At 40.3% G+C, this 71,175-nt stretch overlaps 5 protein-coding genes across 14 annotated transcripts; 3 read left to right on the top strand and 2 right to left on the bottom strand.

Moving 5' to 3' along the window:
• The first annotated feature begins 1,901 nt into the window (after positions 1-1,901).
• On the top strand, positions 1,902-4,038 carry LOC105038919 (zinc finger A20 and AN1 domain-containing stress-associated protein 8). The gene is made up of 2 exons (XM_010914839.4): positions 1,902-2,145; positions 3,252-4,038. Exon 2 carries the CDS (start codon positions 3,265-3,267, stop codon positions 3,778-3,780), a length of 516 nt encoding a protein of 171 aa, XP_010913141.1. The 5' UTR covers positions 1,902-2,145; positions 3,252-3,264; the 3' UTR covers positions 3,781-4,038.
• An 8,543-nt stretch (positions 4,039-12,581) lies between these two features.
• LOC105038920 (uncharacterized) lies at positions 12,582-23,831 on the bottom strand. 6 transcript variants are annotated; one of them, XR_012134222.1, is made up of 3 exons: positions 23,143-23,831; positions 16,958-17,047; positions 12,582-12,803 (listed from the first exon to the last, which is right to left on the bottom strand). XR_012134222.1 is itself a non-coding variant. In XM_010914842.4 (2 exons), exon 1 carries the CDS (start codon positions 23,744-23,746, stop codon positions 23,174-23,176), a length of 573 nt encoding a protein of 190 aa, XP_010913144.1. In that variant the 5' UTR covers positions 23,747-23,831; the 3' UTR covers positions 12,587-12,803; positions 23,143-23,173. The 6 variants fall into 6 exon arrangements, 4 of the variants coding, with proteins under 4 accessions (XP_010913144.1, XP_010913145.1, XP_010913143.1 ...); XR_012134223.1 differs by lacking the exon at positions 12,582-12,803 and adding an exon at positions 15,833-16,060; XM_010914842.4 differs by lacking the exon at positions 16,958-17,047 and having other exon boundaries at positions 12,587-12,803.
• A 12,435-nt stretch (positions 23,832-36,266) lies between these two features.
• On the top strand, positions 36,267-47,976 carry LOC105038921 (chaperone protein dnaJ 6). 2 transcript variants are annotated; one of them, XM_073243076.1, is made up of 9 exons: positions 36,267-36,664; positions 44,935-45,033; positions 45,129-45,230; positions 45,332-45,391; positions 45,470-45,576; positions 46,596-46,678; positions 47,071-47,161; positions 47,246-47,471; positions 47,554-47,976. In XM_073243076.1, exons 1-8 carry the CDS (start codon positions 36,563-36,565, stop codon positions 47,442-47,444), a joined length of 843 nt encoding a protein of 280 aa, XP_073099177.1. In that variant the 5' UTR covers positions 36,267-36,562; the 3' UTR covers positions 47,445-47,471; positions 47,554-47,976. The 2 variants fall into 2 exon arrangements, with proteins under 2 accessions (XP_073099177.1, XP_010913147.1); XM_010914845.4 differs by having other exon boundaries at positions 36,271-36,664; positions 47,604-47,976.
• Positions 47,977-54,407: 6,431 nt separating this feature from the next.
• Positions 54,408-60,536, top strand: LOC105038922 (serine/threonine-protein kinase Nek6). Of its 2 annotated transcripts, none has more exons than XM_019848619.3 (13): positions 54,408-54,950; positions 55,067-55,133; positions 55,252-55,317; positions 56,573-56,619; positions 56,696-56,741; positions 56,852-56,932; positions 57,069-57,111; positions 57,493-57,575; positions 58,625-58,706; positions 58,815-58,864; positions 58,994-59,067; positions 59,272-59,323; positions 59,405-60,536. In XM_019848619.3, the coding sequence occupies exons 1-13, from the start codon at positions 54,802-54,804 to the stop codon at positions 60,350-60,352; spliced, it is 1,788 nt and encodes a 595-aa protein (XP_019704178.1). In that variant the 5' UTR covers positions 54,408-54,801; the 3' UTR covers positions 60,353-60,536. The 2 variants fall into 2 exon arrangements, with proteins under 2 accessions (XP_019704178.1, XP_010913149.1); XM_010914847.4 differs by having other exon boundaries at positions 54,411-54,950; positions 57,493-57,542.
• Positions 56,094-64,190, bottom strand: LOC105038923 (uncharacterized). 3 transcript variants are annotated; one of them, XM_010914849.4, is made up of 2 exons: positions 63,105-64,190; positions 56,094-56,329 (listed from the first exon to the last, which is right to left on the bottom strand). In XM_010914849.4, exon 1 carries the CDS (start codon positions 63,997-63,999, stop codon positions 63,133-63,135), a length of 867 nt encoding a protein of 288 aa, XP_010913151.1. In that variant the 5' UTR covers positions 64,000-64,190; the 3' UTR covers positions 56,094-56,329; positions 63,105-63,132. The 3 variants fall into 3 exon arrangements, with proteins under 3 accessions (XP_010913151.1, XP_073099170.1, XP_073099169.1); XM_073243069.1 differs by having other exon boundaries at positions 56,095-56,288; XM_073243068.1 differs by lacking the exon at positions 56,094-56,329 and adding an exon at positions 57,609-57,627.
• Positions 64,191-71,175: the final 6,985 nt, after the last annotated feature.

Here is a 71,175-nt window from a genome sequence, read left to right as displayed (position 1 = left end):
TGCTGGAGGCTTTGAACCGTCTCCGTCAAAATTTTTATTTACTGCATGAGTACAGCAATCTGTGCGTTTGTGGTGACCACAGGATGTGAAGAACTGGGCTCTGTCACTGAAGGTAGGGGAGGAACATCATCTCGGTGGGAAGACTACCTCGCTGATCCAGTCGAGTGTTGAGCTCTGATTTTTGGCATAGTTGATTATCATTTTTTCTCTACCTGATGCATCAATTTGTTACGGTCAATCTCCTGTCACCTGTCGTCGGTGAAGAGCATCTGCAAAACGAAGTCCTCTCAGATTGAAATCGTGTCCAATGGAGATCCTCTGATGCTTAAGTCAGCAAAAAATTGATGAACAGTAGATAATGAGTAATCAAAATGGTAGGGTATTAGCCCAAAGTTGTCTCCTCCGTGTTTTTCATTTATCTCTCTTTTATAAATGATTCTGATATAACTGTGGAGCATGTGGTCTCATTTTTTATGACGCTAAATTATCGGACCATAATCATGGAGTTAGTGGATTGTTTATTCCCACTAATGATCGTGACACGTAGTCGATAACCGTTTATAATAGTTAGGATGTGTTGAGAAGATAGATCGACTATATGTCGGTAATAGTGATAAGTCGATAGTCTTGGAGATCCGAATGAGCACCGGTCGGTAACTCTAATATACCGATGGTCTTCGATCGGAGATTAACCAAATTGTCCGTTGTTGGTTGATAGTAGCCAACTGTCGATCGGTCAATTGATTGTTAGTCGGAGTAATGCATTCATAAAGCCGATGTATAGTCATAGAGTCAGAGGTCGGTTGAAATGTCTCAACAAGTCTCGTGACTTATAAGTTGCTAGATAATTATTTTGTTAGATATGTATCGTATAATTATGTAATATGTATTGGTAAACATCATATTTGAAAAACTATCTTAATTTATTTGAAGGTATATATTAAAATGTTAGATAATTATTTTACTAGATATGTTTTACTTATTTATGTATTGTGTATTAGTAAATATCATATGTTGAAAAATATATATTGATTAATCTGAAGGTGTGTATCCGGTTGCAGGTAGGTATATATCAAATAAGTTTATAGTATGTGTTAGAAAGTCAATAAATATATATATTATATGATTATATATTAAATAATAAATATAATATGTATTAATTTGTTTAGAGTTGTATATTTGATTATCATATAATTATTTTGTTAGATTTATATCATCTGATTATGTAGTTTATATGATTGAATATGAGGTTTTAAAAATTATATAGTAATTTATTTGAAGATGCGCACTGAAATGGATAATTCTGCGAAGAAGAAATCCGTGAGAAAAGAGAGACTATAGAAAAACAAGAAAGACAAGAGTGTGCGGATGGATGGCCTCTTTTATGTACATGATTTTTTTTTTTTAAGATCATGAGGCCGATGGATTTTATTGGTAGGAAGACTTCTATTTCTACTTAGCTTTTGTGTTTCCTTTTTAACGTAGGCGCTAGAGAAAATATGGGAAAATAGGAATCCATGGAACCCAGGCGATTTTTGTGTACATCGGGGCGGCCAAAGTCCAAAGCATTCCCTCTAAATAGAAAATTCCAAAAGGGGCCGGGAGAGCGAGAACAGGTCCCGGGCAGCCCGTTGCTGCCCATACCGGAAAAGAAAAGGTTACACGTCTCCAAACGCACAGCGGCCTCGGGGGCGGGACCACTCGCTAACGGCGACGTGGATGAATCAAAGCCGTCCGCCTTCCTCACCTGCCGACTCGGCATTAGACGCCTCGCTGGCAGCCCGGGCAGCCTCTGGTGATTGGTGAAAGCGTTCGTTGTCAGCACAAGAAACCTCTTATAAATTGCCCCTCGCGTCTCCAATATCGGCCCAATTTTCCTCCCTCTCTCCCCCTCCCCTGGACGTCCCCTTTTCTTGCCGTCAGTTCTACGATATCGAGGCGACTCCGTTCTGTAAGGTTGGGGATCGAGACCTTTCCTAATCTGCTAGCCCTCTGTCTCTCTCTCTTTCCCCTCTAGTCTGGCTCTGGGTTTGGTGAATTGGGCGTTTTCTTAAGTCCTCTGTTTCTATAATTGGAGGAGTAATCCTTGAAGGCCGTAATTCGGAGGTGATCAGCGTAGAAGGACCTTCCTACCGGGAGAAACAGGTGCGTTGTTTGATGGGTGGTTCTTGATGGGCTTGGGTTAGGGTTTATGTTACATGGTCGTTATCCTGTTTTATTTTTGTACATTTGTTTTTGGTTTAGGTTGTGTCTGTTGCCGGGAGAGTGTTGATTAGATTTCATGATGGTAATTATGCTTTTCTGTTGTTGTTTGAAAGAAATTGCGTATTTGTTACAAGTTTTGTCCTTTGTTTTTCTCTCTTTAGGGTGTTCTCTTTTGAAAATTTTAGATTTGTTTTGTGAGACCAAAATTTTGGAAATTTTCACCTTCAGGTATTCTAGCATATAAAAGTCAGGACTGTGGCACAAAAATCTTGTTTTTTTTTTTTCCCCTCTATTTAGATTATGCCTTTCTGACGTATTTGTGTTTTTGGTGAAGTATACTGATCTGGGTTCAACTCTGATTGTACTATGACTAAAATTAGAATTTCTAATGTCTAATATGCTTTGTTAGTAGAAATCCAGATTCTTTTGCATCGAGTGTTGTCTTCTTGCCACACCCCCTCTGCCCCTGCTCTCCCGCCCTTCTCTATCCCCTGAAATGTTAACTATGAACATCTGGCTTTATTTTAAATGGAAATCCTTGGTTGTGGTGAACACATTTTGTGTAGAATAATCTAGATAATGTTGTGTAAGTGATGATTGGTCTACAACGCTTTGGATATATCGTTCTGTCTCATTCGTTGAATTCATAGTCTCACTTTCTGGCTATGCATGTGCTCATTGTTGTCTTGAAATAAAACAGCTTTACCTTTAGGTTATCTTCTTTTTCTTTGTTAAGGACTAGCAACCTAAGAAATATTAGGTTTAGGTTATTTATGACGAGCACGGATCCTCTGTGGTGCATGGATTGCACTGCAGAGTGCTGTGTGCTCGATGGCTGCATGGCACGCTGCTGTTGATGGCCGTCCGTCTCCTGATGGCGGCCATCAGGTGCCGCACGGCACCATGGGGTGCAAACCCGCACTGACAAGGATCCTAGGTCATTTATGATTAAAAGTCTTTCATGTTGCTGTGGTGACGTGTCTATCTATTCTGATGATGCTTTGCTCTTATTATGTTTTGGAATTTTGAGCCAACCACTGATGCAGGAGGGTTGAAATTATGGAGCACGACAAGACAGAGTGCCAAGCTCCCGAAGCTCCAATTCTCTGTGTCAACAACTGTGGATTCTTTGGGAGTGCTGCGACCATGAACATGTGCTCCAAGTGCCACAAGGATCTGTTATTGAAGCAGCAGCAGGCCAAGCTGGCAGCATCATCTGTTGATAGCACTGCAAGTGGCAGTGGTAGCAGCAGTGGAAAAGAGCCAGTAGTTTCTTGGAGCGTAGATTTTTCTGTTGGTCCAACGGAGCCAAAGACCACACTGGCATATCCATCTGATGCTTTGGCCATAAGCGAGGGTGGTGAGACAAAGGTGAAGGATGGTCCAAAGAGGTGCAACACTTGTAGGAAGCGAGTCGGGCTGACTGGATTCACTTGTCGCTGTGGAAATATTTTCTGTGCAACGCATCGCTATTCTGACAAGCATAACTGCCCATTTGATTATCGAACAGCAGGCAGGGATGCTATAGCCAAAGCCAACCCTGTTGTCAAAGCTGAAAAGCTTGACAAGATCTAGAGAGATGGACAAGAAGGTTGATGCAATTTGGTCAAAGCTTCTTTTATTGTCTATGGCTTCCCAAGTCATGCTGGCTGCTTGTCTTCATATGTGTTCTTTGCTATAAATGGATGGAAGTATGATGCTGAGCCATCTTTGCAGCCGCTAAAACTCCTGTATTGTTGATTGCTGAAGGTTCCCTTGTTGGCTCTGGTGTGTAAGCTTGTGTTTGCACTGTGGATGATTTAAAGTTATCATGATGTGGCTACCTTTATGTTCTATTGTGTCCTTTGAATTGCATTTCATTGGTAACAGTGCCCTAGTGATGTGAATGGTTTACCTCTTCTTTGCACTTCATTGCCACTTCTGCTGGAAATGGAGTTACAACGTAAGGCTGATTTCTGGTGATGCCTAGTCTAGAAATTATGATTATTTCCTGATTTATTATAATCTCTTCCCAATCTTTATATCTAATTCTGGAATTATTGTTAACTGTTTATTGGTTCTGTTATCTGGTAAAAATACCTTCAAGTATCTGACATTTGTTGCTTCATCTGGTTTATACATGCTGTAGGTGTTTTCTCCCTTTTACTGGTCTATATTTAGAACTATCATGAACCAACTATGGAAATTGTTAATCAGTATATGGTCTGTATGAAGTATGAAGCCACGTCTAGGTATAAAAAATATCAGATGAATTATTTATAAATATTCATTTCTTGTTATATCTCATGGCTTGTTAACATAAGATTTTAAAAATTTGTATCTTATAGCCATAGCTCAATAGTTTATTTTTTCTGGCTATTACATTTCATGAGATAGCTGATACGAAGAAGAAGTATTCAACAGTGATGACCTTGAGCACACCATGTGTTTTTTTGTTTATTCACATTCTGTTTTGCAGTTTATACTATTTCTATATGTTGTAGGGAGTTTATGGCATGCTATTTCTGTGTGTTTTAGGGAGTTTATGGCATTGACTTATTTTGTTTTCTGAAAAATGGCTGCCTGGGTGCCCGTTGGTTGTCCAGGGCAGTCTGGCACTGCATAGGCTCTTGCTTAATGTTTTGTGTCATGTTTGGGCAGAGAGGATGAGATGATTTATGAATTAGTAGCACTAGATATTGCCTAGATGCTCATTTCCAGCACTAATTACATCTTGGTTGAATGTTATGTTATGAAATTTGGCCTTTAACTAATGTTCTAAATTCTTATATGTTATGCTTAAAATTTTGAATCATACTTGTCATCAACATCATCATTGTGGATTCTGCCTTGACCTCTAGGCATTTGCCTAGTACCTAGGTTGTAATGCGAACATTGTTTTCTATATCAGTTCTGCTTTTGCAGATATAATTGTTCTGTACTTATATGCTAGGATTTAGTAGTCACATATGCTAGGCACCTTGAACCATGCAACTGATGTAGCTGACACGTTACCTGGCTAGTTTGATGAGTTGCATGGGATGCTTTTTGTTGGTTCTCACTAAATGGGTTTCTGAGATTACTCTTTTCTGAAGAGGTTTTAAGGGAAGTAATTACTGAATCACTTTTATTGGTGATAGCTGGTTAGTTTTTGTGAGTGTATGAGGTGATGGCAGTAATGAACTTTTGGGTTTGTCCAACGATGATTGGGTGAAAAGATTACTGAATGTGAACTGTGTGACTTAATGATAGTCTAGAATTCTAAGGCCATTCTGGCAAGTAGTGATGTGTATTTCAACATTGTCCAATCATCCTCACCTTAGACACTGAGATCTCATTATTCTTACAAGCTTACTGAAGAGGCTAGTGTATATTGTTATGGTTGCATGCAGCCTAAACCTTAATGCTGGATGATCACTCTAATGTGACTTAAGATGTCTCAGCTCTGGTGGTACATAAAATCCTGTGTGATTGGACAGAAATGATTTTTTTTTGGGGTCAACCTGGTATTTCTGGTTAATGTGTCCCTCTGCATGATTCCCTCTGCAGAGCCTTTCTTATTTATCCAATCATGCAGAGGGAATCAATGAGTGGCTTCGACATTTAAAGACTTGAATGTTTAAAAAGGTGATGGTGTTAGACAAAGTGTTTAAACTGTTAATAAGGTGAAATGTAAGGCAGAAACCTCAAGTTTATCTATAAAATTTAAAGATCTGAGAAAAATAATTTGAAATAAGTTACACAAGGAATGTGGGTGGACTGAATGACGAGATTTGGTACAGGTCAACTGTCCATGGTTAATATACATATCTAACCATACAATTGTTTGGTATTTAGATTGTACAAAGTGTCATGCAAAGTCATTGTTTGCCATACTGGTGCATACCAGTGTGTACGGACTGTATTGTATGGACTTGGTATGCAGTATAAGGGGCATATTGTGTGTCGGTACGCCAAACCGACCTCTATACTACGCGTTCATTTATCATGAACTGCCAAAAAAAAAAAAACAATAAATGTATGTTTGTCATCTTTCCCATTCTTCAAGTTGGAAGCTTGGAGTAAAGTGTAGGATCTTTTGTACAACATAGATCGTATTTTAAGTAAGATCATGTGGTCAATGATTTGAATAATGAAGAAGATTTTGATTCAGGGATCCTCAGATTATTATATGTTGGCAATTTTTTCTTGTCGGTTATTTTTAAATCTTGCTTGCCTTTTTTGTTGGGGCCCTAGTGATGTCTGTGCTAACCTTGTAGGTTTGTTCTCTGAGGGCATGATCTTGAACTGTATAACCAATAAGGCAGGTTTTCACACACTGCCAACTTTCATTTTAGGCTTCATAGAAGGTTCCCTGATTGTTCATAATTCTGCAAGTCGACTATTTAACTTTATAGAGGGTTGATGTGAAATAGAGAGGTAGTTATAGGCATTTTCAGTCATCATTAGATCATACCATGCTAGATAAAGCTGATCACTTATAGGTGAGGGAGACATTGCCACTGTACTATATGTGACAATTACCCAGGTAAATTTTGACTTATTATTTTTTTTATTTCATTTTATGTTATTGTAGTTTTTGTTCATTGTTTTTTTTTTCCAGTGACTAATATATTTATGATCTCCAAATGATGTTAAATATGGAACTTTGGTAGTCATGTTGAGGTTGTGAAATGTCAGACATTAGTTGGATGGTGGTGATTGTTAAGCAAACTTATTTTGGGAATACATGTAGTAGTTGATTTGAGTATCCTGTACTTTATAGTTTATATGCATTGTCCACACTTTTGCTATGTATGCTGCAATTTGACATGCAATTCAATGTGGTTTCAAGTATTGGGAAACAGCAAGGATGTATACACATGGTTTAATGGAGCTGAAGTGAGCTTATTAAGACTAATTGAGCAGTATGATTTATAATTTTGCAAACAAATGCCTGAGAGGAAGCTTGAAAGTTCGATTCCTAAGCATTAGATTATCGGATGTCTAATTGAGGTGGTTGCATTGACATCAAGGGCTATGATCATGTAAGTTTATGGTTTGACTTGATGGAAAAGGTAAGACCTGATGGAGGTTGTGGAGAGTATCTTAACAGATTTGCACCGTGGAAGATTAATATGCCTCTTCAGATGAAGAAATGGTGGAAGGAGGACCATATAGAGCTCACTTTGCACAGATGGATGGGTCATGTTGGATGTGATTGATCTCGTGCTCGTATCAAATGTCCCAACAAAATTTGGTGGCATTTGCTACATGATATTGAGCTATATGTTCCAAATTTTCATTGAACTGCATCCAAAATTTGCATAATTTTGAATTGGATTTTAACTGTGTCTTGGCTATTGATTTTTTATAGGGAAGAAATGAGATGAAGCTCTACTTGAGCTTTGTGGGGATTAATGTGGGGATTAATGGAGTAGATTAAACACAATTGGATCCATGTTTTTGTTATCAGGAGGAAGACATTTCTTCTTTGAAAAATGTTGGTGAAAAAATTAAACATTTGAAAGGAGAGGATGGTAAGTTGAGGGGGCTTGTTGATTTAATCTTTCAGTGTTCTGGTCTTTTGGACTCAACTCTTATTTTGATTGATGAAGTTATTTACCTAATTTAACCTTTCTTTTTCCCTTAGTTTTGAGGTAAATGAGAGGCAAGCAGAAATATGGAACTTATTAGGTAAAAATCTGTATCAGATGGCAGGAGTTGTTATAACATCCCTTGACAATATAATGCTAGGCAAGGATTGCTTCAACGGCATGAGAAGTGGGTATATAATTGTTGAAACAAGAGGAAATGTTGTTGACATCCTGAGACAGGAATGCTGGGCAAGATGCCTATGGTTGCCAACCTTTATATCTCACACTAAAGAACTACTTGAAGATGGTAAATTTAATGATTTGAACGTTCATGACTTTGTGGACAGAAGATGCATACTTTGAAAGGCCTATTGACGAAGATTTTTTTTTTTTTTTTTCGCTTTTCCTTTGTTTTTCGTGGCAGAGTCATTGTAGAAGATTTGGCAGCTAAATGTTTTGCTTGCTACCAGTTGGTGCCTGATAATCTGATACTGTAACTTAATTCTAAAAGAATTGACAATTGAATATTTGGCCTTTGATGACCACTAGAGGAGTAGCTACTTTTAGACTCATTGTTGCTGTCACGATCATTTTTGATGAACATTGTTTTGTTTGAACATGGTGCACTAGTGGATGGATGTGGCTGGACTAGTGGATGACACTATGTCATGCAGTGATTGCTTATGAACATATTGCTTGGTCTGCATCAGATATTTTGGATATTATGCTCGTTCTGATGGAGCATTAACCGCCCACTCCCTCCCTTCTTCTCCCACCGTTTCTTCTTGTGGTCTGCCGTCCTGTTGGAGTAATAGATAACTTTTTGGAGGTCATCTTGTATTTATGATATAGCTAACCTCCCCATCTGATGTATGTGCCTTTGCTGGATTTGCCATAATGATCCTCAAATAGTTGCGTGAAAGTGTGGCCTGGATTAAAGTGTTCCCTTGTTAGAATCATTAAAAAGTACATTATCCAGTTGGTCCCTGTTTCCTGTTAGAATCATTGCTTTTGTTAATGTTGTTAGTCATGCTGCTGCCAAGTATTGTAGTATAAATGGGAATGCTCTCTAAAGCATATGTATCATTTTTGTGCAAGGTGAATAATTATGTCCACATTTTTTAATCATCTTGTTCTTCTGGCCTTTGACTGTGAGCTGCATCCTCTGAGGATTGTGGATCTGTTCTATATCTTTCATGTAAGCATGGAGTTGTATGATTCAAGGTTTTCATCTTCTTTTGGTAAAATCTATGAGGGTTTGCCAGATTGATACCAAGAAAACGTGTTTGAGTCCTGCTCTTAACCATATTTTTGCTGGGATCCTCCCATCCTAGTTCTCACCCAAAAAAAAAAAAAAAAAGGATATGGAAAATCTTGCATGGATGTTTCCTTGGACAAGTAATTTAGAAAAGGATATATGGAGCAAATTTGAAATTGATTATGTATTGTAATTTAATTGGTTGAAAATTTAGCATGAGGATATTGAGAGTCACATCACAAACAGAGGTATGCACAGGTATGTGATTTTTGAGTATTTTATTGGAGGGCTTGATGTTTGTCGCCGTTGAAAGTACTGGATACTGTTAAATGGAAACTTAATTTGCATACTTTCTGCAGTTGATTTATCCAAATCACAGAGTCTTTAGATGATGAAGCTTCCTGGTACAAAATTAAAAAGTATGAAATTTAAACAAGTGCTTGTGCTTCGAAGAATAATCTAGTTTTGACCTATGAAAAAAGATCTTTGTGCACAACCTTTGAAAGTATGAATTTTAAACAAGTGCTTGCACTTCGAAATCTACATTTGATGTCGTTAAAATATAGTAGTTGACTTTGAAATTATGAATTTAATATGAAAGTATGTCTTTACAAGCATTGCTTCATTGACTTTGAAAATGCACGATCTTCCAATTATATCTAATTATAGTTGGGCATGCAACTTAAGTGCCTAATTCTAGTCGCAAGTTACGGACATGCATTGACATTTGCGTGTTGTTAGATCATCTGTCTGTCAAGACTATCTATGTCAGGATTTAGAGCAGGTCTAATGGTTGTATGGAGATTGCTAGATTCTATTTTGCATAGATAACATTAGAACTTTATGTTTTGTGGCTTGAGATTTTCAGGTTATGGCCAGACATCTCCATCTTGGTTCCTTAAGCCCAATGATCTATCATGCCATCCAAGTTTTTTTAGCTCCGATGATCTGTTATGCCATTCAAGATGTTCTAAACGATTCGAACATCTTGTATCTTCCCTTTTCATATATCTATCTAATTTCATGTGGTGCTGAAACACTGGATACGTCATGCATCTGTACTCTTATGGCTCCCACAATAAATTAATTTGATTAGGAGGCGCTTCAGCATGGATGTTTTGTTCCACCAAGCCTGTTCTGAGCCCATCTTCCACTCTTTTGAGCAAAGACCAATCAGATTGAAGCATAGCTATGTGTTAAAATACATCAATTTTGTTTGCAGACTTTGCTGGGGAAGGTCTGGTATAAATCTTGGTTACAGTCTTGCCAAATTCGTCTGGTTGTGTAGGGCGTGGGTAATATTAATAGGTAGGAGCAGAATACTTATACTCTAAAAGGGACGATGGATGGTTTCTATCCATCATTTGATTTAAAAGATTTTAGAGAGGATGGATAAAAAAAATCTCCCCCTTTCAATGCATATTAAATGCATAGGAGGTGGGGGGTTTGCACGGGCAATCATCGCGCGGGGTGTAAAAATTTTACGCATAAAGAATTTTTCTTGTTCATCCATCCAGGCTCATAAATCTGCATCCTTCCAATTTAGAAGGATGCAGAGGATGGATGAGTTTGTGAGGAATGAATTATCATAATGACAAAATTATTCTCATAATTAGAAGGATGCACAGAAGATGGATGGGTTTGTGAAGAATGAATTATCATAATGACAAAATTATTTTTCATAAATATTTTAACTAAATCTTAATAATAGTTCATGCCTCAGGTATTCTCTTTCATCCCGCGGTTCCTCTTCTCCTTAGCATTCTGTTATGGTTTACAGGTAAGATTTTTTTTCTATGAAGCCTGAATAGATTTTGTTGATGGAAAATGATTTTTTTTTTTCAGTTGTTCTGGATTTTTACGAATTATAACAGAAAAACGTAGTTCAATCGGAGGAAATGCGTTGGATGGTGAGGGGCACGTGGGTGACGCGAAACAGAAAAAAATGAAATGAAGGGAAAGATGATTTTTCTATGGACTGAAAAGAAAAAAAAGGAGCGGTGTGGAGGGTGGGGTTAGGGGCGCCGCGTTGGTTCCTAAATAGAGGAAAGCGGGGGATGGGAGAGGGGAGTGTTTGGTTCCTGTAGACTCAAAATAGGAAAAAAAAGTTGAAGTAGTTTTTTTTTTTTTAATTTTAATCATGACTTATACAGTTAATTTGTACTTCAAATCTTCGTGATAAACTATTAATAATATTTTTTGTTGCCAAGCATTCTATTTAATAATAAAACTTGAGGCCAATCATTTAATTAACATCTAAATTAAGAAGAAGTACAATGAATATGTAAACATTATTATTGAAATATTCAACTTTTCAAATTTTAGTATCTTAAATATTATTATTTTATTTATTTATAAATTATTAATTTTATAAATAATTAATTTTTTTTGAAATATTTTTTTAGGATAATACGTATGGAAGATAGTTGCAATGATGAGTGGAAGAAAGATCGGGAAGCTAAATGGAAAAGGATTCTGACAATGAACCAGTTGATTGGATGGACTATTCTTTTCAAGTTATGAATATATTGGGATAAAAATGACGTATGGCTATAGTTCAACTTTTATGCTTTGTTATCTATTCCACACATTTGATGGAAGGATTTATTAATTTAAATTATGTGGATAAAACAATCAATAACAATAGCAGAGAAAGAGAAATTGAACGTTAAAAATTAATGGAATGAATTTTTAATAGTGAATATTGCCATGACTTACTTTATATGGGGCTCATGCATTTGCAAAGTTATGTTAAATACTTGGAGGCACTGGTAGGCCCAAGAATAATAGAAATAGTTATATTGAGAAAAAAATAGTCAAATTTCTTTATACTTTGGCACATAATGAGAGGAATCATACAATCTTTTTCTTTTGGTATCATTTTTTAAAAACTACAGGCTATCAATTCCATGAAGTGCTCAAGGCTATGATTACTTTAGAAAATCTATTTCTTAAGCAACCAACTAGATCAGAAGTTTCTTCATACATATGGAATAGTAGTAGATACCATCCATATTTCAAGATAAATACAACCTTACAACTTATTTTTAATAATTAGTTATTTTAACATATGTAGATATTTATAATAACAAAATTTATATGCTATATTTATATTTCAGGATTGTGTAGGTGCAATCGATGGAATACATTCGTACAAAAGTGTCTAGAATTGATGCACCAAGATATCGAGGTAGAAAAGAGTATCCAATGCAAAATATATTGACTGCATATGATTTTGATATGAAATTTACATATGTATTACCTAGATGGGAAGGAACTATATCTGATTCAAGAATTATTAAAAATACTCTTGTTGGAGATGATAAACTTATAATACTTAGAGGTAATATTAAAAAACTTCCTCAAAGTATAAATTATGCATATTATTATTATTTTCTAGCAAGTAAGGCTTGATGATTTTTTTCTCTTTAATAGGCAAATATTATCTAGTAGATGAGGATTTTATGCTAAGAAGTAGACTCATTACACCATATAGAGAAATGCGTGATCACTTGAAAGAGTACTCAGAACATTTTTCATGAAATCCTGAAGAATTATTTAACTTGCGGCATTCTTCATTACATAATGTTATTGAAAGAGCATTTGGTCTGTTGAAGAAAAAATTTGTCATAATTTCATATATGACAAAATCTCATTTTTAGTTGATATAGTTACTGAAATAGTACTAGCATGCTGCATTTTACATAATTATTTGATAGATATAGATCCTGATGAACTATTAATCACTGAGGTTGATCAAACGCCTGCGTGTAGTGAAATACCTACTGAACCAAATGCCACAATAAGAGAAAATAATCAAGATGCTAAGCAAGGGATAGTAATTAGGAATAATATAGCAGCATATATGTGGAATGATTATATTACATATGGATCTACTTAGCCTTCAAAAACAAAAACTATATATGGGCTTTGATGTATTTTTTATTTTAAAGTTTATTTGTATTACCATATCTCAAAACAATTATGTTTGCAACTATGTTATATGCTTTTGTTATTAAACCATTAATTTTGTGATTTAATTTTATATTTTAATTTATTAGATTTATGTGTATTATTATGATATGTAATTTTTATGAAATGCTGAAGAAATCCACTAAGAGAGCAACTAACAAAGAGGATTTCATTGAACCTCCATAAAATTTTTTGAAATGAAATGATGAAATTGATACTATTTTGCTTGATGCTTTAATAGAAGAACAAAACAATGGAAATAGACCAAATGATGTTTTCTCAACTACAACTTACAAAAATATTGTCGATACATGCATTGAAAAGCTTCAAATCCCATTGGCCAAAGTTAATATTAAAAATCATGTTAAAATGCTGAAGGAAAAGTTTGATATTGTGTATGACATTTTCCAGAGCTATAGTGGATTTTCATGGAGTCAACTGACAAAAAGGTTTCAAATCGAGGATGAAATATGAGATCAACATATATAGGTTAATACTTAATTACTTTTCATTATTCATACATACATACATACATACATACATACATACATACATACATATATATATATATATATATATATATATATATATATATATATATATATATATATATATATATATATATATATATATATATATATATACATATATATACACACACACATATATATATATATATATATATATATATATATATATATATATATATATGTGTGTGTGTGTGTGTGTGTGTGTGTGTGTGTGTATATATATATACACACACACACACACACACACACACACACACACATATATATATATATATACATATATATATATATACACACACATATATATATATATACATATATATATATACACACACATATATATATATATACACACACACACACACACACACACACACACACACACACACACACATATATATATATATATATATATATATATATATATATATATACATATATATATGTATGTATATATATATATATATATATATTTTACTTGCTTCTTCAATAGGTAAAACCCAATGTAAGCAAATGGAAGTATACATGATCCAAAATTATGATGGAGTTGAAAATAATAATAATGAAGGATACAATCTATAATCTTCTAGTGAAAGAACTTCTCAAGCAAACCCTCAATTAGGAGCATCATCTATGGGTAAAAAAAAAAATGATTGATGTATTTGAGAAACAAATAGAAGTTATCAATACTTGAATGACTAGTATAGCTGAAGCAATTAAAAAAATAAATTATATTACTGAAAAAAATTTTCAATTGCTGAGAGGAGTGTTGCAGTTGCTTAAAAGATGCAAAAGATTGTTGAGAATGAAGTGTTTACTGAGCTACTAAAGATCGATGTTTCTGAATATGAGCTTCTTGATGTATTTTTATTTTTAATCAAGAGTTCATAAAAAATTAGAGCTTTTTTTGAAGTTTCAGCTTATATGTGTAAAGAATTATTGAGCAAAATGATGCCTGAAGCTAAAGATCCTTGAATTGTTAAATATTTTGTAGAAGTGCTTAAAAGTTGTTCTATTTTATATTTTGTTATGGACTGTTTATGATGCCTTACACATCTTTGTTTGCAACTTTGGTATTAGTACCATTAAGAGTTGGATGTTTGAAAGCTCATTTTGTTTGTTGGACTGATCTTTTATATAGTTGCCATAAATTTTTTTATTATTTTATTAAAGATGGCCTTTTGTCTAGTTACCATCAGTTCATTATACTTAAATATTACTATTTATATGTTTGGTTGAAATTTGATGAACTGTTTAGGTGTGAGAAATGTATTGTTTATCTACTTCTTTCTTGTTAACTTTTGATATCAAATTAAGTTACTGTATAAGAACTTCAAATCATATTCATTAAATATTATCTATACCTCAATCAAATAATTTTTTATTCTATCTATGTTATTAAATTTTATTACTAATTATTTTAATTTTAGTACATAATTTCATAGTTATAATTAAATAAATTAAAATTATCTTATATTTTTTATTCATATTCACTATTTTTTAGTTATCTATTTATACAAAAAATAATTAAATATTTGAATTAAGTTATATATTAATTAATTATTTATGAAATTAATAAATATAATTAATTATTAAATTAATTTTTTTATAATTAATTTATAAAATTATTTATTGAAAAAATTTAAATTTAAATTAAATATCTATATTTTTATAGAATTATAAATTATATAGAATTTAAGCTTATATATTATTCTTTTTTTTATATAATAAATATTATAAACAGATAATAATAATACTTTCTTATCAAAAGGCAGTTTAGTAAAGATATCATCTATTTTCTTTTCCATTTTTTTTATACCAAATAGAGAAAGAAATTATTCTCATCCATCCTTCTATATTTACCAAACAGACAGGAAGATGGATGAATCTTCCATCTATCCTCTCTTTCATCTATCTTTTTTTCTCATCCATCCATCCTTTAATCTATCCTTCATACCCAATAGAGCAGTAGACTTTGGATCAGTTCACATGCTTGGGACAACATCTTAGAATTTGACCTTTTCACCACTAGGTCTTCTGCAGTCTGCTCCTGCTCCTTTGTATGTCCTTTGTCAGTTGAAATTAGTCTGGGAAGTGCAATCAGTGAGTATATCACCATGCACATTCACTCTATCACTTCTACAATGCTATCGCCTGCTAAGTAATGCATAACGATTCATGCATATTTAGCTAACCTGATAAAATGAGAATATATTAGGATTTTTTTATCCTCTGTTGTCGTTAAAAAGTATGGCTTGCATCCTTATCGGTTCTGCGTACCAATAGAAAGTGGGTCTGGGGGTGTTATCATGTCAGCTAAAAATATCAGGAAGTTTTAAGGTACCGGTGTTCCTAGTCCAATTCCAAAGTTGAGTTCGCAATAAGATGTGAATTATAATACAGGTCTGAGCTGTCTGAATCTCTATTTCAGGAATCACACTTGAAAAGTTACCTTGCACCTGCTTGTTCCCTTCTGCAATCATGCATCCTGTGTCTCAACCATTTGTGCAACTATAAGTCCCTTGCTTTGTGGTACCAGCCTGAGTGCCATGTTTGCAGACATCACTTATCAGCAAAATAAACTCATTCCAACTCGCAGGTTTTTTATTCTACCTTTTGGCCATAAGAGAATATCCACTGTAGAAAAGGCTTTCTTAATAAACAGACCATGCTAGTTGACTTATGCAAGAGAAAACCTTGTTATATATTTATTTCATGGCTAACAACAAACTTAGCGAGATTCAAAAACCACAACATCCTACTACTACCATCAAACCTTTAAGGAAAAAAATGTCTGCATGCTAGCCCCTTGGAAGGATAGACCCAAATTATACAATATTGTTATTATGCAATCATAGCATCCATCATAAATGTTGCAAGTACACAAATCGAAAACACCATTATTTCCTTAATCCACATTGTTAAGTCTGTATGAGTTTGCGCCCCTTGTATAAATATCCTTGCATCCAGGTAGCCAAGTGGGTAAATATTGCAGAAAGGGACATCTGAGTTCAGAATTATACAATATTTCTGTTGTGCGGAGTCATACTATCCATCACTAATGTTGCAAATACACAAATTCAAAACAGCATCATCTCCTTAATTTACTTGTGATCTGTATAAGTTTAAAGTTTGTGGCTCTTATATAAATATTCTTGCATCCAGGCATACAGGTTGGTAAACTTTGCAGAAAGTGATAATGAGGGTTTCTGGCTTTCTAAATTTTCAAAGACCAAGGAAACTAAGATGAAGGTAGAGAGAACCCACCAAATGCCTATATGTTTATAACAACCATTTTAGGGAATATACTGACTGATCCCTATTTAGATTGTTATTTTTTGCTATTAAATAAGTAGGATGGAAGAGAACTTATTTCTTCCTCTCCATATAATTTTCTACATGATAGAATGAATGATATGTTGCTGTATAAAACTTACCAGAATTAGCATCAGCCAACTGATCTTCTTTCTTCCAGTTAGTGAAATAAAAGCACTCTTCTGGTGTAACTGGAAGTTGGGATCATCTCCCTGGTGTCCTATTCCAGTTTAGGATCTTAAACCAGTACATAAATAAGAAAAATAACAAATAAATGTGATTACACAATTTTTTGAATAATAACATTTTATAACTGGTTGTGAATTTTGACTGTTGCTGTGCTAAGAACTCAAACCACCACAATTGTCATTGTCATTAAGAAGAAAATCAATAATGATTGATTTAATAGATACAATAATAATTTGTAGTTCAACAAATTAGAGGAGGGGCATTTTTCTATGCAAAAGTGAGGTTAAGCATCCTAGTCTATGAGTCAATATTATCTTGAGGCTAAACAAATTTATTTAGCCAATACCATATGCAGAATAATTAGCAAAGTTTCTTCTTTCTATTAGCTTCTGGATAATCTTATAAAAGAAAAACCAAAAAAGTCATCTCAAGGCAAGAAAAGGAAGAAGATAATGACAGAGAAGGCTGTTTTGGTGGTATTCAAACTAGCAGAATTCTATGTCAGGAAACCATTTTCTTGCATGGAGTTTGTAGTCAAGTGGCAAGAGAGAGAGCTAGGGTGAGTGGCATACTTTTCAAACGATGGAGACTCCAAACAGAGGAAGGGTGATGAGCAAGGAACTGGGTAATTGGCGAAGTTGCTTATCAAGCAGAGGGCATCATCATTTCTTCGTGCTCAAGATTGCAATATGGCAGCAAAAACGAGGCTCCATAGGCCTTGTTGTAAAGTATGCTCTAATCCTTCATGAACTAATTTCAAGCCATATGGTTGGCATGGAAATTGAAGAGTTGAAAATTAAGATTCCTAAGATCTCTAAGAATAGAAATACAATAGATCGGAAGCAAGTAGTTCTGCTGATTGGAGTCTGCAAAGGAGGTATCTACCGATCTAGATGATGACACAATTAAGAAATTAATAAATTAATAAATTAATATTTTAATTACTTGATCCAGCACACAAATGGCATTTTGTAGTTTCCATTGTTGGAATGGTGGCCTTTGACAAAAAGGTTTATAACAAAGAATATATCAAAAGACATTTTGATACCTGTTCCTGCATATCTGTATCTAGAGTGGCCGATGTTTTGAAGAAGATTATGAACAAAGTCATGGGTTTTACAAAGGATAATTTGGAAAGGATGGAGAAGGAAGAGATTTAAGAGAAGCTATATAAGTTCTTGAGAAAAAGAAGTTTACATGAACAACATCTGGAGGACTGAAGAATGGGAGCAAATTAAAGCAGTTTTTCCAGATGTAATGAATGGCAATAGAGTGTTGTTTACTACACATTCCACAGACATTGCAAAATCCAACAACCCTACAATCCCATCTCACCACCACCAACCCCTCTCCCCCATATGAAACACCATTTCTAAATGATGAAGTTGGGAGCAATTTCTTGAGAAGATATTTCCAACAAATAAGAACATTGAAAGAGCATGTCCTCAAGAGTTGAAGGCTTTAGGAAGGCAGCTCACAGATAGATGCAGCGGTGTACCTCTGGATAAAGTGGTGCTGGAAGACCTTTAGCATGAAAACACAAAACATCTGCCATATGGATGGATCCCAATTTCTGCCATATAGAAGTAATCAAGAGCATGGATTGGGAATGAATACCAGATGACAAGCAATTTTTGCAAATACTAGCTTCTGAGTTATAACAATCTGCCACACCATGCATAAAGTCATGCTTCTTGTACAAAAAATCAAAGATTTTTCCAGAGGACTATGAGATTGCAGAGAACTGTTTTGATTGAATTATTGATCTAAAAAGGCTTCATACCTGATACAAAGAAGAAAAACATGGAAGAGACTGCAAAGGCTACCTGGGTGAGCTGGTTCAGAGATGCATGCTTCAAGTTGTGGAGGAAATCCATGGCAGTACTATGAGGATCTATTGCATAACTTGTGCATATCAAAAGCTAAAGAGGATAAACTACTAAACATTCATAGCAATTAAAATGACATGGAGCATGTAACTTCATGTGGTCTTGCTCTCAATGACCTCATTATTGACCACAAGTATCTAATTGTACCACACCATGCTAGCATACCCTAGCAGGTTTGAACTTCAGAAGCACAAGTGGAATAGACATACTTGGTTTCAAAGGTGCACCTAATCTTACAAGGCTGTCAGAGGATACAGAAGGCATGATCGGCTTATAGTATTTGGGCTTAAGATGTACTGAATTAAAAGAGGTTCCTTCATCCATTAGAAAATATTATACCTTACAAACTCTGGACACAAGGTATTCTAGAAAAACCCTACTGCTCACAGCAATCTGGTAGAATCAAGCAACTCAAGCACATTTTTATAGCTGGATGTTGTTGGGAATTTAAGAAACCCACAGAAATTAAAGGTCGTAGATGCTGGAGGAGGGGTAGAAAGGGCCTTATGATGGCTAACCAATCTTCAAGACTTGCACATTTTGAAAGACTTCTTGTTTTCCATTAAAATGTATTATGTTATTCATTTGGGCACCTACAGCACCTTGTCTCTTTAAAGCTGAGAAGTAGAGAATCAATTGTGACAGATACCATTTCGAGCTTATCAAATGAACACACCTCCAAAAGTTATGCTTAAGATGATTGTACAATAAAAACTCCCAAACAGTAGAAAATCTCCACCAAATCTCACCAAGATAGCATTGCGTGAATCAAGACTATAGCAAGAACTGATGGTGATGCTGGGGAAATTGCCAAATCTGCGGATTCTTAGGTTGGAGAATGGCTCATATGCAGGGAATGGTTTGTGCTACTTCTGGATTCCCCCAATTACGGCCATTGGTGCTAGCTGGCTTTAAAGATCTAGAACACCATAGTTTGGAAAGTGGGGTGATGATTAAACTTATCCATTTGCATATCTTTGAGTGAGAGAAGCTAGAGATGATCCCACAGTGAATGCAGCATGCGTAAACTTCACGAGTTGTGATTATGGTGGGATATGCCCAGAAAGCTCTGAGATAGGGTTCAAGAAAATCAGGTAGAGGATTGGTAGAAAATTCAATATGTGCCATCAATCTTCATCTCCAGCGACGGATCCAAAAATTTTATTTTATAGGGTCAATATAATAAAAGAAACAGAGGAGCCACAGAAAAGAAATAAGAAAGAAAAAATAATAATAAAATATTATTTTAAAAAATAATTAAATATATATATAATAATATGTAATATTTTAAATATTTGTATAATAAAATATTATAAAGGAGAACTGTACTAAAATCTTAGATATTATTCAATATTAAAATTATAATGGCCAACAAAAAATTATTCTAATCATATATTTTTGATATGAGTGAAAAAATGGAGAAAATAAAGAAAAAAACCAAAAGAGTGTTACAAAAAAAAGAAGCTAAAAGGGACATACTTAATTCATATTGAAAAAAGAGACAAAAAGAGTATAAGATTTTCTATTGCATTTGGATTGATTAAGATGTAAAAAATAAATTGATGTGGAGTTTAAATGTAAGGGGTAGACGGATAGGAACCATGGGAAAGACAAATAGAAAAGTAATGAATAAAACAAGAGAAAAAATGAGAGAGAGGGAGAGAGAGGTCAAAGTGGCATGAGAGAGGAAGAGAGATGAGATATATGAGTCATTAAAGAAATAGAGAATCTAAGTCATAATTATTTTTTTCATCTTTTGATGTAGTCAATCCTTCTAAGGTATAAAAAATAAATTAATGTGAGGTTTAAATATAAAAGGTGAACGGATGGGGTGGGGATGAGGTATTAAAAGATAAATAAAAAAATAATTAATAAAAAAAGAGAGAGAGGGAGAGAAAGGTAAGACATGTGAGTCATTAAAAAAAAAGAATTCAGATCATAATTATTCTTTTCATGTGATTTTTTTTTATCCTTATTTAAAATTTTATATGAGATATGAGGTCAATTCATAAAATTAATGAGGTCAATTTTGAATTTTCAACTAAGATATGAGATATGGGGTCAATTTTTTATCTTCTACTTTAATTTTTTTGTGGGGTCAATTGAACCCTCATTTTGAAGCATACATCCACCAATGTTCATCTCACCTTAAGTCTTTCGTTAGATCCCCCTTTGCATCTTCTCTTCCTAGCTTCCCTTAATATCATCTCTCATATTTGTTGAAATGCTAAGAACATCCAACAGCCATACATCCTTGAGGATATTTAGGTCCGTCTTCCTTTCCTGGAAATATGTGTCATATACTGCTTTCCTATGTTCTCTTTACATGTCTAGTTGGGTGTAGATCAGTTATAGCCGTATAGATTATCATACAAGATAACAACGGTCAGTAGGGGAAAAAAAATATTTTTTTAAAAAAAAATTAGCATAAAAATATTGCATTCTGGTATTGTGCTGCTAAACAAAAGTAAGGGATCTGCATGATACAATTAGCTGATTAAATTTATAATAACCCAAATAGATGTCCATCGGTGACACTATAGATCCATTAACTGAATGATTTCAAATTTTTATATGTATTTATTAGAAATTGATAACAAAAATGGTGTTAGTCATTTTCAGGGGAAAGTTCATATAGTCCTACAAAGCCTTGAGGGCTCTTACTCTCCTACCTAGACATCATGAATGACATTATACTTCGCAAAGTAAAATAACTCCAGCATTTTTAGAATTGTCTCCGAAGTATTGGAATATTTTTGGTTTGCCCAATAGTTCAACAGGAAACTATTGGTGATATCATAATTTTCTTTGGTTGTGTGATACAACAGTTAATCTTATGATACTGTCCATATGTTTTGATCTTGTATTTTAACACCTACGGTTAAACTTTTATGTAAACAGTAACATTTCATGGACAAATCAAAAATTTCACCTATTAGTTATCTTGCAGTAAACAGAATTAACTGGATAGTTTTTCAATAAAAGTTGCTCACTTACAGAAGTTTCCCATGGATTTAGCTCAGCGACTGGTAAGATTGTATGTGTCTTGTTGTCTAATAAGGAGGGCAAATGTGTGGATTAATGCTAGCTATTTCCTCTGAAGTGTTGCCAGTTCTGGTTGAATGCAGTAAGTATGCATAATAAAACCAATTATTCTATGCATGATCAACTGGCCCTCTATTTCCACATTCAAAATTTTCGGCTCAAAATATGTCTTATGTTGAAGTTTTAAGCTTGACAGTGCATTGATCATGCATGAATTCCCATTCATTACAAGTTTGATAATATGGCCATCATGTATCATTCATGTCTAGGTGTTGCATTTACACAATTTCATGCTAATTATCATGTTTTGGACCCATTATACATTTTGTAACAGAATACATTTTGGCAATAATAAGTGGTGACTCTGTCATTTGGAATAAAAAAAGGGTTTAGGACCCATTATACCTATTTCCTCTTCTTCAATTCCTCCCCTTGTTCTTTTCTGTTGTTCTTTTTTCCCCTTGTGTATCTCTTTGCTTTTTTTCTTTTTAAGGAATTTACACTTTTCCAGCATTGAGACTAGATTTGTAGACATATGATTGTAGGCATGCCGGCCTAGATTATTCACAATTCTTCAACTATCAAACAAGCATAAAGACAAGTTTCCACAGAAGAACAGGAAACAGACAATTGAGATAGAGTACCTCAAAAGAAGCTTGCTGCATCAATTTAAGGATGAGCAACTACAGAGGGCTAAAGTTGTTCAAAGTTTACATCAGAGAAACAGAAAATTTGCCACACACATAGTTTTTTGTTCCCTTGCTATAAATTACACTTGGCATTTGCTTTGCTTTCAAATTGTATCACTGATCTGCTCAATTAAGTCATAATCCATACTAATTTTGCTCTATTTCATCTAAATTTTACCGCCGCTAAATGTGCGTAAACATATCACACAACCCAAGATTTAGAGTGTCAAAAACTTCCTTATCTTGATCAAAATTCAAAAAAGAAAAATGCGAACTATTCACTTCCATGCTTCTAGTTCTCAATTCTGGAACACTCTCAGATTACAAAAGAAACAAAAGCAGCAGCAGCAACAACAGAAGAGATACAGAGAATTGGTTCGTGAAATGAGTATAACATTATGAAATTATTACTCCAACAATAACAATCGATGGAGTAGGAAAAAAATCCAAACTTTAAACTAGGAGAGCATTGGAAGTAACAGCGAAAACCCTAACCTCCGGGGTCGCAATCAGAAAAAAGTGGGCATCAGCAAGAGGCGGCGGCCGACGACTCGGCCTCGAGGTACTTGCAGATCCGTTCGACGACCTCCCTCCCCTTGACGCTGTTCTGGAGGAATCGCTCGGCGCAGCGGTGCTCGACCTTCTCGGCGATGGCGGCGAGGGCAGCGAGCGGGCGGCAGCGGATGCTGGTCTCCTGGCGGAAGAGCGTCCATCCGTCGGGGTGGTCCGGGTGCGGGCGGTAGGAGGAGCGCTCCTCCACCTCGATCAGCCCACGGAGGGTGGCGTTGCGGGCGACGATGTCCATGGAGCGGGCGCGCGCGTCCACCACGGAGGACTCGACGCAGTGGCAGATGACGGCGTCCTGGCCACTGAGGGCGCGGCGAAGGAGGAAGGGGAGGGGTGGGGAGCGGACGGTGATGGAGCGGGTGATGTGGAGGCGGCCGGCGGCGGGGTCGAGGCGGCGGGAGAGGGTATGGACGTCGACGATGTGGGAGAGCACGGCCGGGGTATCCGGGTCGGTGAATTTGCGCCAGGCCGCCGCGGTGACCCGATCCCAAGGGTGCCGGTACACGTGCTCCTGCGCGTACGCGCGGACCATCGGAAAAAATGGAGGCGGCGAGCAATTGAGACGGAGCAAAGCTGGCGACGGAAGGGTTCGACTTTGTGTACTCCAGGCACCGCAAATGCTCGCAGACTTGGACAAGCACCTGGGCCCACGTTAGATGGGGTATGCTGGACCGTTGGATATCACCTGACGGCCTAGTAAGGACCGATACTTCGGATACCAACCATCCACGGTCTTTTTTTTTTTTTCCTAAAAAAAAAAAAAGCAATGGACCCTCAAAAATGAGGTATCCTCGGGGACGAGTTTGTACGAATGAAGAGGAAAAGATAAATTATATCCTACACACCATGTGTGCAAATAAGGATGTGCACCATGCCAATCAACTTATCTCTTTTCTGTGGATTAATCATCGAAATGAGTGCATCATAATTGGAGCTCATAATCGGTGAAATGTAGGATATAATTTTTTGAAAGAAAGATTGGCATCTGGCTAAAAAGGAGGTATTAAGTTACCAAAATCAGCAGCTTAATTGCATTTACGGGAGACATGACTGTTTGGGAAGTTGACGAGAGTAAAGCAACGACATGCTATTTCTTATGATTTTTAGCCTGTTGCGGCCAATCGCCTCGTCGCCCGATCGCCGGGAAGCGTGCACCTGCAAAAGAAAGTCCGCACTGACCGGAGGCGGCTCCGGTGGGGACCCTCCGACGGTCAAGTCAGAGAGGTGGCAACAGTGAAATGCAGACAGAGAGCTCTGAGAGGGAGAGAGAGAGAGAGAGAGGGACGAGCCTGCGTATGTGGGAGCGACGGGCGGATCGATCCCTTGCACTGTTGCCTTCCCCGGTATATATAGTGGAGCACGGTATGGCGCCATCATTAATGGCGCGGACAAGTGAGGAACTGTCAACTCACTGTAGGCTGTCAGAGCCGCCGTGAAAATGTCACGTCGCCGTGTAGCCGTCTAATCACCAGGGTTGACCCGGTTCTCGGCGGGACAATGCCCCTAGGTAACTGTGCCGCATGTCCGTGTCAGAGCTGACAACGTCTGGCGGCCGTACGGCGGTTGGTGGAGTCGGCCGACCCAGGGTCGGTGGCCAGCAGAGTGGGGTCGGACTCCTCCGTCGGTCAGCGAGCTTCATGTGGGTCGGCTAACGGACCTCTGGGTTTAGTCGGTCGGGAATGGACCGTGGAATGGCCGCAGTTAGCCGCTGATGGCGTCCGTCGGCCTGTCGCCCGACTTATGATCGGCCAGGCAGAGTCGTCCGTCGGGTCGTCGGTTAGTCGGCCGGGCTGCCAGGTCGGGCCCTCCGATAGTCGGTCGGTCGGGTTGCCAGACGGTCGGGCCCTCCGACAGACGGTCGGTCGGTCGGTGGGTATCCCCCAACAGTTGCCCCCTCCACTCCCAAGTCGGGTGGAGAGCTGGTCGATGCCTTCATTCGGGTAGCAAGGCCGGACGACTGGGAGTGGATTTGTCGCATGTGCAGATCCGACCGTACCGCCGGCTGATCCGTTGTCAGACATCTCACGAATCCCTGTGATCCGAACGTCTAGTCGATGCCGGAAGTCGCGCCGGCGTCAGGTGTCAGACGCCACGTCTTGTCGTTGTCAGCCATCACGTCGGTGCCAGAAGATCGGGTGCCGGACGATACCGCATCAGTCGATCGGATATTCGGCGCCGATCGTGGATGAGGCGTCCCATCGGGAACGCGGACCGGCGCGGGCGGCCGACGGCGGAGCCAACCCCCGCGCGCCGCGTGTCAAGGTGGTTGGCCGGCGCCGCTCCGGCATTTAATGCAGGCGGTGCGGGCGTCCCGGGGCGAAGCGCGCCGAATCCTTAGCCAACCGGCGGGCGCCACGCGTCGCGCATCTGGGGGACCTTGGTCGGTGCGGGAGCATCTCGGCCGTCGGTCGGCCCTATATATATAGGACCTCCCGGACCCTGACCCACATTTGCCATTTGCTGGGGAAACTCTGTCCGGGCGATTTTTCGGTCGTCGCGGGCAGAGCTCTTCTCTACTTCCGGAGGGTCCATCGGGTTCGTGGTCCTCCTTCCCCTTCTTGCTTTCTTCCCTTCTTTCCTTTCTTTCGGTTCCTGCACAATGACCAGGAAACCGACTCAGGGAGCTCGGTCGGGGAACCCGACCGACGACACCCGATCGGCTCCGGAAGATGAGGCCTCCTCGCTTTCGGGGCCGAACGTCGATCAGCTTCGGGAGCACTATCGCATCCCGGAGCAGTTTCGGCTCTATGCTCCAGGGGCCGGCGGTCGGGTCAACAACCCTCCGCCCGGCGACCTGGGGCTGTACGTTGAGGACCTTCGTGCGGGTCTTCGACTTCCGATTCCGGAGTTCGTCCGGAATCTGCTTGATTACTACGGACTCTGTCCGACGCAACTGGCGCCGAACTCTGTCCGGCTAATCATTTCTTTCGCGCTGTTGTGTCAGCTCTTGCCGACCAACCCCCGCGTTTCCCTCTTCCGGGCCTTCTTCGTGCTCCGACCCCACCCTAAGGCCCGAGGGTGGTGGCTCTTCAACCCCCGGAAGGGTCTTGCCTTCATAACCGGTCTTCCATCGTCCATTCATGGATGGAAGAACCAGTTTTTCTTTGTTTCCTCTTCCTCCTCTTGGGGCTTTCCTTCTCGCTGGGGTGTACCCCGAACTGAGGCCAACGACAACAGTCGGGTCGACGTGGACGACCGGGAGGACTTCCACCGACTCAAAGACATGTTGGTCCCGAAGCAGAGGGAGCTTGTTACCGAGCAAGCTCTCTATGATGCCGGCCTGAGTCTGGTCCCCCGAATAGGTATCGCCCAATTCCTCAGCTTTTCTTTTTGTTCGGCTTTAGGGTAGTTCCGGTCCGGCCTTTAACAGTGGTCGGTTTTGCAGGGACACCGTCGAGGATGAGGCCGACCGACGCCGAAATTCGTCAGTTTGCCGCCGCGAGGAAGAGGCCAGCGTCGGGGGCAGGCCCTTCGCGCCCTTCCAAGAGACCAGCCCCAGTCCCGCCAACCGTGGAAGCGTCGGCGACCGAGAGGTCGGAGCCGATTATAGCCCTCGCGGCTCCGACCGTCCGAGTCGAGGAGAGGCCGACCGAGGAAGTGGCCGAAGGAGTGTCGGCGGTTTCGCCGCCGCGGGTGGAGCCGGATGTCGTTCGGGAAGCCGAACATCGTCCGGAGGCGTCCGCTGGCGCAACGGGGGGCGCCGGGTCGAACTCCAGCGTCCCATCGCTGCCAGCCCCGTCGGTCGGGGCAGCTGATCGGGGGAAAGCCCCGATGGAGCCCTCGGAGGAGGAGAGATCAATGCCCCAAAGCGCATACTACCCCGAGGGTGCATCGGCCTTGGCCGATCACAACCTCGCGAGGAGGTTGTGCCAGGGGATCCTCCTCCCTACCGACGTTCAGTCGTTGCGATCTCGGCAGGTGACCGAGATGCTGTCACGGTTCTACCCGTCGATGGTGGAGGTAAGCTTCGCGTCCCCTTTTCCCTTAAAAGTTTTTGCTCGCCACATAATTCTGACAGAGCTTTTTTCCGTCGGCAGCTGATCTTCACCATGTCCGAGTTGGAGGCCGGATACCGAAGGTTCGGCGACGTTCGGGCAGCCTTCAAGGAAAGGTCGGCGGCGGCCGAGGCCGAAAGAACGATGCTAGTCGACCAGCTACAGGAGTCGGTCGACCGGGAGGCCAAGTTGACGGACGAGGTCTCCCGGCTTATGGCCGAACTGAAGTCGGCCAAGAAGGAGGCCAAGCACAAAGGCCGGGTCGTGCGTCGTCTTCGACGCGAACGGGACAGTGCCACCTCCGAACTCCAAGGGGAACGCGAGCAACTTCGGGTCAGCCTGGGGAAGCTCGCGGAAACCGAAGAGGACTTGTCCATCGCCCAAATCGACGCCGAAATTGCCAGGGCCGAGGCGGAGTTGGCGAAGGAGGAGCTGGCCCACGTTGAGGACGAGGCACGGTCGGCGAGGGAGTCGGCCGATCGTGCGGTTGAGGACTTCCGGGCCTCCGACCGGTTCAAGGAGGAGATGCTCGAATCGGGCTTCGCCTCCTACCGGGTCGGGTTCGAAGATGGTCGGGATGCCGTCCATGCCTTGTACCCGGAGGTGGACGTCAGCCGAGTCGCGCCGCTACTCGCCGAAGAGGACGGAACCGAAGAGGAGGCCGACCATCAGTCGGGAGACATCATCCCAACGGAGGAAGCCGTCCCGGAGCAGGAGCCGACCGGAGGTCCCTTGCCGACTGAAGGACATCCTTCCGCCGCCGACCCAGCGCCGCTTATGGTCGAGACGCCGGTTCTTCCCGATCCTCCGTCGGTCGAAGAGATTATCCAGGACGAATGATCGGTCCAGCCGACTGTCTTCCTCTTATTTCTTTTTGAAAACACATGTAATCGGCTTCGGCCCGACTTTGTAATTTCTTTTAATCAATGAATGAAATTGTATTCTCTTTTGCTTCTCGTTTGTAATGTTTCTTATCGCTGTAATGTCGAACCCTAGTCGCCAACTTAGAGAAGTCGCCAACTCGGGTAAGTCGATAGGACTCAACCGGCTTGCACAGCTCCGATGTAGTCGCTATTCGGGCGCATCTGTTAAGTCGGGATCCGATCGAACCTGGTAAGGTTCGGTAGTCGGACTTCCGTAGATGCGTTTACTCGAACATCGACCGGCGCAGTGTCGGGGGAGCGATAGTGAGTCGGATCCCCAAGCACTTGCGTCGGGTTCTCATGTCCTTCGACAGACGGTGGCGAACCGAGTGTCGTTCAGCCGGCCGCAGGTCGTGTCATGTGATAGACGGTGGTAAGCCGAATATCCCTCGACCGGCCGTAGCCTGGTCGGAATGTCGCGGCAACAGCCGCGTGGGCTTTTAGCCTTTCTTCGATCGGGGCCCGATCGATCAGTCGGCCGATGGATTCTGCCCGAAAATTCGACCGTAGAAGGAGTACAAACTCCCGTCATCGTAGATGCATCGGTCCGAGTAAGGGGCCGATGTGTCGTCAGTTCCAAGTCCGTGTCGATGCGTCGGGGCTGAGCGCCGATCAGTAGTCGAAGAGTTAGAACTCCGATTTTTTCAAACTGAACTTGTATTCCGATGATTGAATTACAGAATTCACTGGTAATACAGCTTCAAGTTGTCGGCGTTCCAAGTCCGGGGAATGGTTTTTCCCTCAAGGGTTTCCAGCCGATAGGCTCTCGGCCCGAAGGTGTCAGCAACCTTGTAGGGTCCTTCCCAGTTGGGAGCCATCTTCCCTTGGTCCAAGGGCTTCGACACCTCCGCCTTCCTCAAGACTAGGTCGCCAAATTTAAAGAGCTTTGGTCTGACCTTGGCGTTGTAGTACCGGGCGACCCTCTGTCGGTATGAGGCCATTCGGATTTGAGCCTCATCTCGCAGTTCGGGGAGGAGGTCTAGGTCGGCCCTCCGGCTTTCGGAGTTGTCCGGCTCGCGGTACCGCTCGACCCTTGAAGATGGCAGGCCAATCTCGAGCGGGATCATAGCTTCTGTCCCGTAGGCCAAACTGAACGGCGACTCCCCGGTCGGGATACGGGGGGTCGTTCGGTAAGCCCATAGGACAGAGCCCAGCTCGTCGACCCAGAGACCTTTGGCTTCGTTCAGTCGGGTCTTGAGTCCATGGAGCAAGGTTCGGTTCGTCACCTCGACCTCCCCATTGGACTGTGGGTGCCCGACTGAAGTTAGTCGATGACGGATGTGGAACCTGGCGCAGAAGTCCTTGAAGTCTTGGTTGTCGAATTGCCGCCCGTTGTCGGTGATGACGGTGTGCGGCAATCCGAACCTGAAGATGATGGACTTTTGGACGAAGTCCTCCATCTTCCGCTCGGTGATCTGCGCCAAGGGCTCAGCCTCGACCCACTTCGTGAAGTAGTCGATGGCGACAACGATGAACTTCCTTTGGCCCGACGCCGGTGGGAAGGGGCCGAGAATATCGACTCCCCACTGAGCGAAAGGCCACGGAGCGACAATGGGGGTGATTTGGCTGGCCGGTTGGCGCTGAATATTGGCATACTTCTGACATGGCTCGCACCTTCGGACCAACTCTGCCGCATCCTTCCTCATGGTCGGCCAGTAGTAGCCCTGTCGTAGGACCTTGAAGGCTAAGGACTTGCCCCCCAAGTGATTCCCACAAATTCCTTCGTGAACCTCTCGGAGGGCGTAGTCAGCGTCGGTCGGACCCAAGCACCTGAGCAGAGGGAGGGAGAACGACCTCTTGTAGAGTCGGCCGTCCATGATCACATATTGTGACGCCGACCATCGGAGTCGCTTGGCCTCCGCGGGATCTTTGGGAGTGGTCCCGTCGGACAAGTACCGGACGATCGGGTCCATCCAACTTGGTTCGGACGTTAGCTGCTGCACTTCTTCGACCCGATCAATGCTCGGCTGTTGGAGGTTTTCGACAAACGTCCGACCCAAAGAATCATAGGCCGACGTTGCCAATCTGGAGAGAGCATCGGCACGAGCGTTCTCCGTCCTGGGGATGTGGGAGATCTCGAAATACTCGAGGCGGGCCACGAGATCCTTTACCTTCTGAAGATACTGGATCATGGTCGGATCTCGCGCCTCGAAGTCGCCCTTGACCTGCCCCACGATCAGCTGAGAGTCGGAGAATGCCCGGAGGCTATCGACGCCCAATTCCTTCGCCATCCTCAAGCCCGCGAGGAGTGCCTCGTATTCGGCCTGATTGTTGGAGGCCTTGAAGTCGAACCGGAGGGCGTATTCGGTGACTACCCCATCCGAGTTCGTGAGCAAAAGCCCGGCCCTGCTTCCCTGAGCGTTGGAGGCTCCGTCGATGTGAAGTACCCAGGTGGAGATCGGGTCCCGTCCAGAGACCGAATCTCGTCCCGGGCCTTCAGCTCCCGACCCTTTGTCGGTCGTCGGGCATTCGGCGATGAAGTCGGCCAAGACCTGAGCCTTCAAGGCAGGCCTTGGTTGGTACTGAATGTCGAACTCGCTAAGCTTCATTGCCCACTTAGCAAGACGTCCGGATGTGTCGGGTCGGCGCAGTACGGTCCTCAGGGGCTGGTTGGTGAGTACCACGATGGCGTGGGCCTGGAAGTATGGGCGGAGCCGTTGCGCGGAGACGGTCAGGGCGAAGACCATCTTTTCCGTCTCCGAGTATCTGGCTTCGGCGCCGTGGAGCACTTTGCTGATGTAGTAGATGGGCTGATGGGCTCGGCATTCGTTTTCCCGAACGAGCACCGAACTGATCGCCTCAGAAGATGTAGCCAAGTAGAGATACAAGGTCTCCCCGATCTGCGGCTTTACGAGCAGCGGCGGGGAAGCCAGGTACTTTTTCAGGTCTTCGAAGGCCTGTTCGCACTCATCCGACCAAGAGAAACCGTTCGCCTGGCGCAGGGTCTTGAAGAACGGGAGGCACCTTTCAGCTGATCGGGAAATGAATCGGCTAAGAGCGACGATTCTCCCGTTCAGCTGCTGGACCTCCTTCTTGGTGTTCGGATGACGCATGTCGAGGATCGCCTTTATCTTCTCAGGGTTGGCCTCGATCCCTCTCTGAGAAACGAGGAATCCGAGGAACTTCCCCGAGGTCACCCCGAAGGCACATTTGGTCGGGTTGAGCTTCATTCGGTGTCGTCGAAGGGTGCGGAAGGTCTCCTCGAGATCCTGAACATGGTCCGGGATCTGCGTGCTCTTTACCAGCATGTCGTCCACATACACTTCCATGTTGCGGCCGATCTGGTCTTTGAAGACCTTATTGACGAGTCGCTGGTAGGTGGCACCGGCGTTCTTCAATCCGAAGGGCATCACCCTGTAACAGTAGAGGCCCTTGGGGGTCACGAACGCGGTGTGCTCCTCGTCTTCAGGCGCCATCCGGATCTGATTGTACCCGGCGAAGGCGTCCATGAAGCTGAGCAGTCGAAATCCGGACGTCGCATCCACCAGCTGGTCGATCTTTGGGAGTGGAAAGCTATCCTTCGGGCATGCTCGGTTGAGGTCGGTGTAATCGATACAGATCCTCCACTTCCCGTTGGCTTTCTTGACCATGACGACATTGGCGAGCCAATCGGGATACGTGGATTCGCGAATGAAGCCCGCTTCGAGCAGCTTGTCCACTTCTTCGTCAATGGCCTTCTGCCTTTCTGGGGCGAAGGACCTTTTCTTCTGCCTCATCGGTTTCATCGTCGGATCGATGTTGAGTCGGTGAGTCATTGTTTCCGGAGGGATGCCCGACATATCAGCTGCCGACCATGCGAATATGTCGGCGTTGGCCGTCAGGAGCTCCGCCAGTCGGTGGCGTTCGGCGTCGGGCAATTGAGACCCGACCCAAACTTTTCTGTCGGGATTTTCTCCTATCGGGATCGCCTCGAGCTGCTCGGCCGGCGAACCCCGCTCTTCCTCCTCCCGTTGATCCAGTTTGTCGATTGTCAGGGGATCCTTTGTCTCGTTGCTTTGGGCGGAGATTTGAAAGCATCGTCGGGCGAGCTGTTGATCTCCGCGCATCTCCCCGACTCCGTTTCTGGTCGGGAATCGAACAAGGAGATGGTACGTCGAGACGATCGCCCTGAGAGCGTTCAGTCCGGGTCGCCCGAGTATGGCATTGTAGGCCGAAGGGACTTGGACGACCGCGAAGATGAGGGAGACCGTGCTTTGCCGTGGTTCGGTACCGACCGTCACGGGCAGGGTGATTTCTCCTTCTGTCGTGACGGTGTCTCCGGCAAAGCCGATCAAGGGCGTGGAGACCCCACTAAGTCGATCCGTCGGTAGTCGCATTCGGGAGAAGGTCGAGTAAAACAAAACATTCATCGAACTTCCATTATCAACAAAGATTCGTTTTACATCATAATTGGCTATTGTCGCCGACACAACAACAGCGTCGTCGTGGGGAGTCTGGATGCCCCGAACGTCGTCTTCCGAGAAGGTAATCACGTCGTCCGGGCGCGGCCTTTTCGTCGGCTCCCCCCCTGTAGATGTCCCCGATCCCAGCCGCTTGGAGATCGTATTGATGACTCCAGCCGTCGGCTGGTTAGTCGGCGCCTCTTCAGTCGGCTGGGGGCGTCGATCGGCAGTCGGTTGGGCCGGTGGTCCCTTTCGAAACTTGCCGAGATACCCCCGGCGGATGAGATTTTCGATCTCATCCTTCAACTGGATGCATCGCTCGGTGTCGTGGCCGTGGCTCCGATGGAACCGACAGTACTTCCGATGGTCGAGGCCCTTTGCCTTCAGAGGTGGAGGCCGTCGCAGGTATTCTTTCCCTTCGATCTCCATCAAGATCTGCGCACGAGGAGCGGAGAGAGGAGTGTAGGAGTCATACCTGGGACGCACCGACCTCGGAGTCTGTCGGCCGGGTGATTTTTGGATCTGTCGAGGTGGAGAAAGCCGACTACCGGCCGGGGGCCTGCTTGGTTCGGCGGGCTCCCGACCTTTTCTTCGTTTCTCCTTCGGACCCCTGGGCTCGACCAAGCGTCGGTCGGACGCTCCTTCGTCCGCGCGCATATACTTGTATGCGCGCTCCAATAGCTCGGCGTATGTTCGGGGGAGGGTCTTGTCCAGAGAATAGGTAAATCGGGACGACCTCAGGCCCCTCTTCATGGCTGAAACCGCCATGTCTTCGTTGAGGTCCCGGACCTCGAGCGTGGCAGCGTTGAATCGCGCCACGAAGTGTCGGAGCGTCTCGTTTTCCCCCTGCTTGAGGGAGAAAAGGCTATCCGACGTTCGCGGCGGCTTTCGGCTGGTGCTGAAATGGGCCACGAACGAGTGCTCGAGCTGCGCGAAGGAATGGATACTGCCCGATCGAAGATCGGAGTACCAAGCCCTGGCAGCCTTGCGAAGTGTGGCGGGGAAACCGATGCAAAAAAGAGCGTCGGTTGCCCCTTGAATTGTCATGAGAGCTTTATAGCTCTCGAGGTGGTCGACCGGGTCGGTGGAGCCATCGTATGGCTCCACGTTCGGCATTTTGAACCGACTGGGAATCGGCTCATCGAGGATCAGTCGAGAGAGAGGCTGGGCGGTCTGGAAGTCGACGTCGTTCGAAGACTTCTGGCCGTCCATCTGCAGTTGGGCGAGTCGGCGGTCGATCTCCTCGAACCGTCGCTCGTAGTCATCCGCTCGTCGATGCTGGGAGACCCCGGGAGTGGAGCCTCCGGAAGACTCTGAAGGAGAGGCCGACGGTGTGCGCGGCCGCTTTTCCTTCCTCGCCCGTTCCAACGGGGAAGGAGAGGGCCGCTGGGACCGTCGGTCGTCGCGCCGAGGTCGACCCTCCTCCTCCCCGTGGGAGCGCTGTTGGGAGTGCTCGCCTGGAGGCGGCAGGGGTCGGCGCGACCGTCGGCGGCTGCTCCTGGAAGGCATAGGTCGGGCCGCCGGTTGTTGCTGGAGGCTTTTGACTGCGTCGGTCAGCACGGTCATCTGCCGCACGATGGCCGCAATCTGGGCCTCCGTGGTTACTGCGGGGTGCGGAGAGCTAGGCTCCGCCGCCGGTGGGGGCGGGGAGGCTTCTTCCCGGCGGGAAGAACGCCTTGCCGACCCAGTGATTCTCGATCGTTGAGCTCTTGTCTTTGTCATGCTGTCCCCTTCCTGGTGCGCCAATCTGTTGCGGCCAATCGCCTCATCGCCCGATCGCCGGGAAGCGTGCACCTGCAAAAGGAAGTCCGCACTGACCGGAGGCGGCTCCGGTGGGGACCCTCCGACGGTCAAGTCAGAGAGGTGACTGGGCAACAGTGAAATGCAGACAGAGAGCTCTGAGAGGGAGAGAGAGAGAGAGAGAGGGGCGAGCCTGCGTATGTGGGAGCGACGGGCGGATCGATCCCTTGCACTGTTGCCTTCCCCGGTATATATAGTGGAGCACGGTATGGCGCCATCATTAATGGCGCGGACAAGTGAGGAACTGTCAACTCACTGTAGGCTGTCAGAGCCGCCGTGAAAATGTCACGTCGCCGTGTAGCCGTCTAATCACCAGGGTTGACCCGGTTCTCGGCGGGACAATGCCCCTAGGTAACTGTGCCGCATGTCCGTGTCAGAGCTGACAACGTCTGGCGGCCGTACGGCGGTTGGTGGAGTCGGCCGACCCAGGGTCGGTGGCCAGCAGAGTGGGGTCGGACTCCTCCGTCGGTCAGCGAGCTTCATGTGGGTCGGCTAACGGACCTCTGGGTTTAGTCGGTCGGGAATGGACCGTGGAATGGCCGCAGTTAGCCGCTGATGGCGTCCGTCGGCCTGTCGCCCGACTTATGATCGGCCAGGCAGAGTCGTCCGTCGGGTCGTCGGTTAGTCGGCCGGGCTGCCAGGTCGGGCCCTCCGATAGTCGGTCGGTCGGGTTGCCAGACGGTCGGGCCCTCCGACAGACGGTCGATCGGTCGGTGGGTATCCCCCAACATAGCCAATAACTAAAGACATCACCGTTATGAAGTCGCTTTCAAGGATAATATGGTCGGATTAGATGTGGGTGATTACAATTTCGGAAGCCATGTCACGCAGCAATGTGTTTAACATTTGGAAGTGAAGTAGGCGAAAGTGGAATTCCTGCAGCATACAAGGCCCTTCTTTGGTGATCCTGCGAATAGAGGCTGGCAGAAAACTCGGTCGGCTGAAAAAGCCCCCCAAATAACCGTGAGATACGATAGCCTTCAAAGTAAGAGACCACGATATTTAATAGAATCTAAAATATTATGGGTTTTATCATGGTACTTCTTTATAATTTTTTATTATAAAAAAATATTTTATATATTATATATTATTATTTTTATATAATTTATTTTTTTAAATAATATTTTATTATCATTATTGTTATTTTTTTTTCTCATGCCCTCGTGCCCCTCCACCCTTCGGCGACGCCCACGGCTCTTCCACTATCGACCTCCCCTCCTTGACCCCAAGCCTGCACCCTAGCATCGATGACTTCAGTACCCCCCACCCCACCACCCCCTAGCTCATACCACGGTGTTGGTCCCCCCAGTGTGCACCCCAGCATCGATGGCTTCTGTGCCCCACTCCCCCCCTCTCTACGGATGTCGGTCGATTCTACGGCCCTCTGCCCTACCCCTCAGGGTCCTCTCTTTGATGCCTACGGCTTTTGTGCACCCCCCACCCCCGTTAGCTCACAGTTCTCCTATTCCATAGCACTAACGATTTCTACGGCCTCCAGCTCTATGCACGCCTAAGGTTTTTCTGACCTACTACTCCTCCATCCCATCTATAGCTCCTCCACCTTCATGGTCCAGGATGAAGATTTTTTTTAAAAAAATATAATTTAATTATTATATAAAATAGTCATAATCTTTAAAATATTTAACATATTAACTATATATATAAATATTTTAATTAATTAAAATCTGTATGGTTCATATATAATTCGGTGATTAAAAATTAATAAATAATAAAAAAATCAAAAATATTTTTTGAAGCACCGTAACAAAAGAACGTGTGTGAAAGGCAGGAAGCTTGGCATGGGAACTTAATTTGAATGGCCTTCTCATTTCCTTCCTTTCTACGACAACCACAAAATATAAACCTGCAGGGTTTTAAATGACTGCATAAGCTCGTTTTTCCTGGGAAGCATTCATCTGACCTAGCTTTTTGGATTGAAGGGACAGGATTGGAGATTGCGGGAAGCATTCATCAGCGTCGCAAATAAGCATGAGACAGGCAAACCACCTCGAGCAAGCGTCCGCATAAACCGCAGTGCTCTGTAAATCTCCGCCGTCAATCGCACCATAGATCCTGACGTCGCCGCTGCGCTCTTATTGCGGCGCCCACGGCCACTAGGGCACGAACACATTTTATTTCGATGATGGCGGCAAAGCAAGCGCGGGAATGTATTTTTGGTCGCACCCCCGCATCATAAATACTACGCCGTCCTTTTCGCCTCTTTACCTCTCTTCCATCGGAGACGAAAATGGGGAGAAAGAAGAGAACCAGGGCTGCAGAAGAAGACGAGCACGAGGAGCAGGGAGTCGGAGGAAGCGCATCCACAGCTGCAGAGAAGAGCTTGTACGAGGTGATCGAGATCGATCTCTCTCTGTCCCCCAGTCTCCTCTCATTTCTAGTTCATTAAAGAATTTGTGCTGTAATTGCCTTTTTATCGTCCATAGTTATTGCCCTAGCTTAAAATTTTGGGGTAACATGATGTGGGAAAATCCAGATTTGAGACGATATTGTTCATTTCATCATCATTTCTCATTTCCTCCCATAAAATCAGCTTTTTCATACACCCATATGCTCTTGAATTGCCAATGGCTGTGTCAGTGCCGGTCTTGGTGTGTTGTTGCAAATTTTTGCTTTGTTTTCGTGAATGGGTCCCTACGTTGCTCTTAAAGATCAAAATTTTCGTTCAAGGGTACTGATCTGTCAAACAGTTGGTTCCCAATAGCATATTTGATCACCACTTTATTGAAAATGGTCAATGATTACAAGGTGTAAAGTGATAATGCAAAGAAACCTAAGAGTTCGTGTTCACATTCCAGTAGCCTATCAGTTGCTTAGCAGAACCTTGTGCTTTTGGAGCACTAGAATCTGTAGGTTGAGTGAACCAAAATATTTTTAGATCCTTCTGATGTGAATTCTTATGTAACCATAACCTTTTAAGATATATAGATGTAATTTTCATGGCCTAAGATGTGAAGATGGAAAAACTCGACCACCATTTCAGTAGAAAATGAAACAAGTGATATCAAGAGGTTATGGAGGCCAAGAAAGTTGGACAAATGGATGGTAAAGAAAAGAAGAGGGGGCAGGGTACAACAGAGGGGAAAAAAAGACTTTGAAAAGAAGAAAAAAAAAACTGTGTTGGCTTCCTCCTTTAAATCCTGCTTCAAAATGCTAACCAAAGAGGAAAAGAAGAAAGTAAAGAAAAAAATTTCCTCTTGTAAATGAGATTTGGTAGATGAAAGGAAGAATGCTGAGATAAAATTGTGAAGATCTTCTGGTATACTTAGGATTTTTGGTTTGCTCTTTCCATGTGCCGCACCAAATGCTTATGGGCGAGGACAAAGAAAAATCCATGATGCCTAAGATCGACAAGGATTATTGTGAACCTGTGCCATGAACAATAGGTGTTCAATGAACGTGCTAATGCTTTAAAATAATAGAGAAAAATCATCAAAATCATGAAGCCAGATATTTGTCACATAAGTAAATGACATATAAGGGGCTTTTGGATAAGTCTTTTGCTATGATTCAGGCATTTTAAAGCAAGAAGCATTGCTCACAATCAATAATAGGTTTTTAGTAAATGCACTTAGAAAACAAATTGTATTTAGCACTAAACAAATTGGGAAGTGTTGGAATAATGTTATATTTGGAAAGCATGACAATTCCTTCACTGGATATTTGAAAAGGATGACAATTCCTCCATTAAATGTTTGGAAAGCATGATAATTCCTCCATAAGAAAGTATATCAATTTCTCCATCATCCTTGATTTTGTATTATTTGAATTTCTTTTTGATTTGTTTCCCACAATCATGGGATTGTATCTTTTTTTGATTTGTTTCCCACAATCATGAGATATTGGTGGGATTGTATCTTTTCTTTGTTTGTTTCCACAATCATGATATTTTGGTGGATTTTGGTGTATTATATATATTTATAAACAATGCAATAGATGAAAAAGCTTCACTATTTACCATTTAATATGGTATCAGAGCTTGGGGAGAGAAAATCCTAGCCGTCCTAACCTCTCAAGTGGTGCATTATCCTGCTGTGTCTCTCTCCATTAAAATCCAACCTCTCCTAAGCATTACCCAATCCTTTCCCGTGTGTGGGTCCTCTTTGACTTAATTTTCATGTGAACAGTAATTTTTCAGTTCTTTTATGCATGTCACTCTTTGAATTGGAGTCTTTTTTTGTTGCTACTGCTGTTTTTTGAGGTATTTGTAGATTTTTCTTCAATCTAAGTCAATATGTCGGCATCTTTGAACCCATCTTCTTTGACAAAATTGGATATTTTCACTTCTACTTTTTTTGGTTCACTTTTGGTCATCACAGAACAACTCTTTGGTCCCAATTATCTGTTTTGGGCTATTGCTATTCAATTATGATTTAAAGGTCAAGGATATGAAGACCACTTGATTAAGAAAGTTGCAGATGTTCTTGCTATTGACCAGCCTATTTGGCAAAAGATTGATGCTTCATTGTGTAGTTTCTTGTAGTCTATTATTGATCGTAAATATTTTTCTATACTCCGTCCTTATTAGACTTGTTATGATTTGTGGAAAAAGACTAAAGCCTTATACACTAATGATATTCAATGCTTTTATGCTATTATTTCTGACATATCACATCTTTAGAAACTTGACTAGGATATGCCTACCTATGTAGGTCGGATTCAAACTATAAAGGAGTTTGCTGAACTATTGTCTATCACTACTGATATTAAAGCATAGGAGCAACAACATGATAAACTTTTTATGGTTCTTGCCTTGGCTAGGCTACCTTCCAATCTTGTATTTGTCTGTGATTAAATTCTGGCTAGTCCTATAGTACCCTCTATGGAAGATGTTTTTGCACGTATGCTGCGTGTTTTCTCTTCATTTGTTTCTGACTCTGATGCTTCTCCCACTGACTCTTCTGTTCTTGTCTCACAATCTTTTGATTAGAACAGTCGTGCTGGAAGCAATGGCTGTAGAGATAATTGTCAGCGACCACAGTGCATTTACTGTCATAAGATTGGCTATTCTTGAGATTATTTTTTTAAGTTGAATGGCCGGCCACCTTGTATTGTGAATGTTGTCCAGCCAATTCTACCCCCATTATGTCACTTTTAGAGGACACACCACCTTAAACTATTTTCATTTCTGCTGTTGAGTATGATGTTTATCTTTAGTATCAGACCGTCAAGCGGTCTACTATTGTCTCTACTGCTTATACTAGTAATTCAGTTACTTGTCTCACTCATTCCTCACTTGGATTAGGGGTTTTCAATTCTGGGGCCTCTGATCATATTTCTAGTAATAAATACCTCTTCTCCAACATTATTAGTTTTTTTCCTCTTTTTATGGTTATCTTGGTTAATGGCTCTAAAACCTTAGCTAAGGGTGTGGGTCAGGCTAGATCTCTTTCTTCTTTATCTTTGGATTTTGCACTCTATATCCCGAAGTGTCATTTTAATCTTATATCTGTCAGCAAATTAACATATTCTCTTAATTGTTCAGTCACATTTAGTAATAACTTCGTTCTTATGCAAGATTGGGATATGAGATAGACGATTGGCGTCGGATGTGAGTCATAGGGGTTTTACCACCCCACATTACGTACATCACTAGTAGTCTGTGCTTCTAATGTACCATCGTTTTTTATCCATGGTCGTTTGGGGCATCCTAGTCTTTCGAAGCTTCAGAAGATGGTTCCCTATCTCTCCTCTCTATCATCACTAGAATGTGAGTCACGTCAGCTTGGAAAACAAGTACGTGCTTTATTTTCAAAGCGTATCAATAGTCGGACTACGTCTCCATTTAATCTTGTTCACACTGATGTATAGGTCTTAGTCGTGTCAGCTTTACTTTGGATTTTCAGTACTTTATGATTTTTATTGATGATTACTCTTGTTGCATTTGGTTATTTTTAATAAAAAATCATTCTGAGTTATTTTCAGTATTTAAATATTTTTGTATTGAAGTTCGTATCCAATTTGGTATTCCAATTGGTATTTTATAGTGATAATACATAAGAATATTTTTCTGTTTCTTTCAATAGCTTTATGTCTTCACAGGGCATCCTTCATGAATTTTCGTGTACTTGTACTCGGCAAAATAGAGTCGCTGAGTGCAAAAATCGTCATCTAATTGAGATTGCCTATACATCACTCTTACATAATAATGTTCCTCTCCATTTTTGGGGGGATGCTGTGCTTACGGTCCGTTGCTTGATTAATAGAATGCCTTCATCAGTTTTATAAAATCAGATTTCATATTTCATTATGTTTTTTATTCATTCTCTTTATCTTTTTTCCCTTCGTATGTTTGGCTGTACTTGTTTTGTTCGTAATCTAATCCCTGGATAGGATAAACTTTTTATCAAATCTCTTAAGTGTGTCTTTTTGGGCTACTCTTGTTTTAAAAAAGAATACCGATGTTACTTTCTCGATACAAATCGTTACATCACCTCCATAGATGTCATTTTTTATAAGAACACATCTTTTTTTTTGCATCTTTTCCTTCTGAGCATCCCATCATATCTGAGGTTCTTCTTGTTCCCTACATTAGCCCTCCTGAAGACACTTCGGCTCGCTCACTTCAAGTTTATTATCGTCGTCTATGTTTCGACTCTCATGTAGGTTCGGTTGATGTTCCTACTGACTCACCCTCTGCTCCAATGTCTGTGCCTACCGTGGACCTACCTCTGGTAGATAGTCCTTCTATTGCTATTCGAAAAGGTATTTGCTCCATTCGTAATTCTTATCATATTAATAGCTTTTTGAGTTATCATCGTTTGTCTTCATTCTATTATGCTTTTGTATCCTCTTTATCTTTTGTTTTTGTCCCTAAAACTACTAATAAGGCACTGGCTCATCTAGGGTGGCGGCATGCAATGGTTGATGAAATGGTAGCTTTGCATTCTAGTGGCATTTGGGAGCTAGTCCCCTTACCACCTGATAAATCCATTGTTGATTGTCATTGGGTTTACACAGTGAAGGTTGGTCCTGTCAGAAAGGTTGATCGACTTAAGGCACAGTTGGTTGCCAAGGGCTATATCCAGATATTTGGCTTGGATTACAGTGACACTTTCTCATTAGTAGCCAAGATTGCCTTCGTTTGTCTTCTTCTTTCCACGGCTGCTGTGAGACATTGGTCCCTTTTTTAACTGGATATTAAAAATACTTTTCTCCAGGGAGAGCTTGTCGAAGAGGTGTATATGGAGCAACCATCCGGCTTTATTGCTCAGGGGGAGTCTAGTTTGGTTTGTCGCCTTCGTCGTTCTCTTATGGCTTGAAATAATCTTCATCGGCTTAGTTTGGGACGTTTGGCACAACCATCCAACAGTTTGGTATGGTTCACAATGAGGCGGATTATTCTGTTTTCTATCATCATTTCTTATAGGGTCAGTGCATATATTTGATTGTTTATATGGATGATATAGTTATCACAGACAGTGATCAGGATGGAATCTGTCGACTGAAGCAACACCTCTTTCATCATTTTCAGACCAAGGATTTGGGTTGTTTGAAATACTTTCTGGATATTGAGGTGGCTCAGTCTACTGATGATGTTGCAATCTCACAGAGAAAGTATGCACTAGACATACCAGAAGAAATTGCCATGATAGATTGCCGATCTATTGATACACCCATGGATTCAAATGCCAAACTTCTACCTAGACAGGGGGAGCCACTATCAGACCCGGGACGGTATCGAAGGCTTGTTGGAAAATTGAATTATCTCACTATCACTCGATCAGATATCTCTTTGTTGTAAGTATTGTTAATCAGTTCTTACAGGCTCCATGTAATAGTCATTGGGATGCTGTGATTCGCATTCTCAGATATATTAAAAGAGCATCAGATCAAGGACTCTTATAGGAAGATAAAGGGCATACCCGGATGATTGGGTATAGAGCTGTCAAAATGGTCGGCCTGGTCTAGCTCAGCCATAACCCACGTGGGCTGTGATTATGTGGGTCGGGCTGGGCTCGGCTCACTTGTTAAAAGGGGCCATAAAAATCTAGCCTGGTTCTAACCCACGTGGGCTGTGAGTTAGGGTTGGGCCAGCCCATATCCTTTTTTCTTTTTTTTTTTTCTAGGGCCGGAGTTCGCTTCTCTGTTGGCTGTCACCGTTTGATGTCGCACGTCGTGAGTTCGCTCCCCTGTCACCACCTGGTGCCGCTGCTTCGCTCCCCTGTCACCACCTGGTGCCGCTGCTTCTCTCCTCCGAGGACCTTCGGGAGGGAGGGGCATCGGGGATCGTCGAGAGGAGGGGGGGCGGGGAGGGGTGCTGTGGACCGTCGAGAGGAGGAAGGGGCGGTGGTACGTCGGGGAGGAGGGGGGCGGGCCGAGAGGAGGAGGAAGGGCCATCAGGGATCGAGAGGGAGAGGGAGGGACTCGTGTCAGGGATTGAGAGGGAGAGAGAGAGAGGGAGGGGGGTTCTCACGTTGGGGATCGAGAGAGAGAGGGAGGGTGTGGGTTGGCTCATGGGCTGATCTGGCCTTAACTCGGTTCAGCCCATGGGTTACAGAGGCTAGGCCAAAAAGCCCATTTGCACAAATGGGTCAGAATTTTTCAGCTCGGCCCGATCCATTTTTAGGATCAAATGGGCTGGCCCATGGGTCCGGGTCCATTTTGACAGCTCTAATTGGTTATAAAGATGCAGATTGGGCAGGATCTCCCTTTGATAGGCGGTCAACGTCAGGATATCATTTTCATTGGAGGCAATCTAGTATACTAGAAAAGTAAGAAATAAGATGTTGTGGCCAGATCAAGTGCAGAAACAGAATACCGAGCTATGGCATTGGTCACATGTGAACTCATGACTAAAGCAACTATAGGAATTAAAATTTGATGAAGTCAAACGGATGCAGTTGGTATGTGATAATCAAGCAGTTCTGCACATTGCTTCCAATTCAGTTTTTCATGGGAGGACCAAACACATAGAAGTCGATTGTTACTTTATTAGAGAAAAGATTTTTTTAGGAAGTATTGTTAATAGTTTTGTTAACTTAAATAACTAATTAGCAGATATATTTATTAAATCTCTCAGAGGTCCTCGAATCAGCTACATATGTAACAAGCTTGGTGCATATGATATATATACTCCAGCTTAAAAGAGAGTGTTGCAATATTGTTATATTTGGAAAGCATAACAATTCTTCTATTGGATATTTGGAAAGGATGACAATTCTTCTATTGAATATTTGGAAAACATGACAATTCCGCCATAGGAAAGTATATCAATTTCTCCATCATTTTTGATTTTGTATTATTTGAATTTCTTCTTTATTTGTTTCCCACAAGCATGGGATTGTATCTTTTTTTTATTTCTATCCCCCAATCATGAGATTTTGGTGGGATTGTATCTTTTCTTTATTTATTTCCACAATCATGAGATTTTGATGGATCTTGGTGTATTATATATATTTGTAAACAATGCAATAGATGAACAAGTTTCACCATTTACCATTTAACAGAAAGCACCTAAAAACGTAAGAAATTTGAATGTGATTGCTTGGGAGTGGGGACAACTTTTTGAAGTTGATTGCATATGAGCACAAAATATGAGTAAAACCATATTGGTTGCTGTATAGAAAAATAAAGAGGTAATCCTATGCATAGTGTTGCTCTGGCAAACTGCTGATACAATGGCTGACATAGCTGCTGCTTGGGAACATATCTTATTTGTTCAGCTAAGGTAACAAACTGACACAATCTGGCTTGAAATAAACACAGCAATGATCACCTCTTTGATTATCAAATATTTCCAGGACACTCTCCAACTAACCAGCAATCTCAGTCTATTTAGAGCTGCATTTATCTTTTTTGAGGTTGCTGACTGGCAGGATATGGGCCCAGCCCCATGTTTGTAACCTTTTGGGGGTGACTGATGTCTGGATGAAGCTTTCGGACCTTATTCAGTCAGATGCTTTGCATTTTTGTGATAGAAGTCAGGGGGCATAGCCCCCACATGTGTGCACATTCCAACCTCCTTCCCCCCCTCCCCCCCAAACAACACACACACACACACACACAGAGAGAGAGAGAGAGAGAGAGAGATTGGTAAAAATTTAACAAAAATTTGGATTAGTCACTTGAGCAATGAAGAAGATGAGAGTACTCCAGACAGCAAAAGAAAATGTAAATATAGATACTGATATATAGTGGAGCTACAAAAAATTGAGTTAGAAACATGTCCATTCATGAAATTTTGGATTTGCTGTATTTAACAGAAGAGTTAGAGGAATGGGCAGGGAGTCTTAGATAACACTGGCTGGAAGTTTATGTGGAAAAACTTGAAAGGCTTGTCCGGATAACTCATCCTGGATAGGAGTAGTCGAGCCATTCATTTTTGGCCCTCATATTGAAATGCTTTGTAAAAACACTGTTGGAAATCTAGTCACTCGTGCAGACTAATTTGTACCATGCAGGACATGGCTACAAAAGATCTTGCCCATCAAAATGCGATAGATAAATAAATTGGTGGTCACCTTTGTGAATTCCTGCTTTTAGACAAGGAATCTCATAATACATGATTTTATAATTTGCTTTCAATGCATGGAGTTTCTGAGTTCTTATACTGGTCTTTCATAGAAAATAAAATCCACTGAAAGTCCAAATTTCTTATAGATTCTTGGTGTCGAGAGAACTGCAACTCAACAGGAAATAAAGAAGGCATACTACAGGTTGGCTTTGCGTCTCCATCCAGACAAAAATCCTGGTGATGAGGTGCACAGTTTTCCACTTTTTCAAAGTTTTCTTTTATTTCTGTTGCTAGATCTCTTGAACTTTTTCTCTATCTGCTTGGTTGCTTTTTATTCCAGGAAGCCAAAGAGAAGTTCCAGCTCTTGCAAAAAGTGATATCTGTGCTTGGAGATGAGGAGAAAAGGGCGATTTATGATCAGACTGGTTGTGTTGATGATGTTGTGAGTCCTTAAAAATCAAGTTCTTCCTATATCTTAAATCGAAGTTATTTAGTTGGTTGGCCTGCTTTAATCCTTTTGTGATTTGTTTCCATGCTGGTCAGGCCTTATCTGGGGAAGCTGCTGAAAATCTGCAGGAGTTTTTCAGATCAATGTTTAGACAGGTATATGCATTAAACTTAGACCCCTTATTACCCCTAATTCTTTATGATCATGAACAAATTTTCTTACCTGGTAAGTAGGTGACCGAAGCTGATATTGAAGAATTTGAAGCAAACTACAGGGGATCAGATTCTGAGAAGAAGGATTTGAAGGACCTCTACACTAAGTTCAAGGGAAATATGAACAGGTATTTTAGAGTTATATTAATGCATTTTGCTATCTTCTTGGAGGCCTAGTTTCTTTCACTCTGGAAAACACTATCCACCACATAGGGCTGGTTGGGCCCTTGGCTGCTATTCAGGGACATTGGCAGATAAGTGGCATTGTGTTCTCTAGTCAGACATCACGTGTTGAGCTTTGGCCCCTTAAGTTTTTGGCTGTTTCTTTTGATGATTTTTTCTGAGATCGTGAAATTGTGTGATCTCTATGGCTATCCCTCAGCAAAGTCCACCTCCTATGCTCCTCTAGATTCCCTAATTATTAGGAAACTAATAATCTGTTAGAAACTTATATTACCTGGTCTTTTTAAAGATTAGAATGTTAAATGAAACCTGATTGCCTGGAGAAAATATAGAAGGGAAGCAACAAAAAGGAGGGATAGGAAACAACGATGACTAGCAAGATGTTCCCCCATTCCATTCCACGCTGACTATCAACATCTCCACATTCCACCCCATGCTGACTATCTTTATTGTTTTCTTCCCTTGTCAAGAACCTCTGTATTTGTCTTATGTTTCTTTCTGGGATTCAAGTGACCTGCACTTAGAACCTTATTTTTTTTTTTTTGGTACATTACTTAGAACCCTATTTATTAATTTCAAATCAGGAGTGCTCATATTTCTTTTGTTGATGCTTGAAAACTAAACAAGCTAAGGCAACTCTTCTCTTAAATAAAGAAAAAGTTTTTAAGCAAGTGAGAATCATATGTTATTTTAACACCCTATTTTTGATTTGTGCATTCGTTATTCATTCAAGAAATTAATGTATAGAGATCTTATGATTATTTTCTTTTTTTAATTTTTTCCAGGATTTTTATTTGAAAATGAATTGTAGAGCATGAGTTTTTATTTTTGCCCTCTGTCAACTGAAATCCTGGCTTCCCCTGGGCACAGCATTTTTTTTTTTAGCAATATGGTCTCCAGGGAGTGACAATGCTAATCTCCTCCAGGTGTATAATTTGTTTGACATAATATCTTTGTCATCCAGGCTTTTTTGTTCAATGCTTTGTTCTGATCCGAAGCTGGATTCACACCGGTTCAAGGATATCATCGATGAAGCGATAGCTGAAGGTATGGTTTGTTTTCACTGTCCACAGCCTGAAATATATAAATCTCTCTCTTTCTCTTTCTATAGCTATAAATATGATTATAAATATAGATATAATACAAATATAAGTATAATACAAATATAATATAATATAATAATATAATGTGAATATAAATAATTTTTTGTGAGTAGGCATCGGTTATTTTCTTTTAAGTGAGGGGAAAATCTATCAAGTTGTTACTCAGTTTACTGTGGCCACCTGCAACCTGTCCTGCATTTGTTGTCTTGGTAATAATTTCTCCTAGCTACTATATTTAGAGAATGGCAGGTGAATGCAGGGTTTATAGCTTTGTTTACTGTAATATGTTCTTTCCTATGCTTGAGGCACTAATTAGTTTGCATGTTCTTCCTGTAGGTGAACTGAGAACAACAAAAGCATATCAAAAATGGGCAAAACTAGTGTCTGAAACAAAGCCACCTACAGATCCTCTGGTTAAAAGGGGGAAGTGAGTTCAACTCAAGAACTTCTTTGTTTGATCATGGAGCGAGTGCTGTTATGAACCTTCATAATTTTCTAATTTTTTTTTCAGGTCGAAGAAGCAGCCATCAACCGATCTAGTCTCCATCATTTCACAGCGTAGTAGCCAGAGGAAAGATCAGTTTAACTCTATACTCTCATCCATAATGTCTAAGTACAATGGGGAGGTTGCTTCAGAACCAACAGAAGAAGAGTTTGAGGAGGCCCGCCAAAGGCTTGAAAGCAAGCAGGCCAAAAGACGGAAACACTAGTGAAGCAATTCTGTGGAGTCTTCTCTGGTAGAATTCCTAGTCTGATGCTCTGTATTTCATTGCTTAAGTGCCGAGTAGCTTATCTTCCTGGCTCTTACCCAATATTCAGAGAGATGCCCATTTAGAAGCCTCAATTTGATGGATGATTTTAATTTACAGGCGACAGTTCTAACTGGAACCTGGTCCTATGTGGAGTGTTTGATAGCCGAAGTTGATGGTTTTCTCGCATCTAGCATATCTTCTACATACTGTCAGGAGTAAGCTGAGGTTTGAGTTGTTATTATAAGATCAGTAGCCTAAATTGAGTAAAGCACCCAACATTTTCTTAAGCGATAAAGAAATACTACTAGCTATAGTTCTACTTCTGGTAAAGAGAGGGTGCTTATTTTGGATGAGGCAGCTATAGATCCTGCTCATGATTCTTTTTCCTTTTGAGTTTTGACCATTTCTTTTTTTAGGGATAATTATGAGATTACTGGACTTCCTGGATAATGGTCTGTAGTTACTGTTGAAAATGCAATGTCAGCCAGAATACTCGACAGCTTTCTTTCCTTAACTAGTAGAGTCCTTTGTACGCTGCACAGGAATCTCAAGGAGATAACCTAGTGAGAAGAGCATATAGGAAAGTCTGAATAATTTGTGTGACAGTACGAAAAGATGAACTGTTTGCACATTTGATAATCTATTTATGCTACTAAATTGGTGTGCAGTATCAGGAAACTTACCATGTCATGAATCCATGTACAATATGGATTAAGTTCAAAACAAATAAGAAATTATTCGTGTACGTGTTAATATATTGTCAAGCAAAAACCGATGTAATAGTAAGTAAATAAACTATTATGTTTTCATAGACCAAACGAACTACGTAAGGTAGCAATAGGATAATTTTATGCAAAAAAAAAGAAAAAAAACAACAAATCATGTAACGATCCTTCTTTTATTGTCTAGAAGAAAGGTTTTGGTGGGGGGCGGGGGGTGTGGAAGGTGGGGTGTAGATAATTCTATAGCAAAATATGAGGCAACTAAAATGTAGTTATGCATCTATTCTAGCTTTTCAAAAAAGGTTTGTCATATGTTAAGCACAACCAATTAGTTTTTGTCATTTTCTTGAAGGGAGTGAAAGAGGAAAAAAGATACATAAACTGCTAATAAACAAATGTCAAGTTCAATGTTCCTTTAATAATTTTTTCTTAAAAGAATAAGAGGTTCTTTCATAATACAAATTGCTTGTAAACATGGTGTAGTCTGCTACCTATAAATATAAGAACAAAATATGATTAAATTGCTTATGAACATGGTGAAGTCTCATGTTCTGTGCTACCTATAAATATGATAAGAACAAGTTATGATTAGATCAAAATTCATTTTCTATGCAGTATGGAGAGCTCGCAAGTTTGAGATTAGGGGTGAACGATTTTGATCCCCATTACACAATATATGTAATAATGGACAAACATAATAATCAGTATACTGGTAATCATTATAATGTTTATTTTGTACTATAACAACCTATTAAAATATTATCTAATAGGCATTATTTGCATTTGTACTACTTTTCTGAATGAAATATAATTTTTTAAAAATTTATTTTGTTAGTTCTCTATAGAGTCCTAGAAACTAATAATTTTTATTAAGTGAACGGTGAGTTGGAAAATAACATTGCTAAGTTTTGGGTATTTTCCATTATAAAACTGCTAGAACAGTTGTTGTAATGATCACTAACTCAATGCCTGGGAGTTAAGCACATTGCTTTTGCTTCTTTAGATATAAAAGTCAGTGACTTAAAAGATTGCTCTGTATTTGCTCTCACATATAACACTCTACACTCCAGTGCCCTGCTTTGTTTAAATTTTTCAGTGCTGTTTTCTATTTTACTCTATATTAGAGTACAATGGTTTCTATCTGTTATGGCATCAGATTTTGGGATCTTAGTGTCTGTAACTTTGCCCGATTCTATTTATGGGCTGTAAGCCTGTTTTGCAGAAACATAGTCTGTATCTCTGATTTTTTAGCTATATTAATGAGCAGCACTCATTTACCACACCCACACCCCCCCCCAAAAAAAAAAAAGAAAAGAAAAACTCAATGCCAACAAATTTGAAATCACATATTGTGGAGCAAATAATTCCTGTTATAATCATTATAATGATCAATAATGATTTTGGTGGGTGTTTGTTGTAATGGGATAATTCTATTGAAATCTTGGCCAGCATTGATGTATGGAATATATGTATGTTCCATCACACATTTGAAGTGAATTTTATATGGGAAACTCGAGCATAAGCAAACTGTTTGCCGGTTTATTGCAATCAAAGATCCTTCTAGAATTATTTATATTTCAAGCACCATATCATTAACTAACAAAATTATGGTCACATAATTTATTAGACACATCATGTGAGTAAACCTTTACAAATAAAACTTTTACATTTTTTAAAACCATACTCATTACATGTCTATCAATGCAAACAATTTATGAAATTTGAGGAAGGCAGCATAGTATATGTTTTTATGCCAAAATTAAATCAAAATGCTCAACAATCATTTTTTTCATGTGTCAAGCATTTTCAAAGTAATTTTTAACAACAAAATTTTATTCAAGGTCAATCATGAAGTAATAAGATGCTAGTTGTATCATGAGAAATCTAACCATATGCATCGATTTCGGGCATTGGATTACATTAATATTGATGCATTAGTTGATCGTTGTGCATCTGCACTTTCCGTTGATCATGGTGGTCTTGGGAACTGCATTATTCTGTTGGAATGTATCGTCAACGGAAACCTGATTGACCAAAACTTGCTTTCCCTGTCTATTGTGATCTGTAGTTATTAATTATATATAGTATGAATAAGCTGAATTAGTTGTCCCTCTATTTATTGGACAACCATTGATTCAGAAATCGTGAAAGATGCTCCACTAAAATTATTTTATCACACCATCACCGCCCCCCTCCGTAACAAAAATATCCCAAAAAAGAAAAAGGAATCTTGCTCATTTATAAATTTTATAACACCAATATAACAATGTTATAATGAAAAAATAGTAGTAATATTATCCAAGTCATTATTTACTTATAAACTATTAGATTTTTGTGTTTTCCAATTTGTTTTGACAGACCATCTTGTGCAATACCTGGGTTTAATTTGAGTCAATAAAAAATGGATTCGACTTGACCTGAGCTCCAACCTAATGAGAAATCTAAATTATTTAAGACCCAATTTTCTTCAAGCTAATGTCTTTTCATTTAAATCAATTTCTCTTTGTTCATCTTAATAATCGCAGCTCTCCTCATCCGTCTTCACTTGATTATATTTGAACATTCATTGGTGGATTTTTGTTTGTAAGATTTTAAGTATGCAGATACTTATTTTTTAAATAGTAGTTTGCAAGTTGTATTTTAAGAGTGCTCACTTTTTTGGATCAAATCAAAAAATCTTTTAAATAAAAATTCATATTTAAGTTGACTTTACAGTTTTGTTTGAAAGATTTTAGTAATTCTGTAGTTAATTATCAATTGTTATTATTTTAGTTATATAATAATAACTAAATATTTGATAAAACTGCAGTCTCGATCTTGCTTAGTCTGAACTTAATCCGAACATTTCATGCTAGTTTAAAGTCATGATTGATCTCAATTCGATCCGATGGATCATTTGAGTCTAAATTTTTTTCCACCGGACATCACCCGACTTGATTAACTTATAGGTTGGATGGGTTGGGTCCGAACCTAGGATCAAAACCTAAACATAAAACCGTGTTGGATCGGGGTCAAGCATGCTGCCATTTGACCTAATTATTTGCAACCTTAGTTATTGGAGACAGCCTTGTATCATTATAATGGCTCTTATTCGATCTGTAGCAATCACTGCACGACTTGACTGCTTCCTTTATAATAAATTGTTAAAAATAGTGATGATAAAAAACCTAAAGAAATTCTCGGCATAAGGCGCCGCTCTGCCGCGGGTTTTCAGTCTGCAATCGCTTCGATAGACGATCTGGTGCTTCGATTTGTGTGACGACGGGCGCTTGGGCCACTCGCGTGTCATGCACCGCATTAGATTGCTAAATGATAACAGTTTGAAAAGGCTTTTGACCACAGAGATTTTTTTTGATAAAGACCACATAGATTTTAAAATTTAAGATTTAACTTTAATGGCTTCGGGTTCCCTTCATTATGTAATACACAAAATAATGGGGGAAATTGTAGTTGCTACAATTCAAACGTTTGCATCAATTACCTTTTTTTATTGTATAATGTCTGCATCAATTATCACTCCAAAATATGTTGTACCACCAGAAACAGAAAATAATTTTTTTATCACAGCATTATCAAATAAATTGGTGATCGGGACAGCAGCAATTATTCTTTTTTATTATAGTATTGGTACAGTAGTTGTGATTGTAATAAAAATTTGATATAATGTATTGTAGGAAGAATTCGGTGGTTGTAACGGCTACACAATCAACAACTGCGTCAGTGGTGGCCCATCTCAATGGCATCAAAATGCTATTTAAACCTTGTTTGTACGAGGGAAAATACCGTGGAACGATTTTATTCCACTCTCACTGGTATTTGATGCTAAAAACCACCTACTACATGTTCCCATCCAATGAATGTCTTCTTTGATATTTAAGTTTTCCTTGTTCCTCTGGACGCTTGCGTACCTGTGTGCTACTACAAACAGCCAAAGTTGGGTTCAATCAAGATCAAAAAATATTCGGATACCAATTTTCAGGTTCTTTTGGTAATTGATTGATTACATGGGATCTATCATCTCCATCCCTTCCATGTTCCGTCCTATCTGGGAAACAGATGGAGAGCTAGGCCAATTTCGCGATGACCAATATTTTCTTTTGCTTTGGAAGCAAAATCTCAAACAGGTGCATAGATGCATTAGATCGAAGTTGAAACAACCTGCACGAACCCTGGACTCAGAAAAGAGTAAGGTCCAGAATCTATTCCAAAATATTTGAGCTAGATTAGGTCCAGTTATTGTGGAGTTGGGCAATGGCTAAGTCTATTTTCTACATGCAAGTCCAGCCCTATCGAGTTGGTTGCCGAGGTGCATCACACGCTGACTTGGACGCTAAAGTCGGCAGCTGGAATGAGTGTTGAGTGATTCCAACAGGTCGTATGATCATCCGTAGCTTAATTTGCACTCAAATCGCAGACCAGGAGCAGCCCAAGTTTTGTTCCGATCTTATGCAATAATTTTGCTTAGCTGCCACTGGAATATTGTATACAAGAAATTGTTGCTGCGTAAAATCTGATCTGAGGGAGTTGATGATTTGGCAAACAAAGATTGGTCTACTAGGCTCGATTGGAGTGGGGCTGTGTAGTATGAGAGCTAACCTGCAACCAAAGAGAAGTGAGTAGAGGTCATCAGAATATATGTGGTGGGGGATCTTTCAATGATTAAGTTAGGTGGAGTTTTCAAAAGGAATATAGAGATTTGAAAAGAGTAAGGAGGTGAGAGCGAGCTGACAGACTCATATATGGGGTCCTCTAGTCTAATTTATATAAAAAAGAGAGTGAGGATTTATCACGATCTAGTTGCTTGATCTTTCAATGAGCCATCATGCTTTTTCTTATATAGCGTGCTGAGATTGTATCGGTTATAATCATTCATGCTATTTGCTTGGTGTTTTGCTCGACTGTTGATTTTGTACGTTATATGCCATTCGACTATCGATCGATCGAGTTGGCAAGCATAATTTTAATGGGCACCGAATTTGAGTCATATCAATCTCTATTCGAAAAAACAAATAGCAATAAAAGTTGTTAATCTCGAGTTGTTTTGATGACTGTACTTTCAACTAGTGAAGCATATGTCGAGAATATTACTACTTCTCTCAAACCATGAAAAGCCACCAAGAGGTTTTTCAAAAGCCCTTATTTTTGGTTTTATTTTTTCCCTCTTAACCGTTCAGCAAACTAAGAACATACAAAAGCCTTATTTTTCAAGTTGTTCCTGCTGGTTTTGTCTTTATACTACTTGTCTTCCCTTGACCATTTGTCAAGGAATTTTTGGATCTATTAACTGAAATTAACAATATACAAAAGCCTTATATGTTTGTTTCTTCTATAGTTTTGCCCTTTACCAATCACCAAATTTTTTACCAAAAATAAAAAAGTCTCATTAAAGTGGTTTCTCCTACCTTTTGTTTTATATTTGTTATTTTCCCTCAACCATTTACCCTGGAACTTTTGGATCTCTTAGCAACAAATTATGAATTATAAGGTTTCCTGTCAAAGTTATGTCACTTATGAGTTATGATTAAATTTTTACTCAAGTATGAATAGCTTTTAGCTTGAGCATCAAATAATCATGCTAAAATTCAGGTAAAGCAAAGATATAGCTTTTAGGTACATGTTGTGATGCTAAAGTGGGTTGAAGGTATCATTAATTTGAAACTTATAAAAATAAAGAAGGAAAACATGAATGTTCATGTAGTCGGCTCATGATAAAGATAGGACATGTGAAATGAATATTTGATTCTTAGCTATAATTTTATAAATTAATTTATTTGAAAAATATTTTCATAAATATATCCTTCATTTGATATAATGTTCTTCTTTCTACTTCATTTTTTGTTTTTTTTTCTTTTGTAAAATTAGACAAAATAGAAATTGTATAGTAATTTTGAAATATTTTTTTTTTTGAAACTAAAAATATTATAATAAAAGGAAATATATGTGGAGGCTCATGAACTAGCATTCGCGTTATCTCCAAAAAAAAAAAAAAAAAAAAAAAAATGTTTTTGTTATGAACATGCTGGAAGATGGTAATAATGACATCAATTCATGTCACTTCTAAAGCCGAATCCATTTCCATCCGAAACGCTTATCCGGGACTCCCAACGCCTATTACCGCCCACCCATTTAAAAAAAGAAAAAAAAAAAGCAACATGGAACAAAGACAAGAGACCGGAATAATTTTCCACCGTCGATCCACTCCATCCGGCCCCCACCCACCCCCATCCGATGGACACCAACCCCCCGGCGGCGGCCCCCTCCGGCCATCATTCCCTCCTCCCACTCTCAAATGCCAAGCAACCTTTTCCGCCCACCTCTCGCCTTCCTCTTTCCTTTCCCTTTAAATAACTTGCCATTTTATTTTTCAAAAAATAATATTCCCTTCCCCGCCAAGCTTCCCAAAGCCATTATTACCACCACTTCGCCGAGCAAATCCATCTCCCTCTCCCCGCGTGATATCCATCTGAGCGTTTTTGATGCCTCTGCGCACTCTTTTACTCCCCCCACTCCTAACGGCATGATCGCCATTTAATTCCCTCCCTCCCTCCCTCTCTATCTCTCTCTGTGTCCTCTACCTTCTCTTGGTATTTAAGATGGGTCGGAGAGCCGGTGGATCGAAGGAGGAGGAGGACGAGTCCAAGATGGAAGCTGGAGGCGATGAGTGGTACGACGTGGTGGAGCAAATCGGGAGGGGTTCCTTCGGTGCCGCCTTTCTCGTCCTCCACAAGACCGAGCGCAAGAAGTACGCCGTCCATCTCCGTCTTCTTTGCATCTCAGCCGTTCGATTGGTGGTTTCCTTTTTTTTTTTTTTTTTTTCTTTTTCCTTCTTTCTATGGATGAATTCTTTTGGCATGGCAGGTATGTGCTAAAGAGGATACGATTGGCGAAGCAGACGGAGAAGTTCCAACGTACTGCTCATCAGGAGGTAATCAATTCTTTACTACGAATCCAATCTTAGTTCAGATTTTACGAATCGCGTGATGATTCGTCATGCTTTGCGAGTTGTGTACCGATTGGAGGTGTTCTTGTGATCTGTGGCACAGATGGCTCTCATGGCAAGTCTGAGTAATCCGTACATCGTCGATTACAGAGACGGCTGGGTGGACAAGGTAGAGTTTGCCATCGCCCTTCCAAACACTCCGGCACACTTTTACCCCCCTCTCCCCCTCACCCCCCCGAAAAAAAAAAAAATCCAACACACCGCCGCGCACCCTCTGATAAGGATTTTGGGAAAGAGTAACGATGCCATAGGTTCCCGGAATGTGCATAAAAAATGAATTCATCGTGTAGCGTCTCTCGTGGCAGTTTGTGGTTACATGATGGTTGTTCTACCTCTCACCTCAGGAGATTTGTGCCCGCTTGTTGGGCTATGAGGTGGTAGCAATTTTTTTTGATCGAACAGGTATAAGCACTTTATTATTAAACAACTTAAGGTAACATGTGTATCTTTGATCTTGAAACTAGTATGTAGCGATTCTACACCTCACGCTAAGATCAATTATCCAACTTTGGGATGGGGATCTTTTGAGCAACGAGGGAGAGGAGGGGGGGTAGACGCGGGGAGGGTACATCTATTTTTGTCATTAATTTTGAGAGAGACAATCCTGTCTTTTGTATCTTCATTATGAATGGGTAGAATTTAATATGTTTTGACATGTGAGAAATTGAGATCCTAATCTACGGCCATACACCGCAGCACATAACTTTGATGTGTGTTGCATTGCTCACGCCAAATATTTCTTAGGTGTCATGTACATGAGCAGATAGAATGGTTTCTCATGAGCATGGCTGCCAATAATTTGAATGCATCCAATTAATAGTGTGATTTGTGCATAATTATCACATTTCTTTTACTATTGCTAACTATTGAACAATAACCAACATATATTATTTTTAATATTATACTCATTTTGACATGCATATACATACATACATATATAAATTAACAGTTTGTTCTTGGCTTCATACTCTCCTCTGGTGTACAATGTATTAGTGAACCTTGACTTCTGGCATCCAAACAGATCTTCGATTGAAATGAATGCACATCGTATTGTCCCAACCATCCTTTTAACCAGATAGGCTGCATGTAATGGAATCATAGATTGCTCACCTAGAGAGCAGCTGCTAAAAAAAAAAAAAAAAGGCAAAGGTGGGGAAAATAAAAATATGCTACTCTTAGAGACTTTGAAAAAAAATGTAACATCGGTTTAGTAACTAATACTCCTGTTTCTGAGCAAAATATAGCAAAACCATTATGAATGGGTTCTCAAGTGACAGAAATTTCTATCATTGTTATCCATGCTATAAAACTTGACCATTTTTTTTTTCATTCAAGTTGGAGGTAACTTTGTCTTCGTTTTGCAGGGAAGTTCTGTTTGTATTGTCACTGGTTATTGTGAAGGGGGTGATATGTATGTAATAAGGTTTCACCTTCTCCTGGTATCATTCGCTTTCTTCTCTTCCATTCTGACCTTGAGTGTGAAACAGGGCTGAGAGGATAAAAAAGGCCAGAGGAGTGTTGTTCTCAGAGGAGGTAAGGAAGATGTGTCTTGCCTATAACAAAGATCACCCAAGTGCTGTTTAACTTTTCACGCATCAACTTTTTTAATTCTTCTTCCTCTCCACCTTTTTCCTGATGAACAGAGAGTATGCAAGTGGCTGACCCAATTGCTTTTGGCCGTCGATTACCTGCATTCCAACCGTGTTCTCCATAGGGATCTTAAGGTACGACCATCTACTGCTTTAATTCCAAGGACTAAAACTGGCAGCTCAACTTTCTTCCTTAAAAATTGTTATGTAGGACTATTTTAATGGCAATTACGGATGCTTTAGAGCATAACCCATTTGCATTTGATTTCAGTGTTCTAACATATTCCTAACAAAGGATGATGACATACGGCTAGGTAAGATGAGATAAACTCCTGCTAATGCTACAATACCAATCTGAGTTGTTTATCACATACTGCAAATATTGCATGCTACTGTCTCGCAATATTACAGAAGGATTGTATCCCTAAAACTGTTTGGGCCCTCTGGGTACTCATATCAGCAAGTTCTAAAATAACATGGTAGTTCATAAAACCTATTAATAGCATATCACTAATTTTATATAGTTTGCTCTCGAAGTTCTGCAAAATGGATTGACATTCTAATATGAAAGAATATACACAATGTGCAGAATAGCATGTGCTCATACTACATGGTAGAATATACTAGGCATCAAAAGAGAATAAATGGCTCCTTAGCCTTTATCTTTTCTTAAGCGGTTTGCCGGATGACTGCAGGTGATTTTGGACTCGCAAAATTGCTCAATTCGGAAGATCTTGCTTCTTCGGTACAGAATACTAAATCACTTGCTTTAAGTTCAGTAAGTACATCATAGTTTGTTCTAAAGGTATAAAGATGCCTGATATGCCAACCTGAAACAGATATACAATTCATTCAAGTGTTCTGTTACATGGATGCTTGCAAGCATGCTTATATTGAACACAAACAAAGACAATTGTAAGAGCTAGCAAAATCACACTAACATGTTTGAGACTCTTCCTAATTTTGTTCATGAGCTTGAAAGTTCAGCCATGGTTATCACCGCTTGGAAAGAAATAAAAGACAAGACTTCTGGTCTGGTAATCAATTTGAATGTACGATATACAAAACAAAGATTGACAAGATTATCTTCTTCACTATTGCCATTAGAAACTTGCTGGATGCAACCATGCACAGCAATTATAATTCTTTAATATATGGTGATATGAATGAGTAAATTTTCCTGCATCTCCTCCAAAGATCCCGGGATAAATGGAAGGAGATGGCTAAACCAAAGGAGGAGCAATAGCATAATTTCAATCTTAGAAGGGAATATAGGGTTCTAAGGGCAGAAATTCGTGTCTGTCAGACCTCCCAAAAGTTATTGGCTTTTCGTTTTCTTCTCTCCTGTCAAAAGCTGCTTTCTTTTCCCTTTTTGCTTTTTCTATTTAAGGAAAGAAAGAAAAAGATTGCAACATGATATCTGTGACCTATTAGCTTGGAAGTCAACTGAATAACTCAGTTCCAATAGTTGCAAGTCTGGTTCCTCGAAAGAACGTGAATCATCATCTTGATGTTTACAACATCAACTTATATCACCAAAGATAGGAAACTTCTGAGCTTCTTTTATTTAAAAAAAAATTGCCGTTGTCCAAACCAAAAAAATCCTCAACATCATATTGGTCAGTTAGAAGGGACAGAACCAAGGAAAAATCATCTTTGCAAGCAAAAGAGCAACATAATTGAAGCATACATGCATTGTTCTGTGACATAACATGCTGCTCTTTTGCACCATAAAAAATTAAATGATATTTGCTACACACATGGCAAAAATGATCTTCTAATTTAGTTCTCTTTCAGATATCTTATGATATTTTGCGCTTTCCGTAGGTTGTAGGCACTCCCAACTACATGTGCCCAGAGATACTAGCAGACATACCCTATGGCTACAAATCAGATATTTGGTCACTTGGTAAGACTTAGCGTCAAGCTTTCAAATTTAAGCAAGGGCACCTGCAAGCATCAATAACAACATTCTTCTTTTTTTTTTTTTTGTATTGTCTGTTATTACAAAGTTCAGGTTGCTGTATGTTTGAGATTGCAGCACATCGCCCAGCATTCCGAGCCCCAGTAAGTACATCAAGATACATTTTAAATGTCGAATCCTTTGGCTGTGGACAAAGCAAATCTCCTAGTATTGTAAAATGAGAATTAATCTTACCAAATACACCCCACCTTATTATGAAAATATTTGGACAGGACATGGCAGGATTGATCAATAAAATAAACAGATCCTCCATATCACCGATGCCCACTCTGTACTCTTCTTCACTGTGAGTATGCTGTCCTCCGTAGTATCTCAAATCTGATATATTGTTAACCTTTCTACAAAGAACAAATTGATGCCATGCAAATGATCTCATTAATGATATACAGCATCAATTCTACTAACACTAACTACTGCTGTAGTTGGTTTCAACTATTGATTCATCATAAACAGCTGTATCAATTGAGATCAAATGCCATATAAATGACAGGAAGCGATTGATCAAATGCATGCTGAGGAAACACCCAGAACATAGACCTACTGTGAGTTCCAGTGGCCCTACTTTATTTTAAGCAATTCAAACACTTCCACACATGCTTATGTCTATGGTTCCATACGTTCAGGCTGCAGAGCTATTAAGGGACCCCTATTTGCAGCCATATCTTGCTGAATCCTGTAATCCTTCTCCCATTTACCTTCCAATAAAGAGTAACAACAACAGTTCACCAGAGAAACGAGCAAGAAGCCAAGGTAACAGTCAACCACAAGCTGGCACCACCAGTAGTTGCAGTGCGGTGGGAGATGATGCATCAAGACAGTCAGGACCTGTAGCTAAACCAATAAGAAGGAATAAAGGAAGCTCATCAAGCAAGACCATTAATGACGCGGCAGATCTCTGCTCTGCTGGTAACCTAAATAACATTGAGATTAAGAGAATTGATCCTAGCAGTTCTAAGATACGGATGAGTACTGATGCTGACGAAAGAGGACAGGATAATGGCAACCTAATCGTTAAGAGTACAGAAGAACAAGAGAGATTTAAAGGCAATCAACTAACCAGTGAAAAGACCGGGTGCTTGCCTACAGAGAAGCAACAAACAGACCAAACTGATGGAACTCTAATAAGCACCTTGAAGGTGGAAGTTACTGCTATGGACTCACAAGGAGTGAAGGCAGATGACATATATGTACAATGTGAGACATCAGTAAGAAGTGGAGAGGAAGCAGGCCCAGCAAGACCAGCTAGTGTCCCTCTCTTGCAAAGAACAAAAACAGACATGGAAGAGACAGGTGGGGTTGCAGAAGTGACCTCATCAGCAAGCACACTTACCCTTCAAAATGGTGATAGCATACAAGCAGAGTGGGACAACTTGAACATTATCCAGCAAAGAGCTAATGCTTTGGAGTCCCTCCTTGAACTATGTGCACAGCTGCTAAAGCAGGAGAGGCTTGAGGAACTTGCTGGCGTACTAAGACCATTTGGAGAGGAAGTTGTATCATCTAGAGAAACAGCAATCTGGTTGACAAAAAGTCTCATCTCTGCACCCAAATTGGGAGGGCCCAAAATCTAATAGAAACTACAGCTGGTCAAACACCAGTTCCTAGTATTTGCAGGACCAGAGGAGTGACCCATTTAGAACAAGCTACTGCCAAATGAAAGTGCTTCTGCCCAATCTATGGAGCTGTTTTTTCTCAACCGCTGAATTTTTAGCTTCATGAGACACAAAAAAATACTCTAAGGAATGGTTTTAATAATCTTGTGGTGCAATTATGTTACACATGGTCAGGTTGGTACGGTACACTGCCGTACTGATATATGGTATGATGTTGTAGTTGGCACAACAGCTATATTATGTGTCAATATAGGGGGACCATCAAATCTTCTCCATCTTTCTACTCCAATCCAAAGACCAGCTCATTCATCTAGCTCTACTCCAATCCAAAGACCAGCTCATTCATCCAATCCAAGCCCCCCACACCAATAGCATATCCAGTCGGTGCGGTATGCTGTATACAAGGCAACACAGCTTAGTCCTTAAAACCATTCTCACCAATAAGAATTGCTTTTAGAGATAAGACCAAGTGGATGCACTGTCAAAAGAAGTTGGACAAATAGCACTCAGTTGTTCATACTTACAGAACACCTTGACCTTGTGCAAGGCAACTGTAGTTACAAATGACATCTGCTGTTGGCAAAGAATAACTTCACAGCAATCCATAAATGCAGTAGCTGCTAAGTATCTTTTGTTCTTTGCCATCAAGGAATGTTTATCCAAGGTAATTTACCAGAATAATGGCTGGCCGGAGAGCATATGACAAGAAGAGAACCTGAAGACCACCAACTTAGTGCTGAGCTTCATATTTTTACTCAGTGGCTTGTGTTATCAGTTGATTTCTACAGTCAAATAATGAACTTAATAACTTGTAACAGGATGCAGAAATTTTTTTTGGTACAATCCCGTTAAGAATCTATTGGAGATTTTCCTATAGAATTCAAAAAAAGAATCCTTGTTTTTGTGAATTTTATAGTTTTTTTTCCTGCCTTTTGGAGGCACTGTTGTTATCAAGCCATATACAAGAGGTCTTATCAAGGCGTCTGCTGTTGACATACTCTTAAATTTTAGGGTAAATGCAGTCACCCAAGGTGCCAGCTTATTCTAAATTTGAAAAAAAAAAGGGCTCAATACCAAAGAATTTCAGTATTGCTACACATGATGGTTGATGGAGAATGGAAATATCTAGATTATTTATGGATTTTAAGAGATATGAATGGTTTTTCTGGAAACAGCATAACATTAGATAAATTACCAAAATGGAGAAATTGTTTGATGAAATTCTAAAAATTGGCATATTGGATCAGTGTAATACTTGCAACCCATGAATTGGAGAAATAGTTCATATTCAAAAGGAGAAATGTGTTCTCTCTTTTACACTATAACACACCTGAGCAGGACAAGAAGTGGCTAGCTTGAAAAAATCCAGTGGAAATAATCAAGTAGGCTTTTCATCTGTAACAGGGGCAAAATTACCTACTTCTTTCTAGCAATCGTAAATGGTAAGAGTAGGTTAAAAGGTTACCTACATCATCAGTCAATGTTAAAGTCCAATAGAAAAGCTTGAGCTACTAGGTGGATGTGCCTATGAGCATATAAGTACTCCTAAGGCCCCTTCACTATTCGATGTGGGATTATTATCATGTGAACTAGAAGTGAGCATGTTAAGGAATCGGCAAGAGGAATCATTGGCTTTTGATACCATGCTAAAGTTCAGTCCAAAAGTTTAAGCTATTGGGTGGATAGACCATGAGTATATAAGCACTATTAAGATCCCTTCCCTATCTGATATGGGATTGCTGCCACTCTCTCAACACCCCCTCTCAAGTGTAGGGCCCGAGGAGGGATGAAACCTAAAGAAATGTGGATCAGAAGTGACAATTTTGGAGGATTGGCAGCAAGAGGGATCATGGGCTCTGGTACCATTTTGAAGTCCAACCCAGAAGCTTAAGTTTGTTATGCGGATTGGCTCATGAGTATATAATCACTGTTCAATGTGGGGTTGCTACCACTCTCTCAACAAACAATTGTTGCATAGAAAATGAACATAGAGATGGGTTGAAGTTAACATCTTTGGTGGATAAACTTTATATGAATCCTCTATAAGCTTATGCCAATGGTTCAACTTTCTTGAAAATTTGGCATGCCAATAAGTTATGGTTGTAGAGAGTTTAATGCTTGCGAGGTATCATAACAGCTGACTAAGGTTATGAAAGGAACCACAGTGGCGATGGTTACTGAGTTGCATTCTGGAAAAGGAGACATAGTTGTTATAGCAAAGTAAGAATAACATCATCATTCATCAAAGCAAAGAAAATATCACAAAAAGACCTTTTTTTAAAAGAAAACATTCCAGAAAGAGTGGGCTGATGAGTTCAGATCGTGATTGAAATAAACAAAAACCAATGCAACCATTGCTGAAGCCAATTGTACAACGTCATGCCTAATTCTAATCGCATACAAAGATCAAGCAAAACATTAAGAAGAAGCATGCTGAAATTATTTCTGCTTTTTGATGATCCTGTAAATTGCTAAAAACATGGAGATCCTTAAAGTGTCAACTTTAAGATTAGATACATGAAAAACCAAAATGCTGCAGAAGTATTACTCAAAATTTACACTACTCTATACTGTAAAAGATCCATCAGCACCGCAACATCTATTTAGAACACCGAACTCAGAATTAATAAGCAAAAAAAAAAAAAAAAAAAAAAAAAAAAAAAAAAAAAAAAAAAAAAAAAAAAAAAACACACCAGGAACGACATGATACCTCGACGAAGTCTCAGAACAGAGTTATCTCACCGTAACCAGAGAGTGACCAAAGACCCAGCTGAAATGCCTAGAATGCAACAGACCGAGACGACGCGAGTCCTCAAGAACAAGAGGTTCACGCTCTTCGATACCTGGAGAGTGAGGGTGAGGATCTGAAGCCGGCCTTGCTCCTCCATCTTCCGGAAGAAAGTGATTGGCTTAAGGCTCCGGCGCATGAGAAAAGCCAGCGAGAAGGGGAAGGCGAAGGCCATGAGACCCTGGATCAAGACCTCGTCGGGGGGCCGCACGGCGTAGGCGATCCAAGCCCCGAGGCCCAGGTGGCCGATGCCGAGGACGGCGAGGGTGGTACTGAGGTGGTAGATGGACTTACTCAGGGAGTCGAGCAGCTGACGGGTCTCGTTGGCGAGGGCGGAGACGTCGCGCTCCACCGTGGGACCGGTGATCTCCTGATGCTGGAATCCAGTAGATCGGGAAGTGTCTCCGGCATCGGAGGAGTTCTCCGGCGAGCTCGAGGAGAAGTTCCTGGCGGGGGTTTTGCGATTGGGACCCCCGGGTGGATCCAAAGTTACGATTTTGAAAAGGTTTGAGTGGGATTTGAGCACATAAATGCGAGGGTTTATGGAACTGAGTGAGGAGTAGGGCCCAAGATTGGGGATTGTGGGGCTTTGCCGGAAAAGGGATTGGGATTGGAGATTTCTGGGGGAAATCGGGTAGGATTTGAGGAAGCTTGGATTAGATTTGGGAGAATCCAAGGGGAGGGGAGTGAGACCATTGCAGAGAGTTCTGAGATGAGAGTTGGGCTGGAGAACGGCGGTAAAGGAGTTGAGGTTAGGGTTTTTAGGATCTCGGGGGAGGAGCTTATGGGTTAATCTGCGAGAGAGAAAGGAGGCCATCAGCTGGTTCTTTGGGAGATGGATGGAAGGAGGAGGAGAGGGGGGTAACAGGTACCCCTATTTGCTGCTTTTTTTTTTTTTTCAAGTTATAGACCCCCAAACCACCGAGGCATAATTATGTATTCAAGCATCGCATAGCCATGAGATGTTGGATTTCTATCCATTAACGTGAACTTGCGATGGAGGAGATGGGTGATATGAAGGGATTTTTCTCAACCAATTAGGTCAAAACAAGCTATGCAATACGTAAAATTTCACGAGTTGAACATGAAACCACGGATGTGCCCTTTATTTATTTATTTATTTATTTTGATACAACTCTGCAATATCTACAAAGATATTTAAGGAAGAAATTCAATTTCTCTGCTCTACTGGTTGAGGGGGTGCCTTCAATATTCAAATTGCATAACTTATTAGGTTAGAGAAAGACTACTTTTCCTTTAAAACCAAATTTTTTGATTAATTCTGCTTCACTTTTAGAATCACATGAACCCTCTAGTATCAAAACTGCTAAAAAATGTGACCACTAATTTGTTACCACCAATTTGTTACCTCAAAGAAGAAGGCTTATTTAGCATAGGGTTAATAACTGGTTTCGTTTGGACTCAACCATCCCTAACTAGATCATATGATGAAGTTACGAATCAAAATTATTCTTTTAGATTGGTATGTATAAAATTCAATTTTATCAAAAAAAAATCTTAAATTCTTTTGTTTCATAAATATACACGAGAACTCACATTAAATACAAATATATCGGGGAGAAAGAAAGGAACGATAAAAGATAATCGACAAATGAGGTAAATAGTGTGTTTTTTCTTTCTATCTCCTTGTGAGGCCTACTGCACGTACAAAGTGAAGAACGAGAGGATCGATACTTCGATCACCATGCCAATGGTGGAGGTGGCCATGGCAGGTGGGGCCGAAGCTTTAGTAGCCACAGACATGATGATCAAGGCAGACGATGGTGCATGCAATTTTTCTCATTTCCATTAATCACTAGTAGTGTATGCTAAGAGTATTCGGCCAAAGACCACCATTTAAGGAAAACAGAGTCTTTTCTGTTGGGTTGGTTTGTTTCTCGTTGTTTAAGGACCTGAGGAAGGCAACAATGAGGGACACTTTCGTCGTGGGGGATTGTTGGTTGTAGGTTTAGACGGTAAAAAGATTTTATGATGTTAAGAAAGAAATTTATGGATAGAATATTGAAGAATGAATTTGTAGTCAAAAGACTTGATTTCATTACCTATGATAATATGTTTATATACATATCTTATGGGATCAAAATCTCTACATCAAAGGAATCAATATCTTTACACCAAAGGAATGGTATAATCCATATAATGAAAATCTTCACAAATATGTACATAGTTAGTAAAATTAGGAATGGTTTCATTCTCATGGGATTGGTCCTATCTACTAAATTTGATTGCATGGTTGGTCAAAAAAATTAAGGAATGATTTTCACCATATAAGATTATATAGCTATCCATATTTGCCTAATATAATGTTAAGAGAATCAATATATGATCTTCATTATAGCTGCTCATATTTACTTAATTAGATATTGAGATCTTCATCGTAGTTGTCCATATTTGTCTAATTTTGATATGGAGAGAATCAAGGTATGATTTTCGTCACTTTCCCTCAAGTTAGAGCATAGAGATCAAGAATGCTTAACTTGAATAAGAAATGATGAAACTGATCTTTTCCAAGTGCTTTGGTAAAGATATTTACTAGTTGTTGCTTGGTAGAAATATAGTGAGTAATGAGTTTATTGGATTGGATCCGTTCACGGATAAAATGACAGTCAATCTTAATATACTTAGTTCGTTCATGGAAAATCAGATTGGAAGTAATGCGGAGAGCTGCTTGGTTGTCACAATGAAGCTATATGGGATGCGTAACAGAAACATGTAAATCAGAAAGGAGAGCTCGAAGCCAAAGAAGCTTACTAGTAGTAGGAGAGCTCTATATTCGGCTTTAGTGGAAGAACATGAGACTATAGTTTGCATCTTAGTTTTTCAGAAAAATAGAGAATGCTCAAGCATGGTAAAATAGTCAGTGGTGGAGTGATAGGTAGTGGGGCAACTCACTTAATCAAAGTCACAATAAGCGACGAAAGATAATTTACTAGATGTAGGAAGAAATATATCTTGTCTCATTGTTATTTTGAGATAGCAAAAAACCCACATGACAACATCAAGGTGTGCCTGAAGGGGATCATGCATGAATTGACTGAGAATATGGACTGAATAACATAGGTCTAAATAAGTAATTGTCAAGTAGATTAGCCTGCCAACTAAGTGCCTGTATACAAAAGGATCGCCACCTTTGGACTAATGACACTAGATAAAAAATGATATTGTTCCATTGGAAATGCACACGGCTTGGCTCCTAGCATGCCTGTCTCAGAGAGAATGTTATCTGCATATTTTCTTTGATTGAGCACAATGCCATCTGACAATCTAGCAATTTCAATTCTTAAAAAATATTTTAATGGGCATAGATCTTCGATATGAAACTATGAGTACAGATAAGTCTTGACAGAAGAAATACGGATGGAATCATTTTGGGCAAGAATGATATCATCCACATAGATTAAGATGAGGACTATACTCTCACCTTGAGCATGAGTGAACAAGGAATAATCGGCCTTGGATTGTTTAAAATTGAACTGGATAATAGAGGAGGTGAATTTTTCAAACCAATTACGAAATACTTGTTTGAGTCCATACAAAGACTTGTTCAATTTGCAAACTGGTGTATCACTTGGGTGTGTAAAATATTGAGGAATATGCATGAAAATCTCTTCATACAAATCACCTTCCAAGAAGACATTATTGACATCCAGTTGGTACAGTTTTTATTTACGTATAGCTGCTACTGCCAACAAACAATGCATAGTGACTAATTTGGCCACATGTGCAAATGTCTCATAGTAATCAAGACATTCAACTTGAGTATAACCCTTAGCAATCAGCCATACTTTATAGTAATCAATTGACCCATCTATCTTGTACTTGATATGATACACCCATTTTGAATCAATGGCTCTCTTCCTAGATGGTAAATCAACAAAAGTCCATATCTGATTTTTTTCTAATGCTGCAATCTCTGCTGCCATAGCCTCACACCGCTTTAGATTTTTAATGGCTTGTGAAAAATACTTAGATTCATCGATAGAATTGATGGCCGTCAAGAAAGCTAAATGTCAAAGAGAAAATTTATCATAATGAACAAAATTTGAAAGTGGATATAGAGTACCTGAAGGAGCCGTTGGAGCGACAAACTGTGGGGGATAGAGCGAAGGTGGCAATTGAAAGACATAATCTTTCGGATGGGCTGGTGTTTGTCAAGTTCGAGTAGATCTAATGGACTGTGGTTCCAAAATTTGGTCTTGCTTAATCAGAGGAGGCTTTGTTGGAAGTATTTTAGATGCATTATTTAAATCTATAAAAAGTTTGGATGTGGAATTGGTAGTAGGTATGCTTGATGGTAGATCATTAAGAATGGACAATGGAGTAACTGAATTGATTTTTCAGCTATTGTGCACTGACTCTGATATGGAAGAAGAGCAATATCAAAAAATATGTTCATGAAGTACTATATTAACCAAGAATATACATCGAATGGTTCTAGAATCAAATTTAGTGCGTGACCTTGTACAGTTATATGTATAACATAAGCAACTAAATACACAAAGATGATCATAAGAGGGTGAATATTGCTTAAACAATACCTCATATGGCATTTTATGTCATAAAATTGGAGTTGGCAAATGATTGATTATATATGCAGCTGTAAGGACATATTCCTCCTAAAATTTTTTTGGCAAATTAGCTTGAAACCTAAGTGCTCGAGCCCCTTTCAATAAGTGCCTATGTTTACGCTCCAATACTCCATTTTGCTGAGGGGTATAAATACAAGATGTTTGATGTTCTATGCCTCGAGCCAAGTAAAATTCTCTCATAGGTATGGATGTGAACTCATCCTCATTGTCACTACGAATAATTTTTATTTTGGAATCAAACGTGTAGTAGCCATGCAACAAAAGGATACAAGATAAGTAGATATTTCATATTTATCATTAACTAAACCCAAGTACCATATGAAAAATTATCTACTATGGTAAGGAAATAATGTGAGCCATTAAGAAATAGAGTCGGATACGATCCCCATATGTCGCAATGAATTATCTCAAAACAATGAGAGCTTTTATTATTGCTAATAGAAAAAGGAGTTCTAGTTTGTTTTGCATGATGACAAACATCACAAACATGATTTTAAAAAAAATTAAAAGACAAACACGTAATTTTAAATAAACTACTACAAGAAGCATATCCTATATGCATATGTCAAAGTAAATCAAAAAACATTGCCATAGCTTGAAGGACTGTAGGGTTTGATGTAAAGTGACAGTCGTAGATACCATCCCTCTATCTACCCACTCTAATCAACTTCTTTGAGATGAGGTCCTGAAATATGCAAAAATAAAAAAAAATAATAACACAAAATAAATCAGAAGTTAATTTGCTAACTGAGAGCAAATTGTATGTAAAATTCGGCACACAAAGAACATTACGAAGGATTATATCACCTAGTAGTTTCACTTCACCAACATGTGAAATAAGAAGACTTGTACCATTTGGCAGCTTGACAGGTCTATCAAAGGGTATGATAGTATGCAAATTTAGGATGGTGGAAGATGTGGCCATATGGTCTGATGCTCCATTATCTATAATCCATGTAGTAAAGGAAGAAGAAATTTTACTTGAGAGATGATCATGAGTAGAAGTCATGGTATGTGAAGCTAGGCTAGGAGAGGATTGCTCATCACTAAAAAAATTTAGCAACTGAGTATATTGTTACATATTCCGACCTGAAATAGGTGATGTAGCTTGTCCTGAAGAATTGTTTGATTCACAAATAGTTGCAGTTGAAGATCCTATAGGATGTTGCTTGCCGCGCTGATTTTATCCCTATCTTCCAGTATGGTTTGAGCTATTTTTTTCTTTTATTCTCTACATTAGTGGATAGCTCATAAGCTCAAAGCAATGCTTCTTTGTATAGCCAGATTTGTGGCAATGATCACATATTACACCAGCATCACATGTGATGGAAGAAGTGATCTTCACAGCCATAGCCGTAGCCTCGTGATTGGGTTGCTGTGTGGCAGCAACAGACTGCTACTTTTCTTTTTACACAACCATAGAAAAAATTTTGCTTGAGGGTAATGAATTATTATTAAAAATTTACAATTGTACCATATTGAAACTCAAATTTAGTCCCATGAAAAACTGATGGATCTTCTCTATTTCTCTTATTATAGCAAATGCCTTTCTAACTCCACACATACGTGGAGGAACAGTGTCATATAAGTACAATTCATCTCATAAGGCTTTAAGCTTTAAATAATAGACTGTGACTAAGAGCCCTTCTTGCACAGTGAGAGAGAGAGATTGTGCTTAAGTTGATGAACCCTTGGTATGTTACCCTATGAGAATCTTTTCTCCAAATCCATCTATATATCATGTGCACTATCAGTATATACCACACTATTGTGCAGATCTCTAGCAATGGCATTGAACAACCATAATATAACCGTGCAGTTACACTTTGTCCAAGCTGCAAAATAAGATGAATAAGCATCAGGTTTGGAAATACTACCATCAACAAATCCTATTTTATCCTTAGCATTGAGGGTATTTTATGTTGGGATCTTTCCTTGGAGCGTGGGGATCTTAGAACCAGCAACAAGGGCTGTAGAGTCTTCTTTTGATAGCAAATTCTCTTTGAAAATTGCCTTCAAAAATTCTACAGCGTTGGCAGAATTGTTGATAGAATTTCTTACTTTGCCTAAACCCTTTCTCTTTTAGATCTAAAACTCTCTTTTTTAGATTTGAAAGTACCTTTGATGGAGCCCCTAACCAGCAGAGAAAAGGGACATGGAGATCCCTCTTGGATGCTGTGGAGGTGTTGAAACAAAAAAAGGTTGTAGTAGAAAATCTGGACAACAACCTTCTTATAACTTCCCTTTGTTCTTCTTTTCAATCCTTTTAGGATTGCTTAGGGACGCCAATCTCAACTCCTAGAAGGACAAGGAGATCAGGAATAGCAGCAAATATGGTGGTTGGTAGGGATTAAATAGGACTGACCACTCAGCCTGCCGCATGAGGATGATCTGGCTTAATACGGATCAACTCAGGGATGCGGAGTTCTATGCGGTTAATGAAGATTAATAACCCCGCCTTTTCTTAAGCGATTATTTTTTTGAAAAGTTAGTTAGGGGCTAAGGTCCAACAACTAGTATCAGAGTGAGGTTGTAGGTTCGAAATCCGACAGATTTTTCGGATGTCATTAGGGGGAGATTGTTGGCCATATGCCAGCACACATCCGATAGGGCCTAAGGAGGGATTGCCAATCAGAGGGTGGTTAATGATAGTCGGAGAGTAGTTGATGACGTGGCAACAAATCTTGTGGGTTGGTAGGGATTAAATGGGATTGACCACCCAACCTGCCATATGGCGGTGATCAGGCTTGATGCGGGTCAACTCTGGGATGCAAAATTTTATGCGATTAAGAAAGACAAATAAATCCTGTCATTTTTTAGATAATTGTCTTTTGAAAAGTTGGTTAAGGTCCAACATTTTGCATCATCCTTTTTCAAGTAGGATAGTTATCTCCATTCAAAATGGTTGAAACAAATATTATTTCCAGATTATCAGACGGGTAGAGATAATATGGAGAATCAACAGCAATGGGAGAGGAGATCACCCCCCTATCATCAAGGAACTCTACTCTTGTGACATCATGAAGGCTGTAAAAATACTTGCCTAGGCTAAAGAGATCAAGAATAGGAATGATGTAAAGATGGCGTAACACTTGCCAAGAAGAAGATGATGATCAAGGCTCTGATATAATGTTAAGAAAGAAATTTATGGACAAAATTATTGAAGAAGAAATTTGTAGCCAAAAGGCTTGATTTCATTAGCTATAATAACGTGCTTATATATACATCTTATGGGATAAAAATTCCTACATCAAAGGAATTAACATCTTCACTTTAAAGGAATGATATGATCTACATAATAAAAATCTTTACAAATATGTACATAGTTAGCAAAATCAGAAATGGTTTCATTCTCATAGGATTGGTCCTATCTGCTAAATATG

This window comes from Elaeis guineensis, chromosome 1 (genome assembly GCF_000442705.2).
Source record: "Elaeis guineensis isolate ETL-2024a chromosome 1, EG11, whole genome shotgun sequence".
Classification (NCBI taxonomy): Eukaryota; Viridiplantae; Streptophyta; class Magnoliopsida; order Arecales; family Arecaceae; genus Elaeis; species Elaeis guineensis.
This window is presented reverse-complemented; position numbering and strand designations above follow the sequence as displayed.

Coding starts and splice junctions, on each gene's coding strand:
- LOC105038919 (XM_010914839.4), top strand. CDS start 3,265: ATGGAGCACGACAAGACAGAGTGCCAAGCTCCCGAAGCTCCAATTCTC.
- LOC105038920 (XM_010914842.4), bottom strand. CDS start 23,746: ATGGTCCGCGCGTACGCGCAGGAGCACGTGTACCGGCACCCTTGGGAT.
- LOC105038921 (XM_073243076.1), top strand. CDS start 36,563: ATGGGGAGAAAGAAGAGAACCAGGGCTGCAGAAGAAGACGAGCACGAG. Junction 36,665..44,934: donor CAGAGAAGAGCTTGTACGAG/GTGATCGAGATC, acceptor AATTTCTTATAG/ATTCTTGGTGTCGAGAGAAC. Junction 45,577..46,595: donor TTCAAGGGAAATATGAACAG/GTATTTTAGAGT, acceptor TTTGTCATCCAG/GCTTTTTTGTTCAATGCTTT.
- LOC105038922 (XM_019848619.3), top strand. CDS start 54,802: ATGGGTCGGAGAGCCGGTGGATCGAAGGAGGAGGAGGACGAGTCCAAG. Junction 57,112..57,492: donor GGATGATGACATACGGCTAG/GTAAGATGAGAT, acceptor GGATGACTGCAG/GTGATTTTGGACTCGCAAAA. Junction 59,324..59,404: donor ACCCAGAACATAGACCTACT/GTGAGTTCCAGT, acceptor CCATACGTTCAG/GCTGCAGAGCTATTAAGGGA.
- LOC105038923 (XM_010914849.4), bottom strand. CDS start 63,999: ATGGCCTCCTTTCTCTCTCGCAGATTAACCCATAAGCTCCTCCCCCGA.